Here is a 65,876-nt window from a genome sequence, read left to right as displayed (position 1 = left end):
ATTGAAAACATAACCTGTCCTCGGTTTTGTAGTCTTCAATATCTACAAGACATTTATGATACATGGCCCCAAGCAATATAATCCTAGTCTAGATCTAATAAATAATTCCAATAAAATCGAAACAAAACTCACTTTTCCATCCACTTTAACCATGGTCTTGCCATGGCCTGGATATATTTTGTATCCACTATAGGCGCAAAGTCCGATCCTGAAAATTAATCACAATAAACAAAATTAAACCACATCACTCAACAAATATGTCATTTGGTAGAAAAAAATTCATAGGATTAACCAGATATTTTAAAATTATTCAATTGAACGTACTTCATTTTGACCTGACAAAACGAAAAGATTTAAGTATCATAGACAATAAGCGATCAAAAGACTTCGTCTGTGTTGCCAAGTGTTAGACGGTTAAATTTGAGAGCATAGATTATACATTTAATTTGAGAGGACTGGGTTTTGTAGGTGAAAAAACACTCCCCTTCATGGTTAATATAATTATAGTGCAAATACTTTGTAAACTATTATACCATTACAATATTTTATTTTTATAAAACTCTGAGATGTTGCTCAGTCCGTGTAGATGAGAAGTCATTGTCTTCACTGACAAGAAGACAATTATCTATTTTAAACATTTAATTAGGCATTCCAATAATCGAAATCTGTAACCTTACATGTGTTAAGTGTTGCCTGCCATTGCTTACATATTCAAACTCCAACACCAAGACTTGTTATTACGTTGTAGACGTCTATGGGCTCCAGTAACCACTTAACACCAGATGGGCAATGAGCTCGTCCACCCATCTCAGCAATAAATAAAAAAGAAAAATGCAATGGCTGACCCTAGGTCAAACGCCGCAACAGTGTCCTAAAACAAAGCTTACCAATAAAAAGGTAATGGTATTTGTTTGGTGGTCCCAGCATAGTGTTATTGACTATAGCTTTCTCTGATCTGGTTAAGCCTGATCGGCAGATGTCTACTGTGCCGACCTCCGAACAATGATAGCAAAACTTGCAGTGAAGCAGCCCCGACTCATGATCGATCTTCACTATTATTGCACCATAATAACGCGAGACCTCATACAGCACGAGGAATCGTTTTAACTCTACAGGAACTGCAATTAGAAACCATTCCGTATTCGCTAGACCTTGCTCTAACGGACTACCATTTTTTTCGTGATTTTTAAATACATACATAATACGTACTTACGTACATGGGAACATAAATGCTATAATAAACTGTGGTAATTATGTTAAATAATGAAACATAGTTCTTCGGATGTACATACTGACTTTTTTATTCTTTTCATAAAATTATACGACTAACTTATTGTTGCTAGGCAACAACTATTCTTCTTAATATAAACTTATGATGGTTACATATACTAAGAAGGCCAGTTCTAACACCCCCACTTAACCACATAAGTTTTATACATTTATTAAGTTTAATTCTGTTCACTGGTTTTGTTTTGCATCAGCGAATTGTATCCATCTAACATGGCTGTGTGCCACAACTCTCGATCCGAACGTTCCAATGCGTCCTCAACTGACTTAGGATCTGATCCCTCGGTAATCAAAAAATTATAGATCATATCTTCTTGTATTTTGGGACGTCTAATCCTCTTTGAATAACGACGTTCGTTTGTAGAGGAGGTTGGATCAGGAGTATTCATTCCCAATTCCCCCACTGCATCAGGATCTCCTATATGTACAGGAACCTGAGGCATTACCGGATGATAATTATTATTTACTAAAACCTCATTGTTCTGCACACTATCCACATACTCCAGATGAATGGTTTCTTTGCCATAATTCTGAACATTTTCAAAAAATACTGCGTCCCGAGCGATTATTAGCCGAGTTGGATTCTTAATATCCACGAAACGATAGCCTTTTTGATTCAAACTATAGCCAAACATAATTAATTCCCTTGACTTTGAATCAAATTTCCTTCTATTGTTTCCCTTAATGAGTACTTGAGCTTTACTACCAAAAACCTTGAGATTGGTGATATCCACTCGTTCACCTGACCACACTTCTTCAGGAACTTTGTCTGAGATAGCCATGGTTGGAGACCTATTTTTTAAATATATAGCTGTTAACACAGCTTCTCCCCAAAATTTTTTGGACAAACCACTATCTTGCAACATACAACGTGCCTTTTCAATTATAGTACGAATTGTACGCTCTGCCACTCCATTTTGTTGCGGAGTGTGTGCCACTGAAGTCTGATGATGGATACCATTAGCTCGTAGAAAGCTTTGAAATTCATCGTTTATATATTCAGTACCATTATCGCTACGCAATTTTTTGATCTTTTTATTAGTTTGATTCTCCACAAACACCTTGAATTCCTTAAATTTAGCAAATACTTCTGTTTTGGATTTCAACATATATCCCATAACTTTCCGACTAAAATCGTCAACAAAGATAAGAAAATATCGAGCACCACCCCATGTCTCTTCCTCCATGGGTCCAGCTAAGTCTGTGTGAATCAACTCCAATATATCCTTAGCTCTTTTATTCTTTCTTTTTGGGAACTTTTTTACGCACTGTTTACCTTTACAACAACTGACGCATGGTTCCTTACTAAATCCATTCAAGGTAAAGCCATCAACCAACCCTCTTAATTTATTCATTAGAGCTGGTGATAAATGACCTAAACGCCTATGCCATAACTTATATTGATCGTTATCAGGCGAATTAATGTCTTTAGTAACCAATGCCTTGTCATCTCGGTCTACTACATATAGCCCATCTTTTATAGGTGCTTCTAAAATAGTTTTTCCCACTAAGGATACATCTGCAGATTTGTAAACTTTACAAGAATGTTTATCAAAAACAACTGTACAATCATGCTTACAAATACTACTAACAGAAAGTAAATTGGTTATCAAATCTGGTATGTACAAAACATTCTCAAACTTTAGTTTATAATTAGGCATCAATACATCACCCTTTACCTTAGATAATATTTTCTCATTATTAGCTGTAGTTATATACTTTCGGTAACCACCTTTAGCATTTACTAAAACATTATCTGATGATGTCATATGAGATGTTGCCCCAGAATCTATAATCCAATTTCTCGACTTTCCCATACTAGAGAGTAAGGTAATAAAATCATTAGTCTCCTTTTGAGCTACGCATACATTTGCATTACCTTTCTTATCCCTATCTTTATAAAATTTACATTGCCATTTAAAATGACCTTTCTTTTTACAAAAATGACATATTATTGCCTTTTTCGCACTACTACTAGGTTTTTCGTTATTAGACACTAACACAGAATCCATTTCAACTGCCGGCTGCTTGCGCTGTCCTTCCTTCATTAGAGCAGATATGACCGCTTCTGAAGTTAATTTTCTTGCAGAATGTTCCAACGCCATCACCAAAGGATTGTATTCCTCAGTCAACCCAGCTAACATTATGATCCCAATGCATTCATCATCCAGTCCTGATTTGATTCGCTGTAAAGCCTGATTTGTCGCCTGCACTTCATTGATGTATGCTTCGATATTTGGGAAACATGATAATTTCAAATTAAATAATTTTCTTAATAAAGTGAGTCGTCTTAGCAGTCCGCCATCGGCGTAGGCCTTTTCTAACGCATCCCATGTTTGTTTTGCCGTTACGGCACCCGTAACAATTGGGAAAATGTTTTCTTCCAAGAGTAGACATATTTTTGCTCTTGCTTTACTCTCTTTTTTTTAATTCAGGAGTATCAAGTGTGTCTGTACTTACACAGTCCCATAGATCACAATCTGTGAGGAACATCTGCGTCGCGAATGCCCATGTTCCATAATTGGATTGTCCACACAATTTTTGTATTGTGGACTGCATGGTCGCCAGTATGTATATAATCCAAATATTTATTTATATATTTATATAACGGTACCTGGGCCCATAACCTGTGGTAATTATGTTAAATAATGAAACATAGTTCTTCGGATGTACATACTGACTTTTTTATTCTTTTCATAAAATTATACGACTAACTTATTGTTGCTAGGCAACAACTATTCTTCTTAATATAAACTTATGATGGTTACATATACTAAGAAGGCCAGTTCTAACATAAACCTAATAAACTATTCGCGGCATTTAATCTATACATATAAATAAAATTGGAGAGTCTGTTTGTAATATTGAAATAGTCTCTTTTTACTACATGCATATGAATATATATATGTTGTAACCTTCTTTTCCATATTCCATTATTTGAAATATACTTCGAACACATTGTCATTTTTACCATCTATCATTATTATATTTTATGCTATGTCTTGAAAACATTGTTTTATTATATTGGCGACGAGTTAAAAGAAATTAAGATGAACGATGAACAATTCGCATTATTTTTACATGCACAACAAAACCAGCAAGAATAGATTTTGCAAATCTTGAAGTTGTTGGTACCAGCAGCTTGTAATACAACAGCCAAGAGCGTGACGAACGACTCTTTTACAAAACACGATACGGATAACAAGATAAGTATAATCAAAAATTTCAATATGGATAAATACAACCCAGATACATTCAGAATTGACGATTACATTGATTTTTTCGAAAACAAATGCAAAATTCTTGATATCAATAACAGCGACTTACAGAAAGATTTGTTTCTGAATTTACTAACACCAGAGATATTCCACGAGTTAAAAGTAGCTTTAACGCCTGATTTCGATATAGCTACATACAGCGAAATTTGTAACAAATTATTAGACCTCTATCGCATAAAAACGACGAGATATAGAGCCTTAACATAATTTTGGAATTGCACTAGAGAACAAAATGAAACGATGGAGCACTATGCAAACAGATTAAAAAGTCTTAGTCGGGATTGTGGCTACGCTAATGACTTCCTGGAACGACAATTACGTGACCGTATTGTGCGACGCTCTCTCCAAATGGGTGGAAATACGACCGATAAAACACATCAACACCAGATCACTTTGTCTTACATTAGATAACATATTTTGTACATTTGGCTTACCAAAAATGATTATATCCGATACTGGACCTCAATTTACATCTTATGAATTTAAAGAATATTGCACAAAACAATCTATTTTACATGTCACATCATCTCCATATCATCCTCGGACAAATGGGCTGGCAGAACGTTTAGTCAGAACATTCAAAAATAGAATGGCATCGGTAGACAACACAAATCTCGAGCGCCGACTATTAGAATTTTTGTTTACATACAGAAACACTCCGCACTCGTCCACTGGTAAATCTCCAGCTGAGATGATGTTTGGACGACAATTGAATTGCATACTTTCCAACATTCGGCCAGACAAAAGAAGATTAATGCAGTATTTACAAGTAAAAGAAAACATTCGTACCACATCACCGAGTTACCGACCAAGTGACCAAGTATGTATTAAAACACGCAATGATAAAATATGGGAACCAGCGGTAATTACATCCCGAAAACATAAATATTCATATATTGTTTCAACACCAGGAGGACTAGAAAAACGAAGACACGCTGATCACATCAGGCCACGCGAGTCCTCCACCTCAGAAACCCCGAGGAATGAAAGGGCGCATTCTTCTATGCTGCCGGCGACTGCTTCTCCAGACATTGGAATGGAAACAACAATTAACGAAAGGCTAACTAAAAACAAGAATTCAGCAGCAGTACTATTACCTACACCGCAGTCACCTGCAAATGTACAAATTTCTCCAAATTCACCTTCACAGCATTCGAAGTTATACTGCTCACCTGCTCCGGTCTCCACTCCTGTGCCATTTGCTCCGCGTCGAAGTAATCGACGTATACAGGCACCCCGCCGTCTGATCAACGAGATGTAGATGGGGAGGAATGTTGTAACCTTCTTTTCCATATTCCATTATTTGAAATATACTTCGAACACATTGTCATTTTTACCATCTATCATTATTATATTTTATGCTATGTCTTGAAAACATTGTTTTATTATAATATATATAAGGTACATTCACCAAAAGATTTTATTTTCCAATTTTTGTCTGTCAGTCTGTTCGTTCCGGCTAATCTCTGGAACGGCTGGACCGATTTTGAGGGGACTTTCACTGATAGGTAGCTGATGATTTAAGGAGTAACTTAGGCTACTTTTTTTAGGCTAGCTTCGCCCCGCGGCGTCACCCGCAGACCGTAGTTATTGTCGTACTGCGCGCAACATGGCGGGACTCGCCTATCAATAATAAAATTTAATGTTTCCGAAGCGAAGCGAGGGCGGGTCGCTAGTTGTATATATATGTATTTAAACCTTTTATGAGTATTCATGAAGACTAATAGATAAATTAAAAGCGTGGATATTGTACAACATAAAGTTGCGCAAGCCCATTGGTTTTCTTTTAAAAAACTAGTGCGCATGAGTTTTCGAAAAATACCAGTTGACAACGCAAGTTAAAATCGATAGGGATGTAGCGACTATAGCCTTGTCCGTTTTGAAAAATGTAATAGATTAACATAGACATAACATAACTCTAGAAAATAACCTAAAAATCAAAAGTAAAATTTGGATGTGCAATAATATAATGAACTGTGGTTACTAAAAATTGTTGGGAAATAAATATTGATTAACAGAATCAAAATACATATTCGAATTCACATTAAAATACTTTGATTTCTATTTATATTTTCAATAATAAAATATCTAGATGATTTGTCCGGATTTTTTAGAATTTCAGGTTGGATAAAATTATAAAATTGTAAATCGTACTTCAAAATTTCTTGATAATACAAAGATGTCCATTACTTTGCAGGACATCCTGAAGAAGATGAGGATACTTGATGATAAAATAGTATATGCCTTAAATACGTCAATTCCGACAGAGTCATTTAAAGCTAAAATTGATGCTACTGCAGCTTGTCATGATCTTTACTCTCAGATACGAACAGGGCATTCTGAAAGGGAAAATGTAATAAAAAATTGTATACTGGCAACTGCAGAATCAGTAAAAAAGCTAAAAGCAGTCAAAGAAGAAAAACCTAATGATTTAGAAGTTTTGAGAAACTTGAAAGCGGAGCAAAAAAAGGTGACTTAACATTTTTTTATTAATTTAATTAGTTACCATTATAGAGAGAAGAAAAGAAGTGACTTCAGGTTTAGCCGACTTGCTAATTTTGATAAGATCATAAATTAATCAGTGTTGTTTCAGAAATATATTGAAAATGAATAATATGTGTTATTAGCCCTGGTCATTTGAAAAACAAACAGATTATTATTATTTAATTAATTTAACTTGAACCAATAGTTATACTTAATCAGTAATATGGTGCTTCAAAAAAAACTGCTACATACTCTTCTTGGAATCAAATATTATTTTTTTGTGAATTATTATCTTATATTTTTAAATATTAATAACAAGAATGATAATGTTAGATATAAAAAGGAATAATTAAATGATAATTGTAGTAGTTTAATAAAATTTTAGTTTTTAAAAGTTAATCATTAAACTTAAGCTTTTGTGTTAAGAGCAGACTGCATAAGTTGTATGTAAAGGTTATATGGTTATGGATTAGCAATGTTTATTTCAATTCAACAGTAGTATTTTTTCAGTTGAGACTTCTTCAAACTGAACTTAGTGTAGAAGAAGTTATTCAAGAAAAGACAACAAAACTCTTTACAGAAAAATGTAGAAGCTACTATAAGCCCTGATATTTATGAAGACTGAAACTTGTTTTACCTTTTCCTGAATTATTATTGTATACATTGAATCAATAGTTCTTAGATGTAAATGTTTGTTTTATTGATCAAGATAATTCCAAATCATACTTTATTAGAACATTGCATACATATATAATACATTTAACATTAAAAAACCAAAAATGATACTATAGTAAGATTTATTTCCAATTATATTTTCATAATTTTACTAAACCTTATTTTAAAAATTAGATTGAAAAGCAAATTAAATAATTTTTATCTAAAGAATTTTAGTATTAAATTCTTTATTAATTTACTTTGCACTACTTTTTTCTTTATGTTCTTCTTGATATTTTTTATGCCAGTCAAGATTCATCTGATGAACAGATTCCCCTCTCTTAGCAGCAGCTTTCCCAGACAATATTGCTCCAAAACTTGCCAAAGCAGTAAGAAGCATAAGCACATTTGAAATTTTGATTCTAGCTTCACTCTTAGATCTTTCAATAATTTCAGCTCTGAAACAATGTTAGTTTATATAATAAAGTTTATATAATAAAAAGTATAATATATCTTTGTAATGTAATCAATATTTATTGAAGTAAGTATCAAATGGTGTGATCTTACAGCAAGCATTCCATAATATGATGTCAATGAATTAAAGTGAGCATTCATTTTGCCATTTTTCTTCAAGCCATTTTTGAAACAACATAAAGGCTTCATTACTTCATGTCCTATGAAAAAATGAGACCACGTCCACTGCCGCATTTCTTCGAATGAAATCATTTTAATTTACAAAAAACAATGAATGATTAAGAAATTATTAGAATGCAAACTATAAACTACATAAAATTAATACAAAATTTTTGTTTCTCTAAAAATATAAAAAAATACGAGTTAGTGTTCTCACCGAAGAAACTTTGTACTTCGTGCCCGCCTGCGAATGAACTGCTCGAATATAGATTGCTCACTACGTGTGAATGCTAGCGGTGAAGACGAAATTAGAGAAAATGTAAAAATATTGATACCCACGATACAAATGGAGGGACTTCAGATTTGTTCTTGTATTTTTTTGTCCACACAAGAATCGTTTTCTGAAATTCTGTCGGTCGAAATCTATGAGACATAGATGATGATGATGGACCTGTTGAACTGGGTCCTGTCGGTGAAGATGAACACATCTTCCTAATATGAAACGGGCGACATCGCGCAAAAAACATTTTGTACATTATTAAGAGTTTATATAAGCTTTAACCACAGATTAATTCGAGAATCGTGATATTACGTACGCCTTTTTCCTTGTAATAGGATACCACTTATGTTTTCCTTGTTTTTGTACAGTTTTCAATTCATAGATTTTTTTATTTACGAAATTTTCCTTAAGAGGCTGTGAAGATCTTAGCCATACAGCCAAGTTAGGCTTTGTTCTAGATATCATTTAATAATCTTATTTTATACCTTTATACCGGTCACTCATATTCGCACGAATACGCAAACCCGCAAGTGTAGGACGACATTTGCAAATGATTATGCAAAGTTTTCGCTGCATTCGTGGTTTTCCAAGCTGTATCGGTTTTTTAACAGACATCAAAGCGCGCGAACCGCGATCCTTCGCGTAGTCTCCCACACATTCGTGTGACCAGTTGCGCCCAGGATTGCGAAGGCAACGGACGTTTCGCTATTTTCATAGATCGTGAAGTCTACAGTGTAGCGTATCTTCATCAAAAGAAATCCCATAAAAACAGCACGGCTGTTAATTATGTCTGGGAAAGAATTCAAAACTCTTTTTCTCTTCAATGTTCTATTGACGAATTAAAAAGGAGGAGAAATTCGTGAGACATTCGTAAACAAGTGTAGGAGGAAGTGCAAACGGGTTGGGCAAATTGAGTACCAAACCCATTTGCACAGCCGCTAAGTTTGCGAATGAATGTTTGACGGCCCTTCACATGCGCGGAAATATTCGTACATTGTACGAATGTTTGCGCGCATGTGAGTGGCTGGCATTAGAAGGCAGATGAGCATACAGACCATATGGCGGCGAGTCTTAGGAAAACTGCCAAATCACTACCTACCTTTGGTAAAACGTATAATGATATGAAACCATCATAAAATGATCGAAGCACTTCTCACGTAATACGCAAAGCACTCCCTATGGTGTATACGGAGGAATCACCATAGAACATATGACGCAAAACCGGGTCTTAAGTATTACTGGAGAACATAGACACCATAACGTGAATGTCTTCTTCCAGCTTGAGACATGAGGTCGAAGTGTCAATTGAATTTTATTAAGTGATTGTCTCACCCCACAAATTGGAACGATGGTTGCTTTGCGGTAGAAATGAGCAGGATGAGGGTATTTACCCGAGTGTTGGAAGGTCGTGATGCTGTCCACGTATAGTTGTCTATGATGCAGTATATTTGAATTTGTAATATGTTTCTTATACTTTTGATATGCGGTGTCATTCTGAATTATATTTTCTCTTATACAAGTCAACACAATGTTTTCAAGTATTTCATTTACGTTTTAATTTATTGCTATAGTCGCTAGTCCACCCTATCACCGAGCAGGCATATAGACGTAATATCGTCAGTAAAATTAAATATGCAAATTATAAGTTATGTGCTTTTGTATAGTTTTATTACCCGTTGAAATCCTTTCAGCGTGGAAGTATTTTGTGAACCGGTGTTAAGCGTAAGTCTTTGTTCAGTATCAATAACATAGACAGTATCTGTAATAATATTGTTACCCAAACTACAACCACAATATTCGCCAAAGACACATATTTTAAGCCAAAATTAAAATGAAGTAAACTAGCTTCTCAAATGATAGGAATTTACTGAGACTTTAATGGAATTTGCGAAAGAATTTGTGAAGTCATTTCCATCGATTTTGCTTCAGATTTCTCCACCCATATTAGATTTCTCGATAACATCTTTATTTTATGGAGTAGTTTCAGAGACGCTGGAAGTATAGGCGTGAAATAGCTAAAATTTGACAATGAAGTAGTTGTTGACTTTGCCACTTGTAGGGTCAGATAGAACAGTTTATCTTCAATTAATTTTACTACTACACAGTACTACTCTTCAGCATTCTAAGTAAAAATGCTGAAGAGTAGTACGAATATTTTCAGTGTTAGATAGCTTTATGGTATGATATAGTATATACATATACGTATTATATATTTCGGCGCAACACTGCTATTTAGTTAATGGGTTAAAGTCAACTATCTCAACATTGTTGGCTAAGTCCAGCGCATGTAAACAATTGTTTAAGACAGTACTCAATAAAATTCATGAACAAACTACCCTCATTTTTCTACTTACGACTGGTTATTGTCGTTCGTGACATTCTGGCTTGAGAAGCCGAACGGGGTGTACCTCTCTGTTGTTATTGATACATATTTGAAATTCAATAAAAGGGATTGCTTAATTAAAGTTCATGAACAAACTACCCTCATTTTTCTACTTACGACTGGTTATTGTCGCTCGTGACATTCTGTCTTGAGAAGCCGAACGGGGTGGGCCTCTGTGTTGTTATTGATGCATACTTGAAATTCAATAAAAGGGATTGTTTGGAAAAAGTTCGTTTTAATTACTGTCACTATTATCGGTAGATTAGTGTCACTATCATGTTAGTTTTAATTACTGTCACTATATTGGGAAGGCAATGATAATAATGAAGACAACAAAGATAACGATGATGTCATCATTTGTATACAACATGGCGCCAGTCACACTTTCATAAAAATATAATACAGTACATATTATAAATACATTATATTATCCTGGCGCAGCCTTTGCTATCCTGGTGAAACTGGAAAGGCCTCCGTGTTCCCCAGTATTCCTTCCTTTAAAAAAAACATACAACAATCACTGTGCGTTGATTGTAGTCACTTTTCTTATGCATACTCAAAAGAAGCTGGTTCTGTTCATTGATTAAATAGAGATTCTATGTATGTTGTTAATTAATTGTATCTTTTTTCTGTTATCACCATACAGCAGCACAATCAATTTGTGAATAGTGATTCCTAAAAATAAATACAGTGAAAATTATGGGTAACAATGTTCAGTCCAATTACTACAGTAGACAAATTTCATCAGGCCTAAGAAGATGGAAACGAATCTCCCTTTGAAAAAATATCATGTTTCGTATTCCTCATTTACAAATTTAGGAGGATTTTTAATCATATTTGGTAATTTGATGGGTTTTAGACTTTTGCTTGGCGATATCCCTAGAAATCGAACTATTATATACTATAAAGCAGCCAGCTGCGGCACCTTTGCAACTGTTACACCCACTGTGCTCGGGTAGTAGGTGCCCTTTGAAAAAACACCGCGAACGATTCTCTTTTAAAAAAATTTGCAATGTTCTTTCATAATAAATCGTATTAATACGGAAATAAGCACTACAATGTACTTAGGAATATTTCTTCCTGTAATGTATTGACGAAACTTAACGCTGCTATGGTAGCTTGGGGTTGTCACTTTTTGTGATGATAGTACTGAAAGTTATTTATCTCTATGGTGCATAAATAGTATTTGTATGGACGGTAGAGGTAAGAAGAAGTATGGGGGAGAAGTTGAAAAACTGTCCAACAACACCGTAACGATGAAAATGAAGATCTGACGTTATTAATATCGGAATGCTACAAAATTTCTATATAGAGTGACTGACTACTACTAGCTGAAACATTTTTTAGCCATAGGTTTATTGTTGTGAAAGAAAAGGAAATTATACTAGACTGTTTTGCTTTTGGCTTTGGTATGCACAAAATAATTCATTTAATAATTTATATCCTTTGTATCCTTACTTTATATCCGTACTAATAATTTATATCAAACTTTGGATTAAACATATAAAACAGCTTAGACACATTTTATTTTTTTATTTTATATGTTATTTATACAGTGTGTTTTACTAACTTAGACGGTAAAGTCTTGTAGCCCTTGGGATAAGTAATGGTAAGTAAATTTAAAAAAAAGTTTGAAGTTTGAATGTCACAATCTAATCGATGGTGGTCTCAAATATATTAAGTGTATAATCTATGGATGGTGGTTTGACTAACAAAAACCTTAAATATTTTTTCTTTAGTTTACGTTGTTCTGTTTTCAAATACAGTAAGTATATAGGTACCTAGTGTGTTATTTTACCAACAGGCTAAATTTCGGATGTACTTAAATAACTCTAAGAATGAGTTGCATTGTACTAAAGCAGTACCTAAAAATTTTCTTTTTTTTTAACCAGAAATTATTCTTTGCTAATAAAACTTAATCCGAGCTCTATATGATAGTCATACGAACCTTTTTAAGCATGTGATATCTATGCATTTACTAATACTACTTCTGGTTTAGTTTTTTTTTTCGAGACTAGAGAAGGACAGCTGTTGAAAGTAAACCATCCTTTATATTTGTTTTCATCTTTTCCATTAATTTTACTTTAGTTTGTGATGATTATATTTTAGTGGCGTCGTATTTGTATCTAAATGAAAATAATATAATCATGTTAAAACTACATTTCAGATGTCTGGAGGTCACAAACATCGCTACAAGAATGTTGGACTGAGTGCTGACGAACTTCGTCGGCGCCGAGAAGAAGAAGGAGTTCAACTTAGAAAACAAAAAAGGGAACAGCAGTTATTTAAAAGAAGAAATGTTAATCTACCTGGAACCAATGCTGCTGGAGCTGCTTCACAGGTTTCACAGCTTAATAAATAGCACCTTGAATTGAATATGCAATTTCGAAAAGGGCACATGTCGCATATTTTGTCAAATACGTTTTTTCATATACATATAGTTTTGAGGCTTACCTACACCCATTTTATAATAATTCCAGTAATTTTCAATTGCTAATTAACACTAAAATATATCTCAAAAGTTAATATTTTAAATTTTACACTGCTTTAGAAAATAATCAGTTTTTTTCATTTCCTGAACATTTTACATTTTCAGAGATGTGCCCTTTTCGAAATTGCATATTCAATTGTTTTTAGATTATTGATGAGTCTAAGCAAATCACTTTACTGGCACCTCAATGATATAGTAGAATTATCACTAAAAGTGTTAAGTGCTAAGCATATTGTATAAATGGATTGGTATAGTTTATAAATTCAGCTGCAGTACTACTTAAATGTGGCCTGGATTCATTATTAATATAACAATAATTAAAGATATGAAAATAAATATACTTGTTTTGATTAACTTGAATTTGAGTATAATGTAAAACTTTATTATATTTATGGAGTAAAAGTAAGTCTGTTATTCTACAATCTGTAAGCTAACTGTAAAATTATTCTTTATTCTGTTGCTGTGTGAAAGGATAGATCAATTAAAACTTTTTTATACTTTGTAATATAATAATAACTGGGAACAATGTACATAATATGGTTACCTGATCCCAAACTGAAGCCGTTTTACTTACTGTGCAGCAGTGTTAGTGGAGCTTATCTTGGTACTTTCTTCGTTACTAGGATGTCCTGTACTACTGATATACATTTAAACATAAATGTACATAAATTGTAAATAAACACTCAGACAAAGAGCAACCAAACTTGTTCATCACATGAATGTTTCCCGATGTGTGAATCAAACCCATGACCCTTGGTGCAACAGGCAGCAGTATTACTGCACTACACTACTCTACTGCACTACTGAGTTAGTCTTGTTGTAACTTCAGTTTGTGGAATGCTCAAAAATTTACCATAATAAATGATACCTCAAAATTTATATTCTTTTAATATATTACATGTTCTTTTTGTTATCTTAATAAAATAAAATAGACTGTTATTGTATTTTCAATTTTCAGTAGTAAAGAGAATTAAGTAATTAAGAGGAATTTCATTTAGATATTTACTTATTCTTAGTACAACAAACATTGTTTATGATTAGATTCTCCATTAAAATTGTCCAATTAATCATGTTACCAAATAATTGTATTTTTTTTTTTTCGACAGGAGGACATCAATATTTCACCATCAGATTGCATCACTCCAGATATGGTTTTAGCTGTCTACTTAGATAATCCTGAAGAACAAGTCATAGCAACACAAAAGTTCAGAAAGCTTCTAAGTAAGGAACCTAATCCTCCAATTGATGCAGTTATACAATCTGGAATTGTACCAAAATTTATTGAATTCCTGACAAACCATAAGAATCCAACCTTACAGGTAATATACACTACATTTACCAATGTATTGGCAAACTGTTGAAATTTCGATTGTATTATTGTTTACATAATTAAGTGCTTAATTAGATAAAGTATGGCTTTTTTTTCCCTACCTATTTACTGGTAGCCTAAGGGGCTATTCAAGATACAAGCAGACAGGATAAAGTATGCAAATCATACTAAAATATTTTGTACAAGTAAGAATATTTTTCTACAAGTACTTTAAACAGAAAGAATGCTTGAATTATTTTGTTCTCTTTGATGGACAGGCCAGGCCTACTTGCAGGTTTCAGTTTTGACAGGGCTTAGCTGTGCCTCTGGCATTGCTGATGTGCATGAGGGAATAATAAAAAGTGGGCCATTAATAAAAGAGTGGGCCAAATACTTGTTTGTTTATGAAGGCAATAAAAAGCTACATTGTTACATATATACTATATTCCTATTACTATCACCCACTTTGAGATTGTGAATGTTGAAATGAATGAAGATGCTCCTATATAAATTCCTCCCATCCAGCTATGCATTTCATGATAGAGGATCTATATTGCTGAACAGCTCACAATGCAAAGCCCATGTCTGAATATTCTCACTTGAAATTCAGTTGTGTTACCAACATTTTTCAAAATGAGCATTGTAATGATTAACTAATTACATTGTATTTATGTTATGTCAAATAGTTTGAGGCGGCATGGGCGCTGACAAACATCGCCTCGGGTTCGTCAGGACAAACTCGTATCGTAGTGGATTATGGCGCAGTAAATGTGCTGGTAGGACTATTGAGTGGTTCTACGGAGAACGTGTGCGAGCAGGCAGTGTGGGCCCTTGGAAACATCGCTGGAGACTCGCCCTACTGCCGAGATATCGTCCTCGCGGCTGGCGTTCTCCCTCCCTTGCTTGAGTGAGAACTAAATGCTTCTTAAAACACTATCATACAACAACACTATACAACAATATAGGATCTATAGAAGAATGCATTATTATCTCCATACTGCCATTCAATTCTATGTTTGCACAGCATTTACTTAATTATAATAGTATATTTTTTCTTTTCTTTATCAACAATATCATTGATTTATGTATTTAAGTAAATGAAATTTTTTTTGTGTATATCCACTTCATGCGTAGCAGTCATTGCCTATCATGAACATAGGCAATGCGAGAGATAAAGCCATGTCACTCCCTTTTTTATTGCATAGATTAGTGAACTTACTTGGTGGTTCGCAGAGTCCATAAACAACATAATGCAAATGTCGTCACCATCTTGGGAGGTGAGATCGAAATCTTTATTGTATTGTACAACAGCTGTCCTTCCGTTTCCAATAGGAAGGCATTTTGGTCTCGGGGCTGATATTAGCAAAATGATGGTACCTACCTACACCCAGTGTAGGTCTAACTTACACAGGGCTGTTTTACCCATCTAATATAAATAGTCGTCGCGCCGAGAGCCATTTCTATGCCATGTAAAAGAGGGTCTTTAGCATCCTCGCATGTCCATGAGTGAAGGTGATCACTAACCATTAAGACGTCCGTATTCTTGTGAGTCTACACTGCCAATAAAAGAAAGGCAGTTGTATTTAATTCACACATATTTATGATTGTAGAACCCTTCATATTATATTCTTGTATATGTAGCAGTTATTGCTTTTTTTGAAGTAAGGTTTAAGGAAACAAGCGAGCCTGACAATAGGTATGCTAATAGATGTACCTAATTTATAAGTTTACATTAAATTTATTGAAAAACAAGTTTAAACGATAATTGTGATTACAGTGGCTAAATTTGTAAAATGCTTCACTATAATGTTTTTATTCATTGTCATTGTTTTGCTTTACAGCATTTTAAATAAGTACACGAAATTGTCAATGACGAAAAATGCTGTTTGGACGTTGTCGAATTTGTGCAGAGGCAAAAATCCTCCCACAAATTTCGAAACAGTTGCACCAGGCAAGTATTAGAAATACATTTTTATATCAATCATATATGTAAATCAAATATTGTGTACTGGTTCATTTGTTTGTTGTTGTATAAATGAATTGCTGTTCGTTAGTCTCGCTAAAACTCGAGAACGGCTGGACCGATTTGGCTAATTTTGATCTTGAATTACTTGTGGAAGTCCAGAGGAGGCTTAAAAGTAGATTAATATGAAAATGCTCGGAATTAAATAAAAATAACAATTTTATTTTTCCTTTGATGTCCCTCCCCGTCGGACGCATTCCTTTTCTTTGTTTTAAGTTTATTTTATACAAAAGTTTAGGTCTTTTATTTATCGATTGAGGCACTACGAAGTCTGCCGGGTCAGCTAGTGTTAACTAAATAGTTAATCATTTATGTTTTAGCTATTCCAGTATTAGCGCGTCTTCTACATCATACAGATGCAGATGTTCTGAGCGACGCATGTTGGGCACTCTCATATTTATCAGATGGTCCGAACGAGAAAATTCAAGCTGTGATCGATGCAGGTGTGTGCAGAAGACTTGTTGAGCTACTGATGTAAGTAGAAGTGTTTTTTTCCATACATGTTGGTATAGAATTGTTTGGAATTTACTCATTACACAGTATAGATCAAACAAACTGGTATGGATTTGTTGCGAAATGGTTTTAGATATTATTTAAGCCAACTAAGGGCTCGATGCGTGACGATTCTTCCCGCTTCCCTGCTCAATATCGAGAATATTTTTATAACTGTGCGCATGCCCTTTAAATTTCGTTGTTATTGTTTTTGAGTGCTTATATTACATTCTTGGCTAATATATTAAATATCAATTTACCTGTAAAACAATTGAACCAAAAAATTGAAAAAAGAAAACAGTTGGAAAAACGTATTGACGATTGCTAGAAGCAATAAATATTTATCAAGTATTTTTTTAATGAAATTGCTTTTAATTATGAAATGAAATAAGTGTGTTAAGAATTTAACATATAACCAATTCCATTATAAGTAAATGTAGCGGTGAACCTAAATAATATGCAATAAATAATTCCGTTAATATTGATCATAATTCTGACCTAACGAAAGTTAGTTTCCACCCGGGGGTGTCACGGCTATGTCATGCGTCCGCCAGCGCCTTCGTTTTACATAGCGCGTTCAACAAGACAATGTAAAAAACAAATATCGCCTCAGCGTATTATAATCAATCATGAATATTATTTGTAGGCACAACAAATCGACGGTTGTCAGTGCGGCTTTGCGCGCGGTCGGGAACATCGTGACCGGCAACGACGCCCAGACTCAGACAGTGCTCAACTGCAACCCGCTGCCCAACCTATACGGCCTCTTGCAGTCCTTCACCGAGACTCTGCGTAAGGAGGCCTGTTGGACTCTCTCCAACATCACTGCCGGAAATGCCGCGCAAATACAGGTACATGCATCTCTTATTTACTTATTTATTACACTTTATGTATTTATATACATTGGCGGGTTTAAAACATTCCCTGCCAGTCAACCAAAGGTGATATAATATAGGTAGCTACAAAGGAAGTAATGGTAGGTGAATTTAATAATTGCACTTATGTACCTTTAAATCTAATACTATATAAAATTCTCGTGTCACGGTGTGCGTGATTGAACTCCTCCGAAACGGCTCGACCGATTTTCGTGAATCTTAGTGTGCATATGGGCCAGGGTGGAGAATCGGACAACTTCTATTTTTCATCCCCCTTAATGTTAAGGGTGGCCCTAACCCCTAAATTTTATTTTTTATTTTTTAGACAAAAATTTTTGTTTTTATTTTTTTATGATACAACATACAAAAATACATGCAACCCTAAATTTTCACCCCTCTACGATCAGCCCTTTTTTTTTTGTTAATTATAAACCTAAATTTTTTTGGCAAGATTTTCATTTTTATTTTTATTTTGTCATGAATTAAAATAAAAAATCTGATGTTACTCTCAATTTTTCATCCCTCATGATCAAACCCTATTTTTTATTTGTTAATTATAAACTTTATTTTTTTTGACCAGTTTTTTATTTTTTTTATTTTGTTATGACTTAAAATAAAATATAACATATTACTCTCAATTTTCACTCTTATACGATCAACTCCTATTTTTCCATCCCGATCTTACTTTTTTATTCTATGCACAGATCCGCAATAAGGTTGCAAGATGGCAATCAAATATTATAATTGTAGTACGATAAATTCTTATTCAGAGTTTATAATTTCAAGTTCCTTTAATTATGATTTTTTTTAAAATTCAATTTGATCTCCCGCCCTCGCCGGTCGACTACTGATCAACTATCAATCGATCAGTTATCCCCGCCAGGTGTCACCACTCATCCAGCAAACATCACGTAGTAGGGATGAGGACGAAGCCGGTCTCCTGTCTTACTCACTATACATACGGCTACTATCTATTTTCCATACCCCTAAGTGATAAGGGTTTTCCACCCCAATCATTTATTTCTTATTTTTATTTTTTGGATAATTTTTTTTTGGTTTTAATGTGGTATTATGTGGTTGAATGAGGTTTTTTTTTCTACACTAGAATTTCCCTAGAAATCTTATTTACGGCAACACAACGTTTGCCGGGTCAGCTAGTTAACTATAAATATTTACTTTTATGTAATACTTAAGAATGTATAGCTATTTTTTACAATATTAAAATTTATATACGTAACAATAATATTATTGCCCTACGCTTTTTTATATTTCGAACACGAATGAACAAGCTTACCTGTTAAGTGGGTGTTAAAACCCACAGACGTAACTATGTGAATGACGCTACCCACCTGTAGACATGAGATCTAAGTCTCAATGATCTCAAGTCTAGCGTCAACCCTTCAAGTCGGAAAGCGTGACTGCTTCGCGGTACAAATAGGTAGTATTGCTACCAACTCTATTGCATACAGCTATCTATGGTCATTTAAAAAAAAAACATTTTGTAGCAATACCAATACCATAGAGGTATACAGATGACTTTATTGCAGACGTAAGTTTAACGTAGACAATCTTATTTTATTTTTCTAATTTCCTTTTTTTTGTTCCACGTATACGGCGTACGATCTTTCTTTCGTATATTTTATCCTGCTCGTCGCAAGTTTCATTGAAAAAGTTTCACTGTCGAATTTCGGATATACATCAAACTTCCACGTTAGTGAATATCTTTTTATTTGCAGGCGGTTATAGATGCTAATATCTTCCCATTTTTACTAGACATATTGAGACATGCTGAATTTAAAACTAGGAAAGAAGCAGCGTGGGCTATAACAAATGCGACGAGTGGTGGTACGAACACTCAGATAAGGTAGGTGAAAATATAATATGTAGTTTTGGTGGTTTTAGTGAAAATACATTAGACATACACACACATATACATTACATTAATGGTATTCAAACATACATACTCTTTAGTTCTGTTTATTTTTGTTTTAGGTATTTAGTAGAACAAGGTTGCATACCGGCTTTATGCGATCTGTTGACGCTCACGGATGCGAAAACCGTGCTGGTAGCACTAAATGGTATAGACAATATTTTAAAAGCTGGTCAACAAACAGACCTACGGGATAATCGTTATGCAGTGCTAGTTGAAGAATGTTTAGGTAAGTACCGTGCACCTGACGATATATAAAATTCATTTTAATTGATATAGTTTGTGGAATGCAACCTTTTACTGAAAATGTTGCTGTTGAATTTTTCTGGTCCTGTGTGGCAGTGTAAAAGTTCAAAATTGAAAAGGCTAAAATATCGTTGTCCCAAAAAAAACATTTCATATTTTTTTTATTATATTGAAATTGGTTTTTTTTTTATATAGGAGCCTAGAAATAATATTTTCTGAACTAAAATTAAACAAAACTAAAACCGTAAAAAATTATTTACATTATAATATGTACATTATAATCACATTAGATTCTTAATTTATCTTGTAATTTAAGCTTTTTGAGCATTTTTATCTGAAGAAAATAGACGGATGGTGCTAGCTGAATGGGATTAATATTGATAACCTCGCCCCTAAAAGTGCATTTACTCTGTCACCTAATAGATAATGGTTACCGTTGCTCATGAACGTCAGCAATGCCACAGCAAAGCCGCTAATAAATAAATAATCTGGATGGACCAGTATCCGGCCTATTTTTTTCATGAATTATTTAACCGTACATTACGAATTGAAGGGTAGGACGTCATTCAATACAATTGAGACATGTGTTTAGGTTTTGATACACACATAATAGGTCTCGTCTGCCCATTTAAAGAAAAAAAAAGTTAATTCAATAACATGTTTAACAAAAAGTTACTGGTTTGTGTAAAGAGCAGTCACTTCCAGACGATCAAGGAAAACAACTTGAAATCTGTTCTGAAATAGCTACGAAACTCTTTGTTGTATTGTTAGCTATACAGACGTCAATCTTTGTGTCCTTACTGGCGGCGGCTTATCCACGTGTTACGTGCACGTGCCGTCACATTAGGTACGACGAGCTAACCGTCCGTTCTAAATAACAGTAAAAAAGTATATAGACGGCTATTTTGTTATATTTTCTGGCTCTATTTTGTAAGTTGTCGTAGCCTAAAGGATAAGACGTCCGGTGCATTCGTATCTTGTGATGGAACGGTGTTCGAATCCCGAAGGCGGGTACTAATTTTTCTAATGAAATACGTACCTAACGATTGTTCACGATTGACTTCCGCGCTGAAGGCCGGTCATAGTTCTCGTCGAACCCGTCGCTTGCGACGAAGGGCTCGGCGATTAAATTAACCCTCAGACACAGCCCACTGAGTTTCTCGCCGGATCGTCTTAGTGGGTCGCGTTTCCGATCCGGTGGTAGATTCTGCGAAGCACGGCTCTTGCTAGGGTTCGTGTTAGCAACGTCGTCAGGTTTGAGCCCCGTGAGCTCCCCCACTAGTTAAGGTTACGCTGATATAGCCTCTCAAGGCTATCAGCTTAGGTAGAAAAAAAAAAAGCGGTGAAGGAATAACATCGTGTAATAAAAATCAAACCCGCAAAATTATAATTTGGGTAATTACTGGTGGTAGAACCTCATGTGAGTCCGCACGGGTAGGTACCACCATCCTGCTTGCTTACTTGCTCTGCAGTGAAGCAGTAATGCGTTTCGGTTTGAAGGGTGGGGCAGGCGTTGTGTTGTGGGGAGCTCCAGTCCACCCATCTATGCAATAAGTAAAATCTATGACAACTTACATATATCAAAGCACGGAATTCATTTACTCTCGAATTTTATTAGATTTTAAATAAATTTAAATGGTGCTTAATATTGTGTATTGTTTAAGGGTTATGTATAATATACATTTATAAAAAAGCAATGTAAATTTGGGAATCCCTATTTTAAAGAGTCGTATAATTTTAAATTGACTTGTTTTTCATTTTAACCCTGGCAGTCAAGTAAATGTTCTTATGCACGCTTGACCGCTGTCTTTAGACTTAAAAAATAAATATTGAATATTTTTGGCATATTTATGAAACATTGAATTTTTACAATTAAATCTTTGAAATATTTCAGGATTGAACAAAATCGAATTTCTACAATCCCACGAAAATCTCGACATTTATCAAAAATCATTTGAAATTATCGAAAATTACTTCGGGTCCGAGGAGGAAGATGGCAGATTGGCGCCAGCTGTGTCTTCCACTACCAATCAATTTCAGTTCAACACCGACCAGTCGGTGCCCATGGGCGGCTTTCAGTTTTAACATACGCTTAACTTCGCTTTTTACGACGTCATTGTTAAGTGAGTTTAATGTTTAATGTTTAATGATGCGAAAGCAGTGTGTGAATATTGTGTCTATTGATCTATGTACGAGATGAAAATATTAATTCATTCAGACAGAGGTCAAAATGCCTTGATTCGTGACAAATTAGTTAAATTAATTATATATTTAGCGAATGAAACCCTGTTGCGCTACTCTGCGACTATTGCTAGATGTACGAAATCATCCTTTATGAAGAATTTCCACGCTACCTCTCTTAACCTAATTTCGGTCACTATGGACAGAAACTTATGAGACGTGCGAGCACATAGATCTCTCCAAGTCTTACAAACAATCTAAACACAAATATGCACAAACTCAAGATAGCATTTTTTTTAAATATCCCAAATTAATACAATACATACAAGGGTATCTTAAAACTGTCCGACTTACTACAAATAAAGCGGAAAGGCGTCGTTCGCTAGGACATATTACATTTTTACCCACACTGGGGATAGAAACACGTATTCTGCGTTCGCATCATCATCGCAGAATCTGATATAACTGCAATAAATTCGATCAGGAAACAATACAATAACCAAGTGATATAATCATTCTTGCATGAGTCTCATGGAGTCTACTGGACGCAAGATAGCTTTCATCATGGCCGTCCACGAGTATCACGAAACGTAGTTGTGAATCTTTAAAAGCCGCTACTTCGGTTCAACAGCAGGAGGCCCTCAATTGAGCCAAGTATCTAAATGGACGATTTAGCGTAATATTGGTATTTAAGTTTTGGCCCAAAAACTCTTTAAGTTGTGCAATCTTTGAACTATGATGGTTTTGTTACGTGATTATGTTACGATGAAGAATTGCAACATTTCCTTCGGAGCGATAATGGCTGCTCCTAATTACCCAAGAACATCAATCGAAATTAAATCTGCTTTTGGATAGTTATGAACGGCTTTACATCAATTTCTGTTGTATGGCCATAACATTTTTTGGAGAGTCGGCACTGCATTAAAGGCTACAGGGCATAGCAATCACGGTAATCTCATTGCCGTATGTCGCCGTAATGACATTTTTACTGGTGACAGGGCATTTACTTATTCGGGTAGGTTCCGGTTTGCAGGGTGGGGCATCGCCTACATAATGCAATGGAGACTTAGAATCCTCGTCTCAAAGTAGATGGCATTTACGGTATGATGTGTATGCGGTCTGTGTGTCCTAGTGTTTTTAACAGCTTTGGATGGTGAGGTAATTCGCTCATCACAAGTAATGAAAAATCCGAGAACGTGAACTGAATAATCGATTGATATTATTTCGGTAGGAGTCACGTTGCCACAAAATTTACTAATCGCATCTATACTACGCGGATTGTTTTCTGGTTAGGTCATTTCACAATCGCTTCGAAACCTCTGATTTCAATATACCAATTTTTTTTTGTTTTATGTCTAATAAACATTAAGACAATAATCTTAGAAAAGGAAGATACACAACGGAAGAAGAAAAAAACAAAGATAAGTTGCTGGACGGACTACTTGTAAATTCGTTATTTTTATTTTCAAAAGTAATTTGGATTCGTATCTTCATATATGTACGTACTAATCAATAATAATGTCGCTTTTTTATTAATTAGATAGATAGCTGGGCAGTTCTGGGTCTCCCTGTATAACTAATAACTATGACAAAAATAATTTAGCAGTACTTACTTTGTTTCAGATTTCTGTCTAAAGAAGTCAGTAGAATCAGTATCTACTTCATGATTACTATAGATGTAGAACGTACAGTCTACTCATTTGTAAAATTAATTGCACTTATGTATAGATTGTTTTAAATTATATTAACAAAGTTGTCTTTTATAATGTTCATTTTGTAGATAACATTGTATGTAGGTCATTTGTATTGTAGTAAAACATTATGTAACTATACCTACGGTATTTTATTATTGGCTTCCGAGTCTGCCTTATTTCTAAAACATGTATATTTTACATGAAACATATGAATATATTTTTTAAATGATCCTATTACGATATTCTTTATTTGTTACCGCTCCTTTGATTTTCATTTTAAAGGACCTGTTTAGTTTTGCTTTAGCATATAAAGGACTTGTTTTTTGTTGTAAATAATAAAATAGCTGTCCTAAAATAAGTTTTACTAGACTTTTACTGTCGCTTTTTGTTAATATCGATGTTTAAATTAATAAACTATCTTTTCATTGGTTAATTTGAGGTGTTGATAATGAGAATAATTAAAAAAATGTTAAGTTTCAACAAAATAAAAGGTCTTATCTATTTTTTAACAATTGTATAAATTAGTATTATGAAAATAAATTGTGATCATTGACAATAGCGGCAATGTTGTAGGAGCTTTAAATTTTTTAACCATCATACCTAAAGTTTGTTGTAGTTACCATGACACACCCAAATCGTTAAAATAAACTTGAGCTCTAAGGAATGTATGATTTTTGTATAATTGGTCCCAAAATTGCATTCTCTCCAGAAACGGGTTTCTTCCTTTTGTTAATTCTGACCCAATACTCAAATAGTTTAATTTTTCACTGCTCTGAACAGGGTCCCAAGTTATTTGAAGTAATGGATCATCGTTTACTGGTGTAGGATTTCTGTTAATATTAATGTATAAAAAAATATGAATACAGTATATATTGTTAAATTAATTAAGCTGTAATAAAATATAAATAACCTACCCATATTTTGCAAAATTTGTCCACATTTTTACGACTCTACTTCTTGTTTTAATAGAATCACGACTTCCTTTGCACACTGCTTCATTGAGCTTTCCTGGTACTTTAATCCCAAATACAAATGGTATTTCAGCACAATGTCCAAGTGAATTGAAAAAATTCAAACTTTCCGGAACACACCATTCTCCAGCATAAGTAAGTAAATAGTAATATATTGGGTATTCAGGCGAGTATTGACTGTGTAGTCTTACAGTTTTATTGACGTGATACAGAAAATAGTAGTCACTTATTAGTTGCAAATATTGGGCTCTTGTGTCTTCACGTAACAGCTCATCACCACCCAGATAAAACTTTAGTAACTTATTACCAATATTTCTTGACTGTGGATCTTCTCCAGCAAGTGACTTAGGTACAAGCAGAGAGACATCTTTGTTGTACTTCTCAAAATCATAGAAATCATCTTTTACAAATTGTATCACAGCTCCTTCTATATTGTTACTACCTATAATTATAGGTACTTTGTTGTAATTACCTGACTTTATTAGAAAAATGGGTCTTTTAGAAAGAAATGCAGGTTGACCCTCAAATTCAACTTCAATACATGGTTTGAAGACTGCATCAATGATATTATTATCTTGAACGATACAGAATGCAACTTCCATTTTTCTACAGGCTATAACAATTTCATTGGCTGGTTTTAGTCTTAATTCATCAATTATTTCAATATAGCATGTTTTGTTTATGCCTAGTAATTTTGCTAATTCCTTAACGGGCTGTGTAGGTTGATTAGTCAAAGACCAATTATTTAACACACAAGCACTTTGAATTATTGCTTTGTGAAATAAGCCAGTTGCCATTGGTGAAAACATCATAAAATGTACCATGACACCTCCAGAACTATTACCAAATATTGTTACATTGTTTGGGTCTCCACCAAATGTATCAACGTTTCTTTGAACCCATTTTAATGCTAGGACCACATCTTTTAGTCCACAATTCCCTGGAGCTGTAAAATCATTGATAGAAAGAAATCCAAATGCTCCAAGCCTAAAGCCACATGTTACAAATACAACATCTTGATTATTAATTAGGGAAGTGTCATATAAGTAATCCATATTAAATGAAAAACCATAACTTCCAATCCAAAACATTACGGGCATAAGTTTCTTCGGCTTAAGAGTTGGGGTTGAAACTTCAATATATAGACAGTCTTCAGAGCCAATTATATGTTCATACTTAAATGACCAAGTCAAAGCCATTGGCGGATCTTGGGTGCAGTCTTTTTCATTAGTCCAAGGAGTGGCAGGGAGAGGAGGCTGAAATGGAAGGTTTCTTGAAATTATTTATTTTCAATGCGATGGTCAGTTAAATACCCATAGTTAACCAAAGGACTTAGAATTTGAAATAAAGAAATAATTTTCATTTTTTCAACAGTTTCAAAGGGTTAACTAGCGTCACTGAATAAATGCACAAAAGCTTCTAAATTTTCAGCAATAAGAGATGGTGTGAAGTGCTGGAATGAAAATAACAAAGCTTTCAGTAATTAGGAAAAATTAATTTGAACAAAAAGTATCTCAATATTTTTTTTCTACTATGCGTTTAAGCAGGCTACAAACAGTTGATGAAGATTTAAATTGGATGAATGAATGAAGAGATTGGTGAAGAATTTGTCAATAACAAAAAAGCGGCTGTTGTATCTATGTAGTGAGAAAATAATTTCCTTCGGAAAAACTGATCTTTATCGGAATACGATGACACCCGAACTGTCAATGAATGATCGTAGAGTTCGTCTCACGAAAGAAGTCCCATGGCGATAAATGGAACTAATATGACAGGGCGGCCATGTTTGTCGTTATCAGGTACTGTCAAGTGCTGGTGTGTTCGTTACCATTGCGTTTTTTATTCATTTGTCGTATTTAAACTATTATTTACGATGCCTAAAGTTGTAAAAAGTGCTGGTCGAGAAATAATATTGAAGGTGAAGGAGTTTTGTGAAACAGAACAGAAGAACCAAGGGGGTTTTAAAACCAATAAACAACGTTCGTAAGAGTAGCCGCCATGACAGGTATTTAGTTTGGGATACCAGCTATGTGATTTTGACCATTTTATTTGGGACTTTTTTTATGCTTTCTTTCGTACATATTGTTAGATTAAAGTATTTTATTATTTGTTTAAGAAATAGACATTTCATTAAAGTTTATCAACACTATTGAAGATTCTGAAGTGCCTATTTGTTTTATATCTATTAAAAAAAATCTGGTGCGTCTGAGAAAACAGTTTCGAGGATAACACAAGAAGGAAAAGTAGCGGCTAGTATAGGTCTACCAGAATCTGATGGCAAAAAAAAGTAAAAAAATAGCGATTTTCATATGGCAACAAAAAAAATGTCATCTGTCAAAACTGAAATTTCGAGGAATTGTTTTTGGTTTGGCTTCAAATTTCCTTTAAAAAGTGGTGAAAATGTCGAAGAAACCTCTTCGATCGCAAGCAAGAAATATTGTTTTCAATGTTTATCAAAGGATACTTGATGAACAAGGTGTAGAACAAACACAATCATCGATATTGAGCCATGTGCAAAGCGTTGACGGGTTAGTAGGAATGACACGTCTTTATACTTTGGTTTATTGCATTTTCGTGTGTATTATGTATACTAAACTTTGGTTTATTTCAGATGTTTCTAATACTACCATAAAACGAATTGTTGCTGAAGGCAGATCTAACAGAGGCGTATTTAGTACGCCCGGTAAAAAGAGGAAAGGTGGCAAAAATACTGCGTCTTTCTCGTCTTCGTCTTCCGATGAAGACTTTTTTATGGATGTTTAGTATTTGGAACCATTTTCAAGTTCTGATAGCCTATAATTAATTAATAAATTCATGAACAGAGTAATTGGAGTTTTCATCTAAATTTCGAACACCACATTCGCCACAATAAGATTTTCAAAAATTATCTCTGACCATTGTATAAATTTTTATATTTGATGTATCACACAGAATCAGCCGCTATAAGGAAAAAAAATATCAAAACGTTTTACTCCAATTTTCCCAGTATTGCTAGCGTCAATTTCTTTTTTCCCTTTTTGCCATCAGATCCTGGTAGACCTATTACATCGAAAATGATTGTCACACCAGGGAAGAGTCGCCCAAGTGCGAAAAAAATAGATTTGGATGAACTCGATCTATGTGCTATTCGCCATAACATTCACCAGTTTTACACGGTAAAAAAAGGACTTCTTACTTTAAATAAATTACTCGCAGTGTTAAAAGAAGACATTTGGGTTTGAAGGAAGCCGCACCGCGCCAGGCTTCAGAGAATACTGCAAAGTATTGGTTTTAAATACAAACGATGCCAGTCAAAAAGGAAGTTATTAATGGAACGGTACGATATGGCGCGCTAGATACATAGAAAATATGAGAAAAAATCGAACCGTAGAGAAAAGACCCGTGGTGTTCCTGGATGAAACCTATATCCATAATACATATCTGAAAATGGTTTTGTTGAGAATGCTCTATTAATTGTTAAATCCCAGTCAAAGTCACCAGATTATCATGACGATATGAACTCCGGTAATTTTCTAAAGTGTATGACTGAAAAGGTAATCCCAAATTTTCCTGAAAAGTCACTTGTGGTTATGGACAATGCTCCATACCACTGCACACAGCTAAACAAAGCGCCAACAATGGCAAATTTAAAAAGTGAAATGAAACAGTGGTTGCATAAAAAAATATTAATTTTGAACTGACCTGGACGAAAGCCGTATTGTTTGATCTAATTAAACAAAGTCAACCAACTTATGCCGTAGATGATTTTTTTAAAGGCTACAACCAATTCTGAGACTACCACCATATAAAATATGGAGTCTTGCAAAAAGACGCGTGGCTGAGAAAAATGTTGACCCAGGACCCAATAAATTTTTAAAATTGACGGAAGAAGCGTTTACAACCGTGACTCCAGAAGATTGGTTTGTTCACTACAAGCATGTGGAGCATTTAGTTTAGAAGATGAATATTTTAGGAATGACGGGCTGATGGATGAAGAAATGGACCGGATTATTATATCAACAGCAAGTGATAGTGAAACAGAGTCGGACGACGAAAGTAATATGGATGACTATGATTCAGACACTTACTGTTGTATGTGTGGAATAAACCCAATGGGTGACCATAATTATGTTGTTTGTGTGTTGTCTTTCTTTTATGTATACTGTTGCAAATGATGTGACAATAAAAACCAGCAGCGTAACGACAAGTTCTTTTATTTGTGCAAGAATGCAGAAAAGTAGTTAGAAATGGCTGGCATGGCTTGTTTTATTAACACTATCCCCCCTTCGTTGGCTTTGGCTGGCGGCGGTGGCGGTGGCTATGGCGGAAGGGGGCGTGTTAATATGGCTTGGCGGCTTGGCTGGCGGCAGGGCATGACAGCTGACGTCACGTCCGTTACATTCGGCCATCCTGCAACAATTGCTCCCGCAATGGGGAACACACAAAAACATTTAGTTCTCAAATAAATCAATAAGGTCTTCAGTTTCGAGCTGCTCATCGGAACTACTAGCGCTATCGGACACATGGGCTATACTTTTATAGGGCTTTAATGAATCTGTTGATACCAGGCCAGTGAAGTTTTTATAACTTCGTAAACCTTTTAGATATACTTCTAATTCGATAACAATTGTTACCTACTACTTTAGTTACTACATACGGACCTGAGTACAAATCGTCTAATTTGGTATTAATCCTAGCGGCGCTACTAACCAGTTGGCGCCTGTCTCTATGATACAAAATGCCTTTTCTTATAAACATGAGCTTTTTTTTTATATTAATGTTGTGTGTACTCGCTTGTTTTATCCTAGCTGCAGCTATCTTACGCCGTGCGTCAACAGTTTCTGGTTCGAGACCAGGAATCGAAACATCACATATTGACCTACCAGAGCGCGCAAAGATTAAATCACAAGGCTTGTAGCCGCTGTTACTTTTAATTGTGTTGTTTGTGCCTCAATTAATGGAGTTCACTAAATTATTTGAAGCTTCACTAGGATCAGTTGCCCGCAACACAAAATTGTATGTTTAGTTTGTTCAACCTGGCCAATTAGCGCGCGGACAAGCAATACCGTTTAACGTATGCCTAAACTGTTTATCTTCTGATATATTTTTTTAAAGTACCTACTCGTAAAAGCTTTCCCGTAGTCTGTCACCACGTGATTCGGGTATCTGGACAAACCCTATTAATATATTTTTCAATGCACGAATGGTCCCGATTAAATTTACAGTACGCGTTAGTTCAGCTATCACAAATTTAGACAACGCATCTTTCATTACGATCATGTACTGGTTGGTGCCCTTTAGATGTCCTACAGAAGGGCATCATGTTATATATTTGTACCATGCGCATAGTATCAGATGGTTTAGAGATCGGATATAGACAGTCTTCTTTTTTTTAACATAGTTATCCTTCTCATGTGTACAATAAAGACATGCTGCCACGTATTTCCTAATAAAGCGTGTCATTTTAAGAAACCAATATTGGCTTTTAATCAGAGCTAAACGATGATTTAGATCCACGTGACAAATGTCGTCATAGTGCATTTGTACAATTTTCCATTTAGCCGAAGGGACTGCGAGTCTATTTCCCTTAAAAAATTTTCGAACTAGTTCATTCATAATTATCTTTAACATCAGCGCGACTTCGTCCGCGTGGAATATAGTTCACAAAGAATGCTTTATTTTAGTACAAATTGATTAGCATAAAAAAAACGTTATAGTGAGCCAACCTTAACATATGCTATCGCGGACATTTTTTTTTTAGATCTTTTAAAGGGGTACAATTCTGTCACATTATTTTAGCGAAACTTTAACAGTTTCTGCAGCGCACGCACCGGAAGCTCTCAAAAGGGAAAATAACCCGATTTTGAAACATTACTTACTGGTACTTCGCTTGTATTGGTCTTAGCTGACCCAGTGATGGTCTTAGCGGTGCTAGCGTTATATAGCCTATAACCTTTCTCAATAAATGGGTTATTTAACACTGAAAGAATTTTTCAAATCGGACCAGCAGTTCTTGAGATTAGCGCGTTCAAACAAACAAACTCTTCAGCTTTATAATGTTAGTATAGATTGCTTTATAATCGAACTAAGCTTTTCGTCCTGACATTGCACAGTACAGAATCAATCAGTAACTAAGACGATTCACGTTCATCATGTCAACAGGATGCCTATTAAGCGCGTCTACAAATTTTCCATACGTTCACCAGGTCTATACTCAACACTAATGTCATAATCTTCTTTCAAAACTCACCATCGCGCAATGCATGGTATAATGTCGCGTTTGGTAAGCGTAGCACAAACCACAGTACAATCAGTTTCTACTATATCATGTTTACCTACTTCATAAACACGGAACCTACGTAGCGATTGTATGACCGCCAGGTTATGAGCTCTTAACTATGATACACATTCTTCCTTCCTAGTAACCCGGCTAAAATAGTATAACAGGCCGCAGTGAGTTGTCAGTTTGTTTTTGTAATAGTATACCAGAAATTCCTAAGTTACACGCATCGGTTTGTATTTCTGTAGGAAGCATAGGATTATACAGAGCTAGCACAGGTTTGAAACGTAAGCTGTTTTTCAGTTGTTCGAAATTCGCGTTTTGTTCACGGCCCCACACCCATGATTTATCTTTTTTTTTTTTTAAACCAATAAACTGTCGCACACTATAAGCATTATTTGGCACAGGACACTGCGAAACGGCCGTCAATTTTTGTTGCACCCGGCTGTATACCGTCTGAAGATATTTCATGACCTAATAAGTGACTTGTTCCTCCAAGAATGAGCATTTACTCATATTTAATTTTAAGTCTCCACCATAAAATTTCCCAAGTACTTTCTCAATAATTATTGAACCCGATTTTATACCAACTGAGGGTAGATGTAAATCGTTTAAAATTGCTAGTATCTCGATTTGACCTACATTTATTTTTACCCATTTCTTTTCTACCCACAGACTCAATTATTTTATTTATTAAACGCATTTAACTACCCCACCTAGTGGAATAAGGTGGAGATAAAGAAGAAACGCATGAATACAGATGGCGCATTTGCTAAACCAAAAGGAATTCTAGTGTACTAGAAATAATGACCTTGCGGTGTAATGAAAGCAGTTGTGTGTCTGGCACAATGCTCAATTGATGGTAGCCCTGGGCTAAATCTAAACTCGTGCAGTACTGTTCGGTGGATACTTTTATATTTTACCATAGCGTTTAACGCACGATAATCAACGCATAGCCTACTGTCGCCGTTCTTTTTCTTAATAAGACCACTGGTGAAGCATGACTAGATTCAGATTATTTTATAATGCCGATGTCTAAAAGTGGCGATACACGGGCTGATCACTAGTAAGCTTAATTTGCATTTGAACTAAATTGGCAATACCTAAATCATGTGTATTCGTAGCAAAGCAATGCTTATACTGTATTTTTTTTAATCTGAATGACTCCTAATATTTAATGGCTCCTTTTAATTTTTTTTATTTCTACCCACAAATCTCGAAATATTTGTAATGGCATGGCTATGGCAAGTAGAAATGCAACACACCTGGCTGTTTGGCTGTGGCTCCTCGCAGCTGTTGGCCCTCAGCAGGACCTCGCCCGGCGGCCACAGGATGGTCTCCGAGCCCATGTTGATGTCTTTGATGTAGCTGTCTTCGCCGTTCAGCAGCGTCGCAGGCAGGGAGAAGGAAGCTCGTAGCCGTGAATCTCGTGAAGCGCCGTGAAGCTCGTAGTGCCGCAGTGGAGTAACCACGTTGCTGCTCTTTTAGTTTCCCTCTACGTGAACCAGAATGATGGAAGGACAGGGCGGCAGGCGCTTTTGGTCCGACGACGTCGAAGTCCCTTTGATTTGATTGTTCCAGGTTCTTCATCCTGTAGCTCAAGTATCGCCTTGTGGACCTCTTTCTGAAGCAATTTTTCAACACTTTCCTCGCCAGTGAAATAGGAGCTTCATCTTCTTCAAACTTGTCAGAAGACCGAGACATCTGAGCGTGTATATGACGTTGTTTCATTTCTTTATCCCACTTCTGATTGTTGCAAATGATGTGACAATAAAAACCAGCAGCGTAACGACAAGTTCTTTTATTTGTGCAAGAATGCAGAAAAGTAGTTAGAAATGGCTGGCATGGCTTGTTTTATTAACACTATCCCCCCTTCGTTGGCTTTGGCTGGCGGCGGTGGCGGTGGCTATGGCGGAAGGGGGCGTGTTAATATGGCTTGGCGGCTTGGCTGGCGGCAGGGCATGACAGCTGACGTCACGTCCGTTACAATACATAAAATAACGATTTGTTTAATTTAATTACTACCTGCCACTAGCACTCCGCTCTTTAACTAGGGGGTTGCTGGGGAATACAATAGTAAACGCTGGCAACATTTCGTCGCATGACTGCAGCGCCGCGTCTGTGGGACTTCTTTCGTGAGACGAACTTTATTATTAACATTTTCATATCCATTAGTAAGGAACTTTATTGTTTAGTGTTAAATGTCAAAATGAATAATGTCATTGTTTAATATAGAGATGTTACAACCATAACAATTATTACTTAAAACGGGATATTTACCAGTGTAATACTATACGAAATGAGTTCCCGATATTTTTAAGTAATAATTGTTATGTTCGTGACCATGTTAGTTTAAAATCATAATTATGTTACAACCATCTTCTGTTACTTCAAAAATACTCAGTTTCATTGTCATTAGTAAACAAAACATTATTTCAACTTTAAAACCTAATTAAAAGTACAACAAAATAAAGCGTATTAAGAAATATTTACAATAATAAAACTCAATACCTGCCTAAATTTTATGTCATTGGCGTCCCTCTCGTATCTAAGTAAATAACCTGCGTGTGAGAGGAATGCAATCGACATAAAGGCTTAAAATTTTACTAAAATTAAAATTTTGCCTACTGCATATTTAGATCGTTTTCAATATTTTCCATTTCACAATCTGATTAACAGTCAGACATACGTCAGATTCGTCGGTGCTTTCATTGACGTCAACAATCCTATCAATGTGATCATCCATCGAGTGTTCCTATGAGTAATATTCATTTTTACATTTGATAGCATGATCGCAAAATTTCTTCCATTCATTCGGGCCAACCATATTCATTTCTTCTTCAATATTGTTTTTTACTGTACTCATATTCATGTCTATGTTCCTTTTTGATACGTAACATTTTATCTGTGACCATATTATGTTTTCAATAGAGTTGAAGTCGGGGTGGTATGGTGGTAACCTTAAAACTTCGTGTCAATGTTGGTGACAATTTTTTAAATGAAATATTCTACAGTCTTCTATACGTCGAAAAATAATTTCGTATACTTGTATTTTGGTTAATAGTGAATTATGGAGAATATTGTATTTTTGTAACCAGTTTATCATAAACGGCTTTGCGGTATTACAGTTGGGCGGATGTTTCCACATCTTTATTGTGATAAGCAGCATTGTCTACTACTAAAACAGAATTTGAAGACAGGTTGGGAATAAGTTGATTCCGTAACCATTTTTCATAATTAACGTTATTCATGGCATCGTGGTAATCACCGGTTTTATCAGTAGACTTGTACATAAGTAGAGCACCCGGTACAAATCCTTTGGCACTACCTGCATGTACTATAATAAGACGTTGACCTTTTGAAATTAACTGTTTTACTCCTTTATCCGTAGAATCGACCCAGCACTTTCCTGTTAAAAGGGATGTGTGAACATAAGTTTCGTCAGTATCAGAGATATTGTATCTCTGCCTTCAGATCTGTACTTCCTTATTAAGTCAAGGTACGTTACTTTTTTAAGTCTAACGTCATCTCTTTCTTCAGTATTTTCCTATTATTAGTAATTTTCTTGAATAAAAAACCCATTTGGCGAAGTATTCTTCTTAGTGTAAAATCACATCCTTTGAAATTCATCGATTCTATTAATTTGGACTTTAGTGCCTTTATTGTAGAAACTAGTTTATAAATGAGATGAAAGTTATAAACCATTCGTCGTATCACTGCATAATCAAAATCATCAAGATCTAGATAGAACTTCTTGCGTGGTCTACCCAGCTTAATTTTGTTTGTTGGTATTTTTATTATTTTTATATTCTTCTTCCTGGTTCAAAAATTTTCTTATTGTTGGTAGATAGATATGCCCGTTGCGTCCGAAATTCGCTGTAGAACTTTGCCAAAATACTCTGAGTTGTTGCTATTTTTGAATTTGCTGTTTTCCGATATGAAGTACAGGTAAATGTTAAATATAATTCCATGGCCTAGATTTTTTAACAGTTTTCGAGGTTTCCGCATGGCTATAGAACATTTTTATAAGTAATCTGAAAATATGATTAAAACTATAGCGAATATTTGAATTGCGTATTATCCACTCTATATATTTATATATATATATATATATTGGTCTGCTGATGCGACTTACCCCTACGGCTCAAAGATGGGTATTGAAGCTATTTGAGAGAGCACGATAAATACGAACTTTTCCGAAAAATTACGAAGGAAAATCTTTTCTCACTATATGTTTCTCAAGTTTAAATTTTTACTCATTAAAATTCTGACGTTTCGGATCTTTATTTAACACATTAAAATTATTATTTTCCAAGGAATCTAATCAATAGCTTTTAATACAAAATTTTCAATAATTTTTTACCTATAACATTTAAGTATGTACGTATTTTACGCCTTTTTGTCATAGTGCCTTCTTCCCTTGAAGTCATATGATCTTACCATGATCAATCACGTGAGTGGACGCATGCCTGGATGAATCATCGAATCTCTGAAGTGATCTATTAATATAATTTGGATCTTAACACAAGGATTAAAGTAAAATTTGAAAGTTTTGGGTTTTGGCATATCCACTGTCACACTACCTACTCGGACAGTTTGTGTGAATAAATTCAGCTGTGATTTCGTGATACTTTTCTAATGTATTGCTCATCAATTACTTATTCGTAGCTTTAGGGGATCATACATACTACGCGGTTACCCACAATGTAGTCAGCCGGCTGACTGCAAGTAGAAATTTATATCTAGGTGCACTGTGATTGGGCTACCTGCTAACCACTTTTCGAAGAACTGTGGCCCGCATAGCATTCAACCGGACACTATTTGCTCTGTGCGACTGCCCGAAAATTTATTGAATTTGTAACAAATGGTTTTGAAAATGATCAAAAATGTTTAATGCACGATGCGCATTGGCAGTAAATTGGAAAAAAATATCTTAAATTATTTTTAGTTCTCCTATGTTTCAAATTCTTGCTCTCATCTTGTGTTTACAAATGTTGATGCCCCAGTACTGCTATGTATGCTATTTGTTTTCATAACATAACACGTGTTAATGTTTTTTTTTCTATCAATTCACTAGTAGCCTAAGGAGCTATTCCAGCTACGGTATGGCTGGTAGGTGAGCTCACGGGGCTCAACCTGAGAGCGTGTATGAAGGGTTTTGTCCTTTATTAAGTCAATTAATATCAATTTATTGTGTTACTGCTGTGCCATAGTAAGGGTCACATTGAAATTTAACTGGGTTGAGACTACAGACTGGCAATTTGTCGACAGTATCATTGGCTCGTCAATCATAAACTTTTTTTTTTATTGCTTAGATGGGTGGACGAGCTCACAGCCCACCTGGTGTTAAGTGGTTACTGAAGCCCATAGACACCTACAACGTAAATGCTCCACCCACCTTGAGATATCAGTTCTAAGGTCTCAGTATAGTTACAACGGCTGCCCCACCCTTCAAACCGAAATGCATTACTGCTTCACGGCAGAAATAGGCAGGGTGGTGGTACCTACCCATGCAGACTCACAAGAGGTCCTACCACCAGTAATTACGCAAACTATAACTCTGAATAAGTATATTCGGCGAGATCCTCAATGCTGCAGTACCTATAAAGTGTTTCGAAATTGCCACCTTTATATACGGTATATACAGTAGTTGTTATATAATTAGAAACATTTCTTGTGTTTAAAGAAAGTATAACTTCAACGTACAAATGTTCGTAATAAAATACACATTCAATCTATGCTAATATTATAAAGATGAAGAGTTTGTTTGAACGTGCTAATCTCAGGAACTACTGGTCCGATTTGAAAAATTCTTTCAGTATCAAATAGATCATTTATTGAGGAAGGCTATATAGGATAGACTATATGACATCACGTTAAGATCAATACAAGTGGAGCACCAATAAAGAATGTTTCAAAATCGTTGTATTTTGCGTGCGCTGCGGAAACGGTTAAAGTTTCGCTAAAATAATGTATGACAAAATTGTCGCCCTTTAAAAGTTCTATCAAAAATGTCCGCGACAACATGTCTATATTTTAAGGTTGGCCCACTATAACGTTTTTTATGCTAACCAAATTTGTTCTTAAATAAAGAATTATTTGTGACCATTCGGGAAGTCTACCCTTTCGAACAAAAAACAGAAAAGATAATTATCAGAATCGGTTCAAGCATACTCGACAAATCGGTGAACATACATAGATAAAAAATGGTGGTCGAATTGATAGCCTCCTCTTTTGAAGTCGGTTAAAAAGCGTGATTTTGCTACCTTAATAGCTCCTTAACATTCTATTATTCAAAAATATTTTGACTTAATACGTAAATGATACGTAAATGGTGGGTAAAATTTAGCTTTATGCCAAAGTAACTATTCCACGCGGACGAAGTCGCGGGCAAAAGCTAGTGATTAATAATCATGCATTAATGTAGCCACTCAAATAAAAACACTCACTAAATGCATAAGATATAAAACATACCTTACTCACTCCTACATAGACTACATAGACTCATTATTAAATGAGTCTTACACATGTAGGAGTTCATTTTCTCTTTTCTTTTCCTACCAAGCTGATAGCCTTGAGAGGCTATTTCAGCTTCTCCTTGACGTGTAGGTGAGCTCACGGGGCTCAAACCGGGAGTGTTTATCGGGAGGGGCCTTAGCAAGAGCAGTGCTTCGCAGAAAGCTGTTTACCATTCAGTCCACAGGATCAGGTATGTAATTACCGGCGGCCACGACAAGAGGGTTTTCATGTCGTGCCGCCTTCTCAGAATGGCGCAATGATGCCGAATGTTACTTACTGATTGAGTCAAGCTCTAGGTCGTCATTGAGATCTACGTTCCTTAGGAACCATGATGCTCCGACGGCTATCCTGCAAATACGGGATTGAATGACTTGAAGGGGTTTCAAGTTGATGCGAGCCGCGTGAGCGAACACTACGCTTGCATAGGTCATGGCGGGGCGTGTGTAAGTTTTGTAGAGTGTCACCATATTACGAAAGGACAATTTACTTCGCTTGCAAATCGTAGGATAGACGCGTCCTAATATGTAGGTGGCACGGTCGCGTACCGTTTTGATGTGGGGTCGAAATGTCATCCCTCTGTCGAGGGTGACGCCTAGATATTTGACCTTCGAGGCTTATTTTCTGTTACTGGCCGCTTGTGACGCCTAATTAGAAACATTTTAAGCATCCATAGCTCGTTCTTTTTTTTAAATTAGAGAATAACATTTCCTTCTTGGCTTTTTCTAATATTTTGGCAGCAATTTAAAATTTAATCTGAATTTTATTTTGTTCAAAATGGACAAAAATAAAAGTATCTATCTGAAACCGGTGGTAACTTAGAGCGCATTCAGAGTAGAAGAACCATCTCACTAGAACACAAACCAATCGTAGTAAACAGGATCGTTTAACTAACTTGGTGCAACATAAAACTGGCACAAGGTCAATGTCCAAAGGAAAATTTGAAATACCCATGGTACAAAATTACTATGGAGATAGAACGTTAAAAAACCGTGTTCCATACTTACTCAATAGTTTACCCGAGGACATAAGATGTGAGCCTATACTTGCTAAACTTAAAAGCTTATTAAAAAAACATTTGTTAAATACGTTGTAACCATTTACGTAAATTAATTGTGTTATTATAGTATTAGCTAGTTGAATGGTTTATACGCTATGTTTGTATAAAGCGAGTTACCTGCAGTCAAACTGCGTAAGCAGTTTTGCGGGGCATGTTTTGAATGTAAGTGTAACTTTTTATGAATAAATATATTACATACATACATACAAAAATACAGTACGTGGAACAATGTATCTACTTAGGAAAGCAGATAACACTGGATAACAATAGCAATGAACTAGAGGTGGAGCGCAGAACAATAATTACGTGGAATAAGTTCTGGAGTTACAGAGAAGTAATGAAAAGTAACATTCCAACAGAAGTGAAAAAGAAAATTATGGACACTTGTATACTGCCGTGTCTTACATACGGTTGCCAGAGGTAGACATTTACGTGTAACATAAAAAATAAATTAATAATGTGCCAGAGGGGAATGGAACGCAGCATGCTCAACATAAGAAAGACACACAGAATTCGTCATAAAAAGATAAGAAGCATAACCAAAACAGTGGACGCTCTCAAATATGCTCAAAGATTGAAGTTTAAGTGGGCTGGCCATGTAGCACGACTCGAGGATGGGAGATGGACATCTAAAGTAACTGCATGAGACGGTCCACAAGGCAAGCGGCGCGTCGGTAGACCGTACACGCGTTGGGAGGACGACATTAGAAAAGTTTCTGGACCACACTGGATTTATGTCGCCAGAGACAAAACAAAATGGAAATCTTTGGAGGAGGCCTTTACCTGAGAGGGGTCCATGCATATAAAAAAAAATTACTAAAAAAAAATTTAATTGCATGGAATAAAGGGCTTTATTTATTTATTTATTATTTGTAGGCTGTGGATAGATTGTAGGAAGAAGGGAAAAGACCTGCCGGCCGGCCGCCAAACCGTTGGTCAGATGAGATAACTGCGCTCACTGGACTCTCTGTTGCGACAGACCTGAGAGAAGCCGAAAACAGAAGGAAATGGAAGTTGATGGTACAAAGAGCCACGAAGGGCTTCAGCAATATGCGTATGCGTATCAGAAGTATGCGACTAAGAAGAAGGATAGTTGCTATTTTGTAAATAATGATACTAATTACTAATATTTAATTCATATTGTTTTTTATACTTTTTTGTTGTTGTTTCTATTTAGTTGACCATTGTTGTTCATACCTTAAGACTGATTTAAATGTTTCTCCGTAATGAAATATTGAATTCATAACTTTTATAAGGCATAGCTTGTAAATTTCAAATATATAAATAGCATATAGTATGGTGGTGTTTTCAACCATATTATATTTCCTCTACAGCATAACATACCTGACCGAAATTCTCCCAGGTAAGCTTCAAGGCTATGATGAAGAGAAATACTCAAGAACAGTGCCTGAAAAATTACACAGCAATAGCTTGTAATTGCTACAGGGGCTGTTCTTTCAAATTCAAAATAATTTATTTCAACTTAGATGTCAGTATAACACACTTGTTGAATGTCAAAATATAAATAACAATATTAACTCTACCACCGGTTTCAAAAAAAGCCACAGTCCTGAGAAGAACCGAAGAAACAAACTCAGCTGGCTTTTTTTGTTTTTTGTTTTATCTAAAAAAAAATTTTTTTTTTAAATATGTAAAAATGTTTATAATGAAAGAAAATACAAGTCAAGAAAAAAAATAAAAAAAATAATAATAATGAAAAATGAAAAGGCCAGGAAGCGAACGCCTCATTCCCGCGTAGTGCCATCTAGTAAATAATCATGTTAGGTATTGCCCTGTTTGCACAAATTTAATTACAGTCATGACATACCCCATGCATTTTTTTAATATAATTTTGTAAGTTGAGAATAATGCATTACTACTGTTGATCTAACATATGACATAAAGGATCTGACGATAGTCAAAAACATTAATTGATGTAAATCAAACACACAAAAATGAATACCAGATCCTTTTACATTTAATATCTTCATCTATCTTGCTAAGCACAGCAAATAATGCAATCAGGTGACCAGTATAATTATGTTTATTTTGTTACTTCCTAGAAATTAATAGAAATCTAAATACATGACAAGTGGCCTCTAAGACGAACAAAATTAGGGTCTTTCATGGGCAGTAATAACTTCACAAAGGCACTTTAGATATGGTATGTACTTAAATATGAGTGATATTAATGAAAAAGTTAGCTTCAATGTTGGGGAAATAAAACAAAAATAAACAGAAAAGTACAAGTCAGCTGTAGAATCTTAAAAAAAATATTTTGTATTGTATTGAATACTGAGTTAGACACACATTGGCCAATAAAGCAACTTAAGGAACAATTCTTTTTTTACAGATTTATCAAACTCATTCAGCTTACTGACACATTGAATTTGATTAATCCTAATTTATGAAGTAAAATTTTGATAGCAATTATATAATTGCATTTTGCAGTCTATATGGCATACTCCTAAGTATGGTACTGGCAGTTTACCTTTATATGTTCATGATAACAGATTAAGAGATTTATAGTATTTTCTTATGTTTTTGGCAGTATTAGATATTATTGAAACTGCTTTTTAATAGTTTACTTGTATTTATATTAATTTGCTTACTATTTTAAATGCTTTCAATTTTCTTCATTATGGATCAATTGAAGATTAGTTTCAATGACAGAGTTAGAAGATAGTATTGTTTTGGTACTACCTTTCATTCCATTTGTTAAAGTAGTTGGTTGCATTGTTTGATTAAGTTTTATATCTAATCATAATGATAGAATTAAGCAATAACTATGTACCAAAAGGATTAAATGGAAACAAAGAGGAATAGAACACAATATTTGTAATATGTAATTCAATTATTTTTTACAATATGAAGATTTCACTTTTTTGAATGAAGTTGAGCTAACTTACCAAGAATCGTAGATGTCCGACAGGTGGTTTTGCATATGGAATGCCTTTAAATTTACAGTATGTGCCTTCATTGGTAGTCTCTTTGTATCCACAAATAGGACCTTCTTTTGTTTCAACTCTTAATTTTGTTTTCTCACTTTTCGCAGTCATATTTACTGAATTTTATCGATACGACTAAAATGTGCAATTAGCCACCAATTTTATAAATGTATTAAGCTGATCCCAACTACTAATCAGTTAGATAAATGTTATCTTCCTGAACTGATTCAGGACGTACATAAGATTTTTAATTAATTACCTGTTTACTTACATTTTAAAAATGTAGGTACCTACATAACCTTTATTAATATTATTGTAATTTGCGTTTTGGTGGCCTGCCTAACTTTTAAATTTAAAAGAGATACGCATAGATAATACACTTATGATTTGTAGATACATAAACTAGTTTATCTAAACTATAGACAGACCTCACTTAAAGTAGGGCTCTGTAAATTTGGCCCCCCTTTTTTGATTTTCGAATTTTTGTTATTTTTAACTATTTGTTCGTCGTTTGTTCGTTAATGTTCGAATATTGTTTGTTCGTATTTTATTTATTTACAATTAATTAAACAAATGATCACCGTTAAGTGGGCCCCCTTACTAGACATCTTTATTTTTATCACTCAGATTAATTCATTTTGATCAATTATCGTTTGTTCGACAACTATTGGTGATTGTTCGATCATAAAAACAATTAAATTCCCAATTATTAATTATTTTATATTTAATAAGCAAACCATCACCTCACGCCACCTTTTTTGATTTTCAGATTTTTTTTATTTTTAATTATTTGTTCGTCATTTATTTAATTATTATTAATTAAACAAATGATCACTCGTAGGTTGCCCCTCCTTACTAGATATCTTTATTTTTATCGCTGAGATTAATTAATTTTGATCAATTATCGTTTGTTTGACGACTATTGGTGATTGTCCGATCATAAAAACAATTAAGTAAATTCTCAATTATTAATTATTTTATAACTAGCAAACCATCACCTCACGCCTACATTGCGCATGCGCCGGTTTTGTCAGTCAGCTGGCAATGGCTATATTTACTAGCGTTTTGTTTATAAGTGCGTTTATACTGTCTGATTATTTCATATTATGTAGATCAAAAAAATATTGAAATTTCAACAAATTTCAACAATGAGGAGTGAAGTTGTGTGATTTGTTTTATTTTGTCTATTTAGTGTTTCTTCGGGTCTCAATGTGTAATAATGGTGGTTTATTAACTGTTTAATATCTGTGAAAGTGCACAAATGTAGGAAAATGAAACAAAGCCGCTGGACGTAACTTCTCGGGATCCTCCAAAAAGTCCACTGAAAAAATGTTAGTAAATGACCACCATTTTACTGAGATTATATTTCATCCCATATCATCTCAATTCATTTCGTTTAATTTCATCCCAGTTGATTCGTGTTTCAAATTAATCATTTTCATTTCATTTCACTCCATAATATCACTTTTCATAAAAATATGAATAATTTATATTAAAATAAGACATGACTTAAAGGTCTCAGTTACCAGGTCATAAAATCTAACAAAACAACAGACTTTTTGGCGGGAACGCGAGAAGTGAAGTTGTGTGATTTGTTTTATTTTGTCTATTTAGTGTTTCTTCAGGTTTAAATGTGTAATAACGGTGGTTTATTAACTGTTTAATATCTGTGAAAGTGCACAAATGTGGGAAAATGAAACAAAGCCGCTGGACGTAGCTTCTCGGGATCCTCCAAAAAGTCCACTGAAAAAATCTCAGTAATTGACCACCATTTTACTGAGATTATATTTCATCCCATATCATCTCATTTTATTTTATTTCATCCCAGTTGATTAATGTCTCAAATTAATCATCTTCATTTCATTTAATTTCACTCAATACTATCATTTTTCATAAAAATAAGAATATAAATTAAAATAAGACATGACTTAAAGGTCTTAGTTACTACGTTATAAAATACCTAAAAAAAAACAGACAATATACTAAAACGGTAGATATTTATGTACTAAATAGGTGTATGTATTTATGTGAGTATTTCGTTGTAGAGTCTGGCGAATGGAAGTACTGAAAAAGCGCGGCAAATTTAAAAAATATCAGTATAGCAGCCCCAAAATTAGTATGACATACCTGGAAAAACCTAATTTGATACTTTATAATATAAAATAATTTGTTTTTGCTGAAAAATAGTATTATTTGTACACTACTACTTGACTGCACGTGGACAGGTCCAAGAATGGGAATAAGTCTACGAAATAAATCAATACTGCGGTAGTAGTAGTACTAACCTACCTAGGTAGCCTCTTATCAAAAGAACTTACCACTAAAATTTTGATAATTACGATTGCTATAAATTCAAGTTCCCAGAAGGATTCAGGAGAAGCCTTTGCCCACCAGTGGTTTAGGTTAGGCTAAGTTAAAAATAATAATATTAAAATGGCTAGCGCCAATCGCGTAAAATCGAATTTTTAAATCACTACCTATATTCTTCCTATTCGTACACTCTTGACAGAGTGGTCGTGGTCATGCATCAGTCGGATCCTGCGATACCGATGCTCTCGCGATGCGACGCAATGTGGCACGATGTTTCGCAGAGTGAGAGCAAACATTTATGTTGGAGTGAGTAACAGATTTTATGAGGTCGGTCCATCGTGTTGGAGATCGTCCGCGAGATCTTTTGCCCTCGATTTTCCCTTGCACCACCAACCGCTCAATGGAATTCTCATTACGAGTGATGTGCCCGAAGAACTTGAGGATTCGTAATTGGACTGTTGACGATAGTCTCTCCTTGATGTTGAGCTCTTTCAGGATCGAAATGTTGGTACGGTGCGCGGTCCACGGAATTTTGAGGAGACGTCTCCAACACCACATTTCCAGTGCGTCAATCTTACGACGGTCTTGCATCCTCAGCGTCCACGTCTCAGCCCCATACAGAAAGATTGGAAAGACCAGGCATCTCATTAACCGAACTTTTGTGTTTTTGGTTATTCTGCGGTCTCTCCAAATTTTTGTTAGCCTCTCAACTGAGGATCTTGTCACGGCGCAACGTCTTCGGATCTCATCTTCGCAGCCTCCAGCGTTGGTGATAGTGGAGCCTAGATATACATAGCTATTAACTACCTCGCATCCCGCTATATGTTGGACTTCCGGTTGGTTGATGTTAGCACGATCTACGATCATAATTTTGGTCTTATCACGATTGATCGCAAGTCCAAAATCCAACGGTGTAGTCTCCAGCCGGCGAAGAAGCACCTCGATTTCGTCTCTGGTTGACGCCAAGAGGGTAGGGTAGACCTATATTAATCCAAATCAAAAAAACACGTGACATTTTGAAAAAAATGCTTACTACGTCTGAATCAAAAATAAGATTAAGTATTATGTAGCAATCTGATTTAAAAAAAACTATATTCTATAATAATTTGGGTTCATTCACTTTCGTATTCAAAATCTGAACCTAAAACTTCCATGTGAAAAGATTTATTATTCACTGGAATCACTGTTTCCTACATTAATAATAATACTTTCTAAGTTATTTTCTGTAATTCTGTCCCTTTCTTTATATTTACTATCCACATGTATGACATGATCTGTAATTTTCTTCCACTCCTCTGGGGGTTATGGTTTCAAACGATTCTTTTATAGCCCCTTCTAAGTCCACTTCCGCCACGGCAATATTTTTATTTGCCACTTTACGTTTAGCCAAACTCCATACCAGCTCAATGGCGTTTAAATCTCAGTGGTAGGGGGAAGACGTAGTACCTCATGCCCATTCTGCTTCAGAAATTCATCAGCTTCATATACTGGTTGTGGTGTGTTTCGTTTTACAAAGCACAGGAGCTCTGCTTTTGTGTGATATTCTTCACACGGAGTATCATTCAAAGTAAGCCATTCTCTTAAGTCATTTTTGCGATTTTGTGATGTAGGAGCTTTATTTACAATGATTAAATGGTGATTGGCGTTATCCATATGTAATAGATATTACTACACTCAGCTCATTTAAATTGGATATAAGCTTTTCTCTTAGCCATTTATTAAAGTTTACAGCATTCATGTCGTGGTGGTAGTCCACCATTTTCGATTTAGAGCTAAAGACAAAACAATGAGTTTGGCACAGGGCCTTTCTCTGATCCAGCATGTGCAATTATGTACCTTTTCCCTGTCGAAACATTTTCAATTGCACCATTTGTAAATGGGCTTTGCCAAGACTTCTTGAGCTTGTAGTTTTTATGAACATAAGTCTCGTCTAAATAAATTATTGACTTTCCTTCTCTACGTTTCAAAGCCATTGTTCTTAAAAACCGATGTCTCCAGGTAGATATGTCATAACGTTCAATTAACAATGAACGCTCATTCTTATTTTTCTTAAATTCATAGCCATTGGACAATAAATAATAAGTGGCGAAGAGTTTCCCTGCATACATTAAATCCAATGCTTTCTCTTAATTCCACTAACAGAGTTCTTAACGTAAGAACTTGTTTTCTAACGATGTAAAATTCGTCACCAGATTAATCGTCTACATCGACCAGATTTTCTGTAAAGAAAACAAGTTGTGTTAAAATTACAATGTAACATTTATTAATCTATGTTAGATAACAATAATTCATTATTATGAAGCTATTTAACGTAATATAAAGTGAATGTCGATAAAAATAGAGAAATCGTTTTGTAAAAATATAAATAATAATTACGATTTTAAACAAAGTATCAACATCTTAGTGTCATACTAACCTAAGAAATTCAACACAACACGTAAGAAATCTTGTTTCAGTTTGAATACAGCGTCTTTCTCCTGTTGTTTTTCTTCAAATTTAGAAATCATGCGAAAGAACATCTCCCTCACTCCCCTTTTAATAGTTTTATTCATTTTTGAGTTAGAAAAATGCTCAACAAAGTCACAACAAATCACCAACAACACGCAATCTTGTTTTGACAAATTGAATTTGTCATTTTGTCTAACATTGCCATATGAAAAGTCTGCTAATAATTCGAGTGTCTACTTTCGTTTGCCAGACTCTATACAGTATTACACGTACAGAAAGAAGTCGTTAATTCATTGGCGACTCCGACGTAACCACCGTTGCAACCACCAATGCAAATATTTAAGTTTCACCCTCGATAGAGGGAAGACATTCCGTCTCCAGATAATGCGTACATGACCGAGCCGCATTCGTACTCGGTTGTCTCTGTCCAATGATCTGCAAACAAAGTAAATTATCCCTTCGAAATAAGGTGACTGTACCAAACTTGCATACGTCCGGTCCTCACCTATGCAAGAGCAATGTTCGCTAACACGAGCCGTACTTATACAGGGTGGGCCAGAAAGGCGTGCGAATTTCAAAATCACATTACTCGCGACAGGAAAGCGGGAGCGGGGTGTGGGTAGTGGGGATAGGTTCCTTGGTTCTCGGAAATTCAGTTGCCATGGAGCGTTTTACCGGTGAGCACCACTTCGATAAAGCGGCACGACACGAAAACCCTCTCATCGTGGCCGCCGGTAACTACATTCCCGATCCTGCGGACAGAATGGAAAGCAGTCGACGTCGCCCAAAACACGTCATCTCGGATCCTCCCGATCCACTAACGGTGCTTCTAGGTACTTCAAGCACCGGTCACCGTTCTCGTCGAACCCGTCGCTTGCGACGAAGGGCTCGACGAGTAAATTAACTCTCAGACACAGCCCACTGAGTTTCTCGCCGGATCTTCTCAGTGGGTCGCGTTTTCGATCCGGTGGTAGATTCTGCGAAGCACGACTCTTGCTAGGGTTCGTGTTAGCAACGTCATCAGGTTTGAGCCCCGTGAGCTCACCTACAAAAGTTAGGGTTACGCTGATATAGCCTCTCAAGGCTCTCAGCTTAGGTAGGAAGAAAAAAAAAAAAAAAAAACCGGTGAGCAGCGTGCTTTTTGTGTGAAAGCGTATTACAAAAATGGCGATTCGGGCACTATTGCGCGGCGTTTATTTCGTTCTAAGTTTAATTTACATGATTTAAACCAATGTCCGAGTGAAAGTGTGATCAGATCGTGGGTCAGAAAGTTTGAGTCTTCGGGTTCGACATTAAATGAAAAACCTGCGGGGCGTCCAAGGTCTATGAGAACCGAGGAGAATGTAAGCGAAGTCGCGATGTCTGTACGGCGCGATCCCCAGCAGTCGTCCCGAAAGAGATCAGCTGAGCTCGCCATATCAAGATCATCATTAAGGCGTATTTTGACCAAAGATCTTAAATTACACCCATATAATACTCCAATTAGTACAGGAATTGAAACCAAATGACCACCATTTACGTCGTGCATTTGCCGAAACAATGTTAGAGCGTTTTCAAAGTTTGAATAATATCCTCTTCTCGGATGAAGCTCATTTTCATTTAAGTGGATTTGTCAATAAGCAAAATTGTCGGTATTGGGCCGAAGAAAATCCCCAATTGAAACATCAAAGACCCCTTTGCATTCGCTTAAAGTTACGGTTTGGGCGGCCATGTCGGCTCATGGAATCATCGGACCCCATTTTTTCGAAAATGAGCGAGGCCAGGCAATAACAGTAAATTCTGATCGCTACACAGCAATGTTACGTAACTTTTTCTTCCCACAACTGCATAATTTTGAAGCCTATAACAGCAGGACCTGGTTCCAACAAGATGGCGCGACATCCCATACATCCAATGAGTCTTTAGCAGTTGTTAACGAAATGTTTAATGGAAAACTGATATCGCGTCGAGGGGACATTCCATGGCCTCCCCGGAGCCCAGATCTCACGACACTGGATTTTTTTCTGTGGGGGTACCTCAAGAGTCGCGTTTACGCCAATAAACCGACGACAATTGCCCAGCTCAAAGACAATATTCGCAAGGAAATGTCCGATATCCCACGAGCGATGTGCCAGCGAGTTTTCACGAATTTGAGGGCTAGATTGGAAGAGTGTGTACGTGTAGATGGCACACATCTCAGCGATGTTATTTAAAAAAAAAAATTCCCATTTGTAATTTTTATTATAATTATATTTTTTCTTTCCTGAGCTTTGTAGTTTTTTTTTATATGATTTTTTATAATCCGCTCAACTTTATGGCCCACCCTGTATAAAACCCTAGAAATAATTCAATTCTGTTTTTGCAGGATTGTCGTCGGAGCACCGCAGTACGTGAGGAACGTAGATCTTTGCGACGATCTTGAATTAGAACCGATAAGTGAGTCGATTAAGTAAGTGAAGTCAACGTCGGAGCACTACTTCGATAAAATGGCGCACAGCGATAACCCCTTTATCGTGGCCTCCGGTAATTACTTACCCGATTTAGAGGACCAAACGGTAAACAGTCACCGTCGCTCAGAACACGTCACTTGGGGTCCTCCCAATCCACTAATGGTGCTTTTAGGCATTCCAAACACCGGTCAGCGTTCTCGTCGAACACGTCGATTGCGACGAAGGTTGTGAAAATTAACCCACTGAATTTTTCGCCGGATCTTCTCAGCGGGTCGCAATTTCGATCAACGATCAGTAGATTCAGCAAAGCACTGCCCTTGTTAGGGCTAGTGTTAGCATATTCGCCAGGCTGAGCCCCATCAGCACGAAGCAGCTGTTCTTGAGTTGTTAGGTCTCCTTCGGAGGCACTCAGGCAGCTGTTGGCAAATCCTAACCCTCCTGGCTGAGCCTTGCTCATCCAGCGGTCCTGGTGAAACTGGAAAGGACTGCGGGCCACTAGTAATCCTTCAATCATAAAAAAAAGAATCGAATATCGAATTAGCAGCAAATTCAGGGCAGGGCTCATTCAATACATAAGTTTAGTAAGAAAACTTCACATAAAAATACGCAGTCTATTCAGTTATACGAGTAATATAGAATGAAAAGGGATCATTCTCGAAGCCAACCAAATAGGTAATAAGATTCGCTAAAGTTAACAATAAACATTATTCGATTAATAATTAAGGAAACTGGTCAGCGCAGGGCCATTATACAAAAGATTTCAATCATATGTCCTGAGGATTGGTGGAATTCACGTTGTCATTCCTCTGGTGACCACTTTGTAGAGAGTGGTCCGAAAAATGGCCCCCTCTTAAAAAAAACATTATTTCTAATTTTACTTATTCATTAATTTATTAGGTAATTCATTAATTATTACTAATGAAGTCTTTCTTATTAACAGTTTTTAACATTATTAAACTTGGAACTGATCAATATCTCGATCGTAATAGAACTCTAAGAATTCTTGGTCCATTACAGCAGCATCGCAGAACTTCAATTTTTCAACAAAATTATTCGTAATGTATTCCTCGTCTTTCGTTATCATTTCTTTGAAAGCTGTGTTACTAATCATATTTCCAAAAAACTTGCGGTTGCTTGTAAATCTTGGCGCGAACCCAACCGTGGTTTTGGATGGAAAGTTGATGAAACTTTGTAAATCAGTTTGAAATCTTAAAAATAAAACAATGATTATTTATCAACACAACATATTAGCCATTTCTAATCCATTTCTCTTTATGGACAATCATGATTTCCTAATTTGGTTCACATATCTGAATTTAGACACAAACTTAGTACGTCTTTATTATTATTGTATAGATGAAAATAACAATATGATGTGAAGTCATAAATGTAAAACGCTACTTGTAAAAGCTTAACCCGACTCGTAAACAGGACATAAAGTTCAAAATAAACAAACAAAAGGCTGAGTTACTCTTAAAATTAAATTCTGAATTACAAATACGTGTTCCGAGACGTGGTGCTTCACAAAAGAACTTTTTAGGAAGCTGAGTGGCGCGCAGCGGCTTATTTTGCTTGATATTTACGAGACCGAATCACAAATGAGATCCGTAGAAGAACCAAAGTTGCTGCAATAGTTCGTAGGATTAGCAAGCTGTAGTGGCAGTGGGTAGGCCAAAAAGCGTGAAGACCAGATGGCCGATGGGGCAGAAAGATCCTTGAATGGAGACTATGTACTGGTTCAGCAGTGGACAGTGGACAGGATGATGAGATCAATAAATAAATCGTGTTTCTAATAGTAAAAGTAATTAATCCGAATGAACAACCCTTCTTGGACCATCCTTTAGAAATCAATATCAAATATGAGCAGGGTTGCCATCTGCATACTTAAACTTTGCCTATATACCTCATTCTACACATAATTTATTGAAATCTTTACTTCCTTTGGTTTTCCTGGATCCTCATTCATATCAAATACGAGAAAAAAATATTTTACATTTTATTTCTCTTATATTTTTGACTCTCACGTGGATGAGTTTACGGAGAACCCATAGACATCAAAACTTGACTTTAATGTTATAAAGTCTCAGTTATATTTCATTTGACCACACTACCCTTCAAACGCATGACTTCTTCACGGTAGAAATATGCATTATGGTGGTATGTATGTCGCAGAAAGAGTGGTTAGTTTTAAATTTTTTTACAATGATACTTAAAGACTTCCTTTTGTTACAATCTATTTATGCTTATCATGCTTTCATCTTAGTCTTTGCAATTCTCTTAAATGCATCAGCAGTCTTTTGAATGGGTTATAATTAATAAATAATAAAATAGTTAAAACTGAGGCAGTCGCCAAATTTTAATTAATGTTATATCGTACAAATTCCGCAAACTATGAACGTCTAAAACTTACCGTTTGTTGTTCGGCATAGGAAATTGAACACATGTCCGAAACATTTCAAAAAAGTTCGAAGCAACGTTTTTGGCTATATCAATGCCGTATGCATACCTGAAAATATATTTTGGAAATCACTCACTACGACATCTTGAATGAAATCAATAAAGATAAAAAACGAAAACAGTACTTTTTACGTGAAATGTCAACGTTACATCCAGCAAATGCTGTCATTATAAAAATAATATGAAATCTGAACAATATTGGACACATAACTAAACATAACTTTTAACAAAAAAAAAACTTTATGTCCACGAACTACATTTATTCAATTACTGGAGTATAAAACCTTGAAAACATTTCAATTTATGACTGTAATGAAATTGAATTTTTTATACCAAATAAAATAGTTTTCAGCGTAAACAGCAATTTATTTAGTATTCACTAAAGAGATGTCCAGTAAAGTTCGTTTTAATGTGTGTACAGAACCTACACGCTTTTTGTTACCTTCCAAACACCTCTTTCTAGCTGGAGATGATATAAAGTTAAATGTCGTATTAACAGGTGAAAGGGAGAGGAGGGTACGATCAGGAAATTATCATTTTTCTCGGAGCTCGAATGCGGTGTGGGAGGTTTGCATTTTGAAATGACATTTGAAATAAATTTCCGCAAGCGACTACATTCCCGCCGGAGGCGTTCTATTGGAATATTGGCCCGATAATAATTAATTCCTTCAAACCGCATCCCGTTTTAGGGTTTGTTTCTCCATTTTCGTACTTTTAACTTGTAATATTAGGTAAATGACACGTTTACAAACTTTTTTTTTACACAAAAATTTAAAAACGCTACGATGCGTTTTTAAATTTTTGTGATACTGTTATTAATTAATTAATTAATATAAATATTTTTGTATAATCAACATTTTGGAGTCATTTCCTAACATAGTCGTTAATATTATTAGGTAATCTGAAGAGTTTGTTTGGTCGAACGAGTTCGAATTGAAAAATATATACTATTATTGGGTGCGTTGCGTAAACGATTAAAGTTAGCCCACTGAGTTTCTCGCCGGATCTTCTCAGTGGGTCGCGATTACGGTCCTGTGATAGATTAAGCGAAGTACTTGCTTCTATACTAGGGAATCTTTCAGGCTGAGCCCGTGAGCTCACCTATCGGAATAGCCCCTTATGCTACCAAAAATTAGGTAGGAAATAAAAGTTAAAGTTAAACGCAACCATCATGTATGACAGAATAAGCGATAGTATATTTCTATTTTTCAGGTTTACTCACTTTAGCCTTTTTAATGGAAATCAAATTTAGAATAATGCATGCGTTACGAAAGGGTTTTATTAACAAGTTATAAATCTATTTAAACTAATATTAAATTCTGAACAAAGTTGGTCCATCCATCAATTTATATCAATGATTTTTTTTACGAGATATAGCTGTTTTATAATATCTTTTCAACAAATAAATGATTAAGCATCACGCGCAACGTTTTATTATACAGAATTATGTGCGCAGGCTGTGGGCGGTCATTTTACGGGCGGGATGAGAGTGCGGTAGTGAGGTCGGCCGCTAGGCTCGCATCCCAATGATTTGCCTTTTAATTTCAGACGAAGATAATTTCCTATTAAGGTATCGTTTGCCGTAACAATCAATAAATCTCAGGAACATTTAAGTACGTAGGAACCGATTTACATACGTCAAGACTGCTTTTTCACACGAAGAGTTATATGTTTCGTTATCAAGATTAGGTTTCGGAAACTATTATTAAAACTAAAATAAAACTAAAACTATATTTATCTATAACTATAAAACTATAAATTAAAACTATTATACACACTATGTATTTCTTTTTTTTTCCTACCTAAGTTGGTAGTCTTGAGAGGCTATGCCAGCGTAACCTAGCGAGTAAGTGAGCTCACGGGGCTCAAACCTAATGAACTTTGCTAACACTAACCCTAGCAAGAGCAAGCGCCTACGCCCCACTCTTTCTAACCCTGTTTCTCTCGTAAATGAGTGACGCAGATGAAGTTTTACGATTTAAATAAAAGTATTAAAACAATACAATTTTAATAAAATACTAGAATCTGTATTTAATAGTGTTGTTGCTGTAAATTGGCAGAATAAATAGCTCACTGTCTATCTAGGGTTCCCAAGTGGGTACTGAAGCGCCTGAATAAAGGAGCTCCTGATGGAAGCCTCTACGGTGGCGGCGTGGGCGCCCATGCGTACACACCCAGTCGAGGTCGAGGGCGAGGCAGGGTGGTTCCGGAACACGATGCGTCGCATCTGTGATGTGTCGATGCCCCGGATCGGCCCTCGACTTCCTAATCGCCAGGCGTACTGGTGGTCGCACGAAATTGCGCAAAATTGCGAAAGGCGCGAGTGCGCCAGGCATCGCCGCCGCCGCCTGCTGCGGTGCAACGATCCGGCTGCGTTCGCGGCGGCAGAGGCCCGGCTGCACGGCGCATTTTGCGTCGCGCAGAGGGCATTGCAGCTGGCCATCAGCAGAGCCAAGAACCAACACATGGAGGGTCTCTCGGAGACGCCGGATGAGGATCCGTGGAGGCGGCCCTATCATAAGGTGTGCAATAAAATGCGCCCATGGGCCCCCCCGATCACGGAGCGTCTCCAGCCTCAGCAGTTGCGGGACGTCGTCTCGGCGCTGTTCCCGCAGGAGCGGGAGGGATTTGTAGCTCCCGCTATGGACGCGCCGCCGGAATACGACGGCGAAGCTCCTGCTGAGGTGTCCCATATAACGGGGGCGGAGCTCCGTGTGGCCGTGCGCAAAATGTGCGCGAAGAACACTGCACCCGGCCCGGACGGCGTCCATGGCCAGGTTTGGGCCTTGGCTCTTGGTGCCCTGGGGGACCGACTCTTGAGGCTTTACAACTCCTGCCTCGCGTCGGGACGGTTTCTTTCATCGTGGAGGACGGGCAGACTCGTGCTGTTGAAAAAGGAGGGGCGCCCGGCGGATACTGCCGCCCGTCCCATCGTGTTGCTGGATAAAGATCAGTCACGTATACCGTGGGTGGGGGGGGGGGGGGGGGGGAGTTTTGCTGAGTATGTCCGTCTTGCTACCGCTGGGGTGGCGCATGTCGTCGGCAAAATCAGGAGATTGGGCCTCGACGTGGCACTCAGTAAATCCGAGGCTATGTGGTTCCACAGGGCCCGGAGAGTGCCACCTGTCGATGTCCATATCGTGGTTGGAGGCGTCCGTATCGGGGTCGGGGTGCAGTTGAAGTACCTCGGCCACATTCTGGACAGTCGTGCTCACTTTTAGAAACTGGTCCCTCGTTTGTTGGGGGTGGCCGGCGCGTTAAGCCCGCTTCTGCCCAACGTCGGGGGCCTGACCAGGTGACGCGCCGTCATTATACGGGGGTGGTGCAATCAATGGCCCTATACGGGGTGCCCGTGTGGGGCCAATCCCTGGCCGCGGGGGTGGCGAAGCTGCTGCAGCGGCCGCAACGCACCATCGCGGTCAGGGTCATCCGTGGTTATCACACCATATCCTTTGAGGCGGCGTGTGTACTGGGATGCCGCCTCGGGTCCTGGAAGCGGAGGCGTTCGCCGCTGACTATCAGTGGCGGGCTGACCTTCGTGCCCGGGGCGTGGCGCGTCCCAGCCCCAGTGTAGTCAGAGCGCGGTCCTTCGCTGGTCGTAGGACCGTCGAGGCGATTCGTCCAAGCCTTGTGAATTGGGTGAATTGTGACAGAGGACGCCTCACTTTCCGGCTCACGCAGGTGCTCACTGGGCATGGTTGTTTCGGTGAGTTCTTGCACCGGATCACAGCCGAGCTGACGGCAGAGTGCCACCATTGTGGTTGCGACTTGAACACGGCAGAGCATACGTTCGTCGCCTGCCCGGCATGGGAGGGGTGGCGCCCTGTCCTCGTCGCAAAAATAGGAAACGACTTGTCGTTGCCGAGTGTTGTGGCATCGATGCTCGGCGACAATGAGTCGTGGAAGGCGAAGCTCGACTTCTGCGAGTGCACCATCTCGCAGAAAGAGGCGGCGGGGCGCGTGAGAGACGCACAATCCCGCCGCCGTCGAGCGGGGGCCAGGGAGGCGGATCTCGCCCAAGCCCTGCCCCTCTAAGCGTTTCGGGTCTCCCTGACATGTCGTTCTGGGGACTGGCGAGGGGGGCCTAAGAAGACGACGTGCAAGCTGCTCTGCACGCGTTTTACGCAAGAGCATCCGGATGATGGAAGGCCGTCTATCCTCGTCCCACGCTGGTTCTGGTCTAGCGGGGTATTCCGTAGGATAGCTCACTCTAACCGGCGCCATCTAGGCGGGCTTCGAATAGCCTGCCGACCGAGAGGGCTGGTGGTCGTAGCGCCGACGACCGCTGGTCCGGCGTCCCGAGTGGGAGGGTGATGGGAGAGATGTGCTCCGCACTAAACGCTTCACTTTCCCCCCTTTGTCTTTTCATGAGTTCTGTCTCATGCGAGGTTTGGACGTTGGTTGTTGAGCGACAGGAGGTTTTAGTCAGTTCGACTCTGATATGCCCCGTCCTCCATCCCCAGTGGAGGGCGGAAGTCCGGCGATTTCTTCCTAACCAAAAAAAAAAGGTTGAATGCGTTTCGCTATTACAACGCGATTGCCAGTAAGAATCAAGATGATTACCGTCATGTGGCTTTGGTTCATGGTCTCATGGGATGTCTCAATTCTATTTTCAAAAACCGTTTAATCCCAGAACATGTGGCTGTTTAGTGAGATAATTAAGCAAAGTGGTGCGTATAGTAGGAAAACTCTTCTTACATCTTTTATCCGTTATATTTAGAACTGAGCACTACGACATATCCCTCTTTACGCAAGGCCTGAAACGAAACCTCAGCATTAGGTGACAACTTGACTGTGTTCTTGACATTGTTCATATTCATGACCGTAGTCGATATTAACCATCAGGCATGCCGCAAGCAAGTTCGTCTGCCTTTCGAAGTAAAAAAAATATTGAAAATCGGGAGTTGGTGAAGGGCGGTTTCTGCCGCTATGCTATCTTGAAATAAACAGATGCCATTTAAGATATTGTTATTGAGTTACTAGAAAAAAAAAAAACATTATTCATCACAAAAAATATAGTATTTTTTCATAAATCCCTTTATTGCTGAATTGCAGTTACAATCTTTTACAGTACTAAATTGTTATACAATATAATATATGTATACATACTTCCAATACAATATCTACGTGGATATTAATTAGTAAAATTGTGAGCTGTCACAGATGAATGTTCGTCGGCTGCCAATCCCACCCGGTCCTGCCTGCCAGTCAGTATAATTAACTAGATATATCGTGTTTACTGTATTTACCACCGTTTAATTTGATTCGTAGTAGCTAAACAATGTCCGATTATTTTCTCAGTAAAATAAATATTTCTGAATTACAAGCTGCATTGTTAAACGATGTGTACTCGTATATGACATAAGTACGTATATGAATCGTGTCACGCTTCGCTGTGAGTATTGCTAATTGCACTGAAATCATTGATTTATGAAAACTATTCACGTGCCACCTATCATAATATGTTGACTATAAAAAATTGTGACTATAAAATGAAATCTTTCACAGAGCCTAAACTATAATTGCAGTGCTAATCAGTAGGGTATTCATTGCCGGTCAATCACTACGGGTGTCATACTAATAGTAAATTATTAGCGGTACGCGATTTTATTTTAGGTTTCATTGTTCTAGACGAGCACATGAGTTCAGTAGTTACCTGGGATTTAATAGCCATTGGAATCAATAAACGCCACGATGTGATTGTCACTTTGAGACACGAGGTTTTGTGCTTTCGGTTTTGTTTGATTTTTATTACACCATAATATATATATTTATATATTTTTATTTTTTATTGGTAGTTTGAATTTAATAGCTAAATTCAACTTGAATAATGACTATTCTTTTATACCAATCCTTTATTGTGGTACTTTTTGAAACAATTTTTAGGTAACAGTAGAGGTTAGATGCTTCATTCAATTTAAATTCACCAAAGTAAAATTACTTCGATTGACAAATAAAGGGGGAGATAATAAGGAAATCATGTTGATAGGAACATTAGCTGTATTAAATCAAAATCGGCAGCGAGAACCGAATTGGTACCGCCTTTATCATTTCCGTATTGTCAGATAGAATTTGACTACCAAAGATAAAAGAAAACCAATTTTGCATTTCGATTTGCTTCGATCGAGAACGTAGGTACCTACTCATAAAATAAAGGGCTTAAGTAAATCATTCTTCGGAATGCACATTCTGCCCCAAGACGGGTGGAAGGTAGGAAGGTCAAGAATGTATTTCTTAGAAAAGTAGGTTATGTTTGGGTTTGGATATAGATATTAAATCTTAAGGTTTTGTTTTAGTCAAATAAATCTACGTGGGTCACAGCGACTGTTGTATTTTTATATCACTCCAACCAAGCACTTATGCTATTAATAATAACAAGTGAATCGTTTCCGAAAACGAAGGCATAGTATGATATTGCTAATCATTCTATGATTAGTGAAAATTGTTATTACATTAATATTTGTTTTAAAATACGCAGTGTGCAACAAAATCAAACTGATGTAAGAGCCAACTCTAACAGCTTTGTTTTAACCCGCGGAGTTTCTCACCGGATCTTCTCAGCGGGTCCGATCCGGTAGTAGGTTCATTCGTGAAGCTCTTGCTCTTGAGTTGCTAGGTCTCCTTCGGAGGCGCTCGGGTACCCCTCCTGGCTGAGCCTTTGCTCGCTCACCTGTCTTGGTGAAACTGGAAAGGCCTCCGGGCCATCAGTAATCCTTCAAACATAAAAAAGCTTTGTTTTTTCTCGTAGTACGTATTGCGTGGGTAGTTCTAGTTGTGGTTATTATTCTTTCTCTCTCTCGATATCAGGATCTGTTGATTGTTGTATATTTAGGTTAAGTTAATAAAACTGAAGAATCATTTCAAAGTTAATCTTTAGAAAATCAATTAGCAGGATCCGCGGGTGCTAGGTTATTTAAAGTTCACGATTTTTCTATCAATATGTAAGTTATCGATAATATAATATGTTTATGCGTACTTTATTATATTAACAAAAATGGTAAGTTTATTGTAAGAAATTCATCTTTTGGGGGTAATGACTATGGGAAGATCTTCCAATGAGCAGGTGAAATTGTTCGGTAGACTGACAGTCCGGGTGTTATGGTTTGGAACTTGTATAGATCTAAGTTTATCATGAAAATGTCAATAGCGAGCTTCAGGAATCTGCCAAATATCTTGTGCTCTATCATAGCTACTGCCACACACCCAATAAGACATTCTTTGCGTAATCCTTGTGGTCAGGGAATGCTTCAGGACTAAGTTTTCTAAAATTATAAAATGTCTAAGGAATTCCAATAAGACGTTTCATTTTGAATAGCCTGCCATTTTAAGGTTTGTTACGAGTCAACTTGACTACTTGACAAATGATGAGTAACAGAAAAAATAAAAATGGAACGATAGGTATAATTCGACAACGCATTTAAATTATTAAAATTTACTAAAAATTTCGGGTAGCAGTTCGCAAAACAAAATTATTTTGTGTCATCTCAGCCAGCAATTGTGAAACTGGTGGAAAAATTTGAGCTATTGATAAAAGTTTGTGATGTGAAGAATCGAACTCATGCATGGTTAGGTAGAAAAAAAGGGGTCATTGGTGAAAAGTTTCCTGACCGTGTGATTTCTCGAAGAGGTGATCTTAATTGACCATCGAGATCTGGTAATTTAACATCTAAGACTTTTTTCTTTGGGGCTACGTGAAAGATAAGGCCCACGATCGATTCCAAGACTTCAAAGATGGAATTCGTGAAGTTATTCAGGATATTCAGTCGCAAATTCCCAAATTGGCAATGGAAAATTTCATGAAAAGATTATGTCTCTGAAAGCGAAGCCGTAGCGGAAATTTAGCTGTAATTGTTTTCCATTATTAATGGAATACCCTCCGTTTTACAATGAAGTAAACATACGATGATTTCGCTAAAAACAGTCGTTTTTTTACATCAAAATGAAACCTGTTAATGAAAAACCCTATGCAATAAACAAATAAAAAATATCAACGTGTGATTTCAAGCAGAGTTCTGTATTCTGCTTTGGCTAGAATAAAACTAAATAGTTTTATTTTACATTTTTTATCATGCCATCAGCAACGACTGCTTTCATTGTAGCTTTAGCTGCGAGTCTACAATATAGTACAGTATAGTTCTTTAAGAAGACATTCGCAGTTTAAGTATAAGTTCTATATTTTTTATTTCTACTTTAAGTAAAATGGATATCGACGCTTGAAAGGCAAAACTGGAGCCCATAGACACCTACAACGTAAATGCGCCACCCACCTTGAGATATAGGTAAGTTCTAAGGTCTTAAGTACAGTTACAACGGCTGCCTCGCCCTTCAAACCGAAACGCATTACTGCTTCACGGTAGAAATAGGCGGGGTGGTGGTATGATTCACAAGAGGTCCTACCACCAGTAACTACGCAAATTATAATTTTGCGGGTTTGATTTTTACTACACGACGTTATTCCGTCACCGTGGAAGTCAATCCGTGAACATTTGTTGAGTACGTATTTCATTAGAAAAATTGGTACCCGCCTGGGATTCGAACACCGGTGCATCGCTTCAATATGAATGCACCGGACGTCTTATCCTTTAGGCCACGACGACTACTTAGCGACAATAACTGCTTTATACATAAATGATAGGCAATAACTATATTCAATGCGCAAAAAAAATATATTTCTAGGTCTATTAAAATCATTTCAATCCTACAGCTAGATTCGTTAAAATAGATTTTTTTTCAGGTATTTAAATTTTAAATTAGTCTATTGTAAAGTTCACGCATTGTCGCTTAGTCACGTTTGCCTTCCAAGCGTCGATATGGTCATCCAATAGTGAATGATCACCGTCGCTTCTATAGATGTCAGCAATCTCAGGGGCACAGCCAAGCTGCTGCTAATACCGAGGATCCTCTCTAAAACTCATTATGAACAAGAAGTTGTCGTGGCGCTCGCGAAGCTTAATTGTGGTAAATGCATTTCAAAGCCTGATAGATTGTACGTGTCAAAAAAGGTGTCTTAAAACTCACTGTGAATTGGTTCTAGATGAATGGATGAACTACTCTATTTCGGTGGTAGGTAGTGCAATGTTAAAAATAATAATATGAAGTTATCAATTATGAACAATTTCTCAGAGCATTCGCGTTAACACTCGTAATTTGAATGGAAATATACTTGCATTACGAGTAAGTTTACCAAAAAGATTTGCTAGTTTTTAATGCTAAGTTCAATAATTAGAGAAGAGAATAGTGATCTGTTTGTCATATTTAATTATGTTTGAATACCATATTTATGATATTATTGGTATTTTCGGCTCTGCGACCTTAATACGATTTGGACGTGGAATGTAGGAGGGTCATCGTTCTAACTATATTGAATTCTTCCTTTTCGTGGTATAAAATACAATTAAAGAGAATATAAATAATGTATTTGTTTGTCAATGATTCTCTTCTGCAAAAAACAAGGTTCATGAAACTTACAATGGATAGATAATTTTTTGAGAAACCTCCGGGACATAGGGTAATAGAATATTTCCTCTGCGAATACAGTCCCGCTCAAATAACCAGAAAATTAAAACGATAATGAAATTCTATATTACTAAAGCCTTTAATTTGGTTCAGTTTTCGGAGCTTAAGGATAAAATTTGTCCGCTGTGAGTTCTCTGGATAATGTTAGTGCCTCTTACCCTTCGACGATTGTTATGATTGACTTAAAACATAACACATAAGATTTCTTGTGATTTTAGAGAATTACAGATGATTATTGAGGCAATTGTGATTGCATTAAACTATTATATATTATGATTGTTATGTATGTAGTAACTTTTTGTAAGCGTTAGCTTTGCAAAAATTAAGTAACCTTTTATCTTCCCAGATAGGGTACTAGAAAACAGAAGTAATTATTTTAGTTTTTATTTACTTGTTTTTTTTCTTAATTATAATGCGTAATTGGGAGCTTAATGTAAGTAGATCAATTTATTGCGTAGATTCGTTTAGATTCCTCGATTATATAGACTGGTAGAAAAGCCTTAGCTTCTATCCGAAATCTTCCCGGGACTCTTATCAAGTTTCTTAAACCCAATTCATCCCACTGCAGGTGAACACATGGCAAAATAATAAATTGGTGTATTTGAAAGTTAGCCTTAATTTTGTGGCGAATTTTTTTTCTCCTATAAATTTTCTACATAAGGATCGATCGATAATTTACCTGAATATGTACGTAAATTTGTAAATGATAAAACTAAAATGTGTTAAAGTTACAAAAGTACTACTTTTCCATAAACCGTGTTATTATATTTTACTTCTTGACAATTTTCATAATTACACACATTAACGCAGTCTAGTCCAATGTTTTTATAATGTTCTTAGACTCAACAAGTACTGATTGGTTTTCAAATATTTTTAACAACGCTTATTTTGTAGGCCATTTGGCTGATTACCAATTGAATTAGAAAAAAAAATGAATTAAAAATAAAATATTTGCACGGCATAGATTTTCAAAGTTCGAATTACAATTTACCTATCTTTTTTTTTGTTAATTGTGTGGTGTAAAATTATAGTTTTTGTATAGTTTTAATTTTAGAACAAGTTAGCAGTTAATTTCCAACTTATGCCACAATGTGCAACATACGTGGGGCTATTTAATGTGAGAGGGAATGTTACCGGTAAGTAGTAGGCCTGCTTCAAACTGAGATTACTCAATAGAGTATTGTTGAGGAAATTGGAACAAAAAAAAGTAATATTATAAAGATTATTGTCACCTTATAACGTGGACAATCAAATATTACCGCCATCCAGTCAGTTCAAAGGCTCCAGTTATAGCGACAGTTCCGTGTGGTGAATAAATATAGATTTTTTCATAATAATATGTGAACGGAAGTGTAGTGTTCTATAGATATTTACGAGTGACAAAATATAGTCATTTGTTGGTTGAATTGACTAGCATAGAAAGAAAGTAGAAATTTTTATGACGATTTTACGGCATTAATTTTAAACACCTCTAGAAAACAATATTAAACATCGAGAAAATAGGCAGATGGACACAAAATAATGTGGTCCTATACTTAAGGGTTCCATTTTCGCACTAAGTATTGGAACTCTAAAAAGTATTATATTATGTGAGATAATTTCAGTTTTTCATCTAGAGTGAGTTTCCGACGCACTGTTTGAAATTCAATACGGATAATTTAGTATGAAAAATGATGAAAATCTCCGTAGTTTTTATGCGAAATCATTCAACAGTAATAGTAACGTTATCGACGGACAATGCTATCAGTTTTCACATCATTTGTTTTTCTGTGGTCACATCTCACTTTTTATATACTATCCTGTTTCCAAAAGATTCAGAACAAAGATAAATAGAAAGTTTTAAACGATAATAGTGTTACTGAACAAAGATAAGCTTTTGTAGATTCGCTTGAATGTTCATAAATTTATAAAAAATAACTCAAACGTAGCAAACGTTTCCTCATGGTTTGAAAATATGATGATATAATGCGTGATGACCCTTTTTGAGTCGCTGTTGTAGATATAAGTTATAATATAATACTTCGACAATTAAGTATATTGTGTATTATTATTTATTATTATCTGGCCAAAGATAAATAAAAGCGTTTTCATTAAAAACTATTTAAACAGCTTTTGGCTTTTAAAATGGAATGGTATCTTAAATGTGGTTATTGTAAGAAAATTAATTTATTTCTTGTTCATATCTATCTATTACTTGATCTTAAAAATAATTGTATATCTTAGTTGAACACACTACGCGTAGCCTACGGAACTTGGCGTTTTTATCGGATTTTAGTTCATCCTCATAAAAGGAGGTGGTATCCGCTTTGAGACATCGTATATCATTTTTTATGATGTAGGTAGTATGGTATCCTGAGTGCTATAAAAATATGAAAAGATATAATATTTCGAGGAATTTCAGAGGAGAAATATAACGAATAGTACCATAGTGTTACTATAATTTGATATTGCGTCGGAGAGTCATCATCGGACACGAGTTATGTTGTAAAAAATGGCGTTACAAACTCAATTAAATGTGACAACTCTCCATTCCAGCTTATTAATTTGTTATAAAAAAAATCCTTTTGTGGATTCAATTATAATATTCATTTATAAGTCCGTTTGAGTTAGAGCTAGAACCAACTTGCTCTCAATTGCCATACCCCCTTGGGAAATTCAAGAACGAGTAATCCAATGTCTAAGGCAATATGGCGAAACTAAGTACTACACAATATCAAAAAGTAATTTATTGTTATAATTAGTTAATTAATACTTAATTCGTTACTGGTGCCCAGGGTGCTCCAAAAGATATAATGAACATAATCGTCGGTCGGAATGTTCTAATATTTGTTTAAAACACTTTTTTACGGATATGCATAGTTTTCTTAGAATTATGATTAAATATAATAAATGTATAAAAATATTATACGTAATAATCTACTCAATAGCAGAATATGAAATAAGAGCTCTAATTTGATCGCATATTAGAACGACAATTTAATAAATTGAAATCATGGATTGTAGTTGAATTTAATGGCTATAGTGTCGAAGATCAACGGGTATTAATTTAGGAAAGTAGTTAAAATTTTGTACTGACCCGATCTCTGTCAAGATTACTATAAACTAGAGGTCCCGCAGTAGTCGAAATTCGACTATAATTAATTGGGATTGTAAGTTTGTACACTATTATGATTGTATTTTATACTTCTATAATCACAAATTTCGCCAAGACTACACTATAAAAAATATTAACAAAGACAAACAATCTTTAATCTATCCTCAATTTGACAACAGACCTCAAGAACAAAAGTTTGACAATAAATAGTATGCATGCGTGTGTGCGTCAAATACATGGTATGTAGTTTGTGTAATGTTTTCTTTGTTGATTTAATATATCTTTTATTCATTATTAAAAAAATATATTAGCATTGTGCACTTCTTCTCTATATTCTCTATAAGTGTGGAAAATTTCATCATTTCATTTCAAAATCCTTCGTCCTCGCAATTTTCGTAAAAAGGGATACAAAGTTTTTGCTTCACGTATTAATATTATTATATAGATAAATTATATAGATGTTTGCGTTTTACCATTTTAAGTAGAAACTATAGTTTACAGGCTCTCGTTGCGTATGGATGGAATGAAATAGTTCGTGTGGTTATTGATTTTTTCTTTACCAACTTCATTAAGTGTTGAAGCTGATCTGAGGAAATGGTAAAGCAATTTAAAAATCATTTAAATTAACTTTTAGTTTCTTTTTTGGATCTTCCTCAGTGGCATTGTATTGCTAAAGCGTTAAAATGTAATCAGAAGTGCTCATAAAATTTCATAAGATCAATTGAAAATGAAGGTAACCTCGCTTTGGGTACTTAAAATATTTATAAACGTGCAGAAGCTTTCCATTTACTGTTCGTCTTCCAATGCTTGCTAATAGATTTTCGAAGTCGTCATGTTACTAAAGGATAAAAACGCCCGGCACATTCGTATCGAGTGTTGCGACTGTACTGCGGTGTTCGAATACCGGCGGGCAGGTAAAATTTTTCCTAATTAAATATGTACTAAACCAATCTTCACGAATTACTAAATTAAGTCGTCGTGGCCTAATGGATAAGACGTCCGGTGCATTCGTGTTGAGCGATGCACCGGTGTTCGAATCTCAGGCGGGTATCAATTTTTCTAATGAAATACGTACTCAACAAATGTTCACGATTGACTTCCACGGTGAAGGAATAACATCGTGTAATAAAAAATGAAACCAGCAAAATTATAATTTGCGTAATTACTGGTGGTAGGACCTCTTGTGAGTCCGCGCGGGTGGGTATCACCACCCTGCCTATTTATGCCGTGAAGCAGTAATGCGTTTCGGTTTGAAGGGTGGGGCAGCCGTTGTAACTATACTTGGGACCTTAGACCTTATTCTCAAGGTGGGTTGCGCATTTACGTTGTGGATGTCTATGGGCTCCAGTAACCGCTTAACACCAGGTGGGCTGTGAGCTCGTCCACCCATCTAAGCAATAAAAAAAATACTTGCTCGCATTCACATCATGCATAAAAATCACACCCGCAAAAACTTGCGTAATTGCTGGAGGTAGGCCGTATAGTTAAGCCCGCACGGATAGGTACCATCGGCCTGCCCATTTGTGCCGTGAAGGTAATGCGTTTCGATATTAATGTGGTTAATGTCTATGGGCTCTGGTGACCATTTGACACCAGGTTGCCCACGGGCTGGTATAGCAGTCGTAGCC

General features: G+C 36.1%; 6 protein-coding genes across 14 annotated transcripts in view; 2 read left to right on the top strand and 4 right to left on the bottom strand.

Annotated features, from left to right (window-relative positions):
- RpL24 (ribosomal protein L24) overlaps positions 1-407 on the bottom strand; it is a 3,041-nt gene extending 2,634 nt beyond the window's left edge. The window contains exons 1-2 of the mRNA XM_028175253.2: positions 325-407; positions 133-208 (exon numbers count right to left, since the gene is read on the bottom strand). Coding sequence (XP_028031054.1) covers positions 133-208; positions 325-329 — 81 coding nt within the window. The 5' untranslated portion in view covers positions 330-407. The remainder of the gene's footprint in view (positions 1-132; positions 209-324) is intronic.
- Positions 408-6,424: 6,017 nt separating this feature from the next.
- Positions 6,425-7,738, top strand: Ccdc58 (Coiled-coil domain-containing 58). The gene is made up of 3 exons (XM_028175269.2): positions 6,425-6,687; positions 6,763-7,035; positions 7,560-7,738. Exons 1-3 carry the CDS (start codon positions 6,658-6,660, stop codon positions 7,656-7,658), a joined length of 402 nt encoding a protein of 133 aa, XP_028031070.1. The 5' UTR covers positions 6,425-6,657; the 3' UTR covers positions 7,659-7,738.
- Positions 7,739-7,829: 91 nt separating this feature from the next.
- On the bottom strand, positions 7,830-9,001 carry LOC114243685 (UPF0389 protein CG9231). 2 transcript variants are annotated; one of them, XM_028175270.2, is made up of 2 exons: positions 8,676-9,001; positions 7,830-8,161 (listed from the first exon to the last, which is right to left on the bottom strand). In XM_028175270.2, the coding sequence occupies exons 1-2, from the start codon at positions 8,870-8,872 to the stop codon at positions 7,960-7,962; spliced, it is 399 nt and encodes a 132-aa protein (XP_028031071.1). In that variant the 5' UTR covers positions 8,873-9,001; the 3' UTR covers positions 7,830-7,959. The 2 variants fall into 2 exon arrangements, with proteins under 2 accessions (XP_028031071.1, XP_089585862.1); XM_089729736.1 differs by lacking the exon at positions 8,676-9,001 and adding an exon at positions 8,271-8,520.
- A 3,631-nt stretch (positions 9,002-12,632) lies between these two features.
- Kap-alpha1 (karyopherin alpha1) lies at positions 12,633-24,378 on the top strand. 2 transcript variants are annotated; one of them, XM_089729735.1, is made up of 12 exons: positions 12,642-12,666; positions 12,704-12,764; positions 13,167-13,340; positions 14,597-14,809; positions 15,486-15,706; positions 16,641-16,750; positions 17,143-17,296; positions 17,961-18,165; positions 19,926-20,053; positions 20,182-20,348; positions 22,260-22,488; positions 24,170-24,378. In XM_089729735.1, the coding sequence occupies exons 3-11, from the start codon at positions 13,167-13,169 to the stop codon at positions 22,448-22,450; spliced, it is 1,563 nt and encodes a 520-aa protein (XP_089585861.1). In that variant the 5' UTR covers positions 12,642-12,666; positions 12,704-12,764; the 3' UTR covers positions 22,451-22,488; positions 24,170-24,378. The 2 variants fall into 2 exon arrangements, with proteins under 2 accessions (XP_028030984.2, XP_089585861.1); XM_028175183.2 differs by having other exon boundaries at positions 12,633-12,764.
- Positions 24,373-42,401, bottom strand: LOC114243721 (juvenile hormone esterase). 7 transcript variants are annotated; one of them, XM_028175315.2, is made up of 4 exons: positions 42,266-42,401; positions 41,956-42,129; positions 25,155-26,467; positions 24,373-25,070 (listed from the first exon to the last, which is right to left on the bottom strand). In XM_028175315.2, exons 2-4 carry the CDS (start codon positions 42,103-42,105, stop codon positions 24,857-24,859), a joined length of 1,677 nt encoding a protein of 558 aa, XP_028031116.2. In that variant the 5' UTR covers positions 42,106-42,129; positions 42,266-42,401; the 3' UTR covers positions 24,373-24,856. The 7 variants fall into 7 exon arrangements, with proteins under 7 accessions (XP_028031116.2, XP_089585857.1, XP_089585859.1 ...); XM_089729731.1 differs by having other exon boundaries at positions 41,956-42,126; positions 42,267-42,392; XM_089729733.1 differs by lacking the exons at positions 41,956-42,129; positions 42,266-42,401 and adding exons at positions 29,279-29,600; positions 32,736-33,852.
- A 7,653-nt stretch (positions 42,402-50,054) lies between these two features.
- Positions 50,055-52,378, bottom strand: LOC149502318 (uncharacterized). Its single transcript, XM_089729605.1, has 2 exons — positions 51,592-52,378; positions 50,055-50,389 (listed from the first exon to the last, which is right to left on the bottom strand). The coding sequence occupies exons 1-2, from the start codon at positions 51,633-51,635 to the stop codon at positions 50,134-50,136; spliced, it is 300 nt and encodes a 99-aa protein (XP_089585731.1). The 5' UTR covers positions 51,636-52,378; the 3' UTR covers positions 50,055-50,133.
- Between the last annotated feature and the right edge of the window lie 13,498 nt (positions 52,379-65,876).

Source organism: Bombyx mandarina, chromosome 09 (assembly GCF_030267445.1).
Source record: "Bombyx mandarina strain Sakado chromosome 09, ASM3026744v2".
Classification (NCBI taxonomy): Eukaryota; Metazoa; Arthropoda; class Insecta; order Lepidoptera; family Bombycidae; genus Bombyx; species Bombyx mandarina.
This window is presented reverse-complemented; position numbering and strand designations above follow the sequence as displayed.

Bases quoted from the DNA above. Each gene is read 5' to 3' on its own strand.
- Ccdc58 (XM_028175269.2), top strand. From the start codon at position 6,658: ATGATTTGTCCGGATTTTTTAGAATTTCAG. The intron at 6,688-6,762 runs GTTGGATAAAAT...ATTACTTTGCAG, and splicing joins CGGATTTTTTAGAATTTCAG to GACATCCTGAAGAAGATGAG. The intron at 7,036-7,559 runs GTGACTTAACAT...GTATTTTTTCAG, and splicing joins TGAAAGCGGAGCAAAAAAAG to TTGAGACTTCTTCAAACTGA.
- LOC114243685 (XM_028175270.2), bottom strand. From the start codon at position 8,872: ATGTACAAAATGTTTTTTGCGCGATGTCGCCCGTTTCATATTAGGAAG. The intron at 8,162-8,675 runs GTGGGTATCAAT...ACATTGTTTCAG, and splicing joins GAAGTCCCTCCATTTGTATC to AGCTGAAATTATTGAAAGAT.
- Kap-alpha1 (XM_028175183.2), top strand. From the start codon at position 13,167: ATGTCTGGAGGTCACAAACATCGCTACAAGAATGTTGGACTGAGTGCT. The intron at 14,810-15,485 runs GTAATATACACT...TATGTCAAATAG, and splicing joins ATAAGAATCCAACCTTACAG to TTTGAGGCGGCATGGGCGCT. The intron at 18,166-19,925 runs GTACATGCATCT...TTTTATTTGCAG, and splicing joins GAAATGCCGCGCAAATACAG to GCGGTTATAGATGCTAATAT.
- LOC114243721 (XM_028175315.2), bottom strand. From the start codon at position 42,105: ATGACTGCGAAAAGTGAGAAAACAAAATTAAGAGTTGAAACAAAAGAA. The intron at 26,468-41,955 runs GTAAGTTAGCTC...CTTCCATTTCAG, and splicing joins TCGGACATCTACGATTCTTG to CCTCCTCTCCCTGCCACTCC. The intron at 25,071-25,154 runs GTAGGTTATTTA...TAATATTAACAG, and splicing joins ACAAATTTTGCAAAATATGG to AAATCCTACACCAGTAAACG.
- LOC149502318 (XM_089729605.1), bottom strand. From the start codon at position 51,635: ATGTTTCGGACATGTGTTCAATTTCCTATGCCGAACAACAAACG. The intron at 50,390-51,591 runs GTAAGTTTTAGA...TTTATTTTTAAG, and splicing joins CCTATGCCGAACAACAAACG to ATTTCAAACTGATTTACAAA.